This window comes from Prosopis cineraria, unplaced genomic scaffold, assembly GCF_029017545.1.
Source record: "Prosopis cineraria cultivar Desert tree isolate PC_DT_omini unplaced genomic scaffold, ASM2901754v1 PC1, whole genome shotgun sequence".
Lineage (NCBI taxonomy): Eukaryota > Viridiplantae > Streptophyta > Magnoliopsida > Fabales > Fabaceae > Prosopis > Prosopis cineraria.
In genome coordinates this window covers 5935824-6007912 of record NW_026555332.1, presented here as the reverse complement: position 1 = coordinate 6007912, position 72089 = coordinate 5935824, and the positions used below count along the sequence as shown (strand labels likewise).

The window sequence follows — 72089 nt, the reverse complement described above, 5'->3', positions numbered from 1 at the left end:
TGGTTTGGATGCGTGTAGGTGATTTTTCTTCCTTTGTTTTCTTTGTTTTCTTTTCCAATTGGGTGTGAACCAGTTGAACCTGTCAACTGGTCAGTTTTTCCAATTCACACTAACCAGTTAATCAATTTTTGAACGTTCACTATTTTGTGGTTTTTTGCCACCAATTGAACCAGATTAGTGACCGATTTATAGTTCAACTGGTTGAACTAAATGATTAAGTTTGATTTTTAAAACATTAATTTAAGCAAAGGCAAAGCAATCTTTCATATTGAAGAAAGAAAGGAAGTAGAAAAGCAAGAGAAGCAAAAGAAATAAGACACTGGCTGCTCACACGAAGAGTATCTTCATTAATACAAACTTATAACCTTAAAAACTTTACTAATTTCTTTTTTTAGGACCAACAAATCAAATGATATTTTTATTTCAATTTTTTGCCTTATCCAAAAGATTCAAAAGGACTGTTAGTCATCAAAGTGAATGAAAAATCCCAAAGAATCGCCAATGAACTTAGCAGTTGCAAAAGTATATATATAAATCCAAAGAAAATCCTAAAACATGCACCCCAATCGAAGCAATAGATATCTTAACTAATGTTTAAAAACAGGACGAAATGACAAACCGGAAATATCAACAAGTCATGATTCTCATGAATATTCAATCAGTTAAATTGACAATCAAACCAATGACATAACAATTACATAAAAATATATACGCATGCAGACAGACACACTAACACGCAAAACATTTAAAGTACCAACAATGTCTTATTCCCTGTTCAGAGTAATTCATTCATAACATATTACATTTTAATTTCTTCACTTTTTCATGCATATATTTTTATTCACCTTATTTATTGCCTTAGCCAATGAGTTTTCAATTTTCTAAAAAATTTAATTCATTTAATGCTAATAAGCAAATTATATAATCAAAATTTTACTGCAACAATTCAGAAGAAAGTTAATATTCATCTTCATAGATTGAATAAAAAATTTATTACTAAAACTAAAGTAAAAAGAAAAAAACGATCCAATTATTATGTTTTTCAAGTTAATTTTAAGTTTAAACCCATCAATTGGTTCAAAACGATCCAATAAAAGCCAATCTTCATTAGGGGTTGATAAGTTAAACCGGATCACTTTTGTATTGTGTGATGGTTAAATCAATCTAACTATCTAGGTGTCACAATCTCAAATGTAAATCACGTAGAATAACACACAAGTTGGAAATAAAATTCCTGTATTATTCAATCACCTGTTCAAGGGACAAATTCAAGCAAAATCGAGAAAACAACTGAGGGAGAAATTCTAGAAAGAGTGGGAAAGTTATAGAGACAGAGAGAAATAAAGAAGGAAAGGCGATCCACATTTTCCATAACCACCCACTCCTGGTGTCCAGCTTTTCATAACTTTCCTCTATCCACGGTGAGTCTCTTGTAACTTCCACGTGAACCTTCTAGCGTGAGAACTCCTGCGCAATGTGTTCTGTCCCTCAAAGCCAGCTGGTTTTTCCACTTGAACCTGAGCCTTCGTGGACTCCAAGTTAGCAACTGAGTCACCAACTGGACATGTATACGTCTCAATGCTCTCATCTGTGACAGCAAGCTTGTCCTCAAGGGCGAAAGAAGGAAATTAATGAATGAGTGCGTCAACATCTTCCCATGTGGGAGCAAGTAATCCATCCCAATGTATCAGTGCCTTAGTGTCCCAAAAATCGCCATGGCAAATCTGACGAACCTGGAGAACTTCCAAGGGTTGAATAATGGGTCCTTCCACATTGGATAGCAAAGGCAAAGGCACATATGCAACATTAGATGAGCCATAACATTGTTTCAGCAAGGAGATATGAAAGATGGGATGGCTATGGGCATGTGATGGTAACGCCAAACGATACGCGACCTCACCAATCCACTGTAAAACTTTGAAGGGTCCAAAATATTTGAACCCAAGCTTTTGAGAATGACGAAGAGCAACAGAATGTTGCCGGTATGGCTTGAGCTTGACAAAAACAAGATCGCCAACTTGAAATGTTTCAGGTCGATGATGACGATCGGCATAACACTTGATGCGATCTTGAAATTGTTGTAGATTATGTTTCAAAAGAGTCAACAGCGCATCTCGTTCACACAACTGAGAGTGAAGCTCGGAATTAGTATCACTGAGATAGAATCTCATATCAATAGGGGAGGTTCACGCTCGTACACCGCCTTAAATGGGGTCATGCCAATAGCAGAATGAAATGAGGTGTTGTAATTGAATTCAGCCCAAGGAAGATAGTCAAGCCAACGGCGAGGACAATCATGTACAAAACACTTGAGGTACATTTTAAGGCAGCAGTTAAGAGCTTCTGATTGACCATTAGTTTTAGGGTGATACGTCGAACTCATTTGAATTTGTATGCCCTGCAACTTACACAAATTCTTCTAGAAAGAACCTGCGAATACCTTATTATGGTTAGAAACTACTAAACGAGGCATGCCATGGAGTCGAACCACATGCTGTAGAAATACCTATGCCTCTTGATGACTGGTGTAATTGGCATGTAGAGGGGCAAAATGGGCATACTTCGATAATCGATCAATCATGACCATAATCATAGAATAAGTACGGGTAGGGGTGGTACCGTAATGAAATCCATGGCAACTGAAATCCAAATTTGAGAAGGAATGGGAAGTGGGCATAATAACCCAACTGGTGCATTTTGTGTCGCCTTGGCTCTTTGGCAAACTAAACAATGCTTGATGAAATGTTGCACATACCGCCGCATAGTCGGCCAATAGACATTGGTAGCTAGTAGATGAAAAGTTTTAAGTGCCTCTGCATGGCCCCCAATGATGGAAGCTTGAAATTCTCTCGATAAATGTTACAGCAGTGTTGCATGCTCAGAAGAAACCACAACTTGTTTATGAAAGTAGGGAATATCATCCCGCACGTAGTAATCAGGTAACAAGCAAGGATCTCAGACAACTTACTGCGGAGTATATGCAATTGCTCTAATTTTTAGACAGCCTCAATGATTTCTTCAAATAACAAAGAGTGCACCTGATATAAAGCCATATAAGTCACACATGACAGGGCATCTGATGCAAGATTCGTCTTGCCTGGTCTGTGCTTAATTGTGTATTTGTACCCTAAGAGTTTTGGGAGATATAACTCCTATTCAGGCGTTTGTAGAACCTATTGATCCAAGTGTTTTAAGCCTTCTTGATCAGTTCGAATCACAAATGGGTGACCGAATAAGTAATGGCGAAATTTAGCAACAGCCTAGGTGATGGCAAAGAGCACACTTAGTAAGCGGATTGTGCCTGCATATGGGGTGATAATTGCTTTGAAAAATAAACAATGGGATGTCCGTTTTGGCTTAGCACCGCACCAACAGTGCACCCAGAGGCATCAGTTTCAACTATAAAAGGCAAGGAGAAATCAGGTAATGACAAAACGGGGGCCTCAATCAAAGCCTTTTTAAGGTTAGTGAAGGCAATCTGTGCTTCATTCGACCAACAAAACTAATTTTTCTTTAAGAGTTAAGGACTAACCAGTTCAACATACCAGAGGATAAACCTCCTATAATACCTCATAAGACCTAAAAATCCTTGAAGTTGAGTAACATTTTAAGGAGTAGGCCATTGCTGACTGCTGTCACCTTAGTTAGGTCCATAAATACTCCAGCCACTGAGATAATATGTCCTAAATAGTCAACCTGGGTCTGAACAAAAGAGCATTTTGACAATTTAGTAAACAGTTGATGGTCTTATAATTGCTAGAGCACCTGCTCGACATGCTGTAAATGTTGTTCCCAATGAGAGCTGTAAAGTCTTAAAAAATGAGTACAAATTTGCGTAGACAAGCTTTAAAAACAAAATTCATTAAAGCTTGAAATGTCACTGGAGCATTTGTAAGTCCAAATGACATGATAAGCCATTCATATAATCCTTGTGAGTAAGAAAGGCTGTCTTTTCTTGATCCCCTGGATGCATCCTCACTTGGTGATACTCTCCTCGTAAATCCAACTTCGAGTAATATTGAGAGCCCCCAACTCATGTAATAATTTGTCAACAATTGGCATTGGGAAGGAATCCTTCACACTGACCTTATTCAAAGCGCGATAGTCAACACAAAGGCACTAAGAGCCGTCTTTCTTCTTAACAAGGAGCACTGGAGCTGAAAATGGGCTAACACTGGCTCACACAAAACCATCACACAATAGTTCATTAACCATCCTCTCGCTTTCAAATTTTTGACTGTATGGGTAGTAGTAGGGCCGTACCTTCATCGGTCCTATCTCCGGTTGCAAGATAATATGGTGATCACATTCACGATGAGGTGGTAACTTATGTGGAGTCACAAACACAGCTTGAAATCTCTATAATAGTGCTTGTAAGAGTAGTGGACCTGCCCCTTCAGTAATCTGGACCACATGAAATATACTTCACTCACAGCCTTAGTGTCTTGGATTCACGTAAATTGATGAAAATGGGCCAGGTCACAATGGGTCTCTTTCTGTCCCACTAGAGTTGCAAATTTGCCTTGGTCGATAAATTTTACAATGGCACTGCTGTAATATGGAACATAGGGCCCCAATGTAGCTAACCAATCTGATCCAATTATAATATTGAACCCTGTAATATCCAGAACAAATGCAGAAATAGTGAGGACATGTCCATTAATCTGGATTAAAAGTTCACGTACTCAGCCCAAACCGTTTATTAGCTGCCTTTTTCCCACTAACACTCACCTAGGCTTGGTAGGTTCAATAAGCAACTAAAGGTGGCCTACTATTCTGGGATGCATGTAACTGTCTGAACTTCCTCTATCAAGAAAGACCTGAACCACCGTGCCTTTCATTGTATCGAAAAATCTGATGGTTGTTTTTCCGGCTGTGCCATTATATGCCTGTAGAGAGATATGGTGGAAGGTGGCTGTGCTATCAATTTCAGGTGTATCTTTAATAGGTAGTGGAGGAGGGTCGGGTTCTTCTTCCCCTTCTTCATTCTGTATCCACATAAATTGACGATTGGAACACTAATGGCTTGGGGAAAATTTTTCATCACGAGTGTAACATAATCCCTTCTCTCATTTAATTTGCATCTCAGCTGGAGAAATCTTACGAATTATTGTCGGAGGCTTGACTGCAGGCGTAGGCAATTATTGCCCCAAAGTTGATTTGCTTGACGATGATGGTGTGTTCACCGGTATTATGGATAATGGTTTGACAACCGATGGAGTTCCATTACCATTTCCTCAGTTCTTGTTCTTATGGGCCTAACTAGTAGCGTTCCCTTTATCACTAAATAATCTTGCTAATGCCCCTGCCTTAAGCAGATTCTCAGGAGTTCGCGCCACCACTTCTCGACGTAACTCAGACTTAAGACCCCTAGTGAAGAAATCTAGTAATGCCTCTTCAGTGACTCCCTATGTTTGATTAGTTAACACCATGAACTGTTGATGATATGAATCCAAGGAATCAGTCTGCGTCAACTTGAACAGTCATGAGCGTGGATGTTCGAATTGAGTCAGGCCAAAATATGTCTCAATCGCTTGGGTCAAACTCTCCTAGGTTGTTATTAAATTTGATTTTGGAATCATTTGAAACTATGGGACTGCAGCTCCATTCATATGAATCAAAGCCAAAATGATTCTTTGTGCCGAAGTCATTTGATAGAAGGTAAAAAATTGCTCTGCATGAAAAATCCAGCCATGGGGATCAGTTCCGTCAAATCTGGGAAAATCAATTTTTACCTGCCGTGAAATATTATAGTTGGATGACCCGCCGCCTATCTCAGAATGATTGGGCTGAAACAATTTCAACTGCTTGTTATCTCTGTTTAATGTTTCAATCTTCTTGACCAAAGCATCTGTCTGAGTCTCTAGTTTCTCAAATCGTGTGTTTGGGGCATGAACCAGTGCTTCGATTGAGTTTTCCAATTTCTTTAGCTTTGGATTAGAAGCTCTAAGAAGATCTCCTAAGGCCGTCTCCAGTCTCGCCATACAGGCATTGCCGACGCTTTCGACTTGGTTGATATATTCACGGATGCTCTGCAAGTCACTTTGCATCATTTTCTGATCGTTTGACAACTCGCTACAACAATTTTTACTTTAGCCAATAATTTTATTTGTAACAATTTTAAAAGTGTTGCCTAATATGAGCATTAGTAACATTTTTCATATGTTGCTATTATTCTCATACTTTAAGCAATATAATTTTAACAACGTTTGAAAATTGTTTCCTAAAATAGAATAAGCAACAGTTTTCAAGTGTTGCAATAATTTTTTTGAATAGGCAACACAAAAAATATTGCCTATAAAGGATCTTTTATGACAACATTTTAAAAATGTTCCCTATTCAAATAGGCAACAAAAATGTAAATGTTGCCTATAATTTCTCTTTATGGTAACATTTAAAAACTGTTGCTTATTGTTTTTTTAAACATAAAAAATTATTTTTAGTTTATTTTTATAATTTTTTTATTTATTCTCTTAATTTTTCAATTCATCATTTGAATAAATTAAAAAATTAATTTAACAAGTATATATATATATATATATATGTATATATTATATTTTGCATTATAATATCAAAAAGTCAAGTTAGAAGAGTGGTTTGAGACACCTATTTTTTTCAATAGGTTTTGGGTTTGAATCTAGAGGGAGGAAGAAAATATTAAATTTTGGCTATTTAACTATTTCGCAATAATTCTTAAATGTTGTCTATTTTATGTGATAAGCAATATTTAAAAAGTGTTGCAATAGGTCTCCCAAAAACTGTTGCCTATTCTCATAGTTTTAGGTAACAGTTTTACAAATGCTATGGCCAAAGATAAGAAAATTGTTGTCTAAAGTAACAGGCAACATTCAAGTTGGAAACTCTTAAAAACTGTTGCCTATAATTTTAGGCAACATTTTTTAAGCCTATAACAATACTTTTAAATTGTTCCTAGATAATAAAAATATTATAGTGACTCCTTCAACCGAGTATTTTTAACCATTTAGAGCCTTGAGCCTCTCAACGAGAGCACCTTTGTCACAATCTAAAATGTAAATCACGTAGAATAACACATAAGTTAGAGGTAAAACTCCTATATTATTCAATCAACTATTCAAGGGACAAATTCAAGCAGAATCGAGAAAACAACTGAGGGAGAAATTCCATAAAGAGTGAGAAAGTTACAAAGAAAGATAGAAATAACAGAAGGAAAGGCAATCCACATTTTCCATAACCACCCACTCCTGGCGTCCAGCTTTTTATAACTTTCCTCTATCCGTGGTGAGCCTCTCGCAGCTTCCACGTGAACCTTCTAGCGCAAGGACTCCTGCGCAATGCGTTCTATCCCTCAATGTCAGCTGGTTTTCCCACTTGAACCTGAGCCTTCGTGGTCTGGGTCTTAATTAAAACACTGATCTTAACTTGTTGGAGCATAGTAAGTGGTGTCCATCATTGTAAAACTAGCAAACAGCTTTGAAAAACCCAAAGTCCTGCTCGAATCATAAACTCCAAATCCAAAGGAGATTGAAAATACAACAAAAAACTGCAAAACTATCATAAAATAATTCACAGAGACTGATCCTTTAAAACTATAGTTCTGATTTATCAAGGATTGACGTTTGGAAGGATGAAACGGTGGACTATCCACAAACCTTGCGAAAGCTTAATGAAGAAAAGTCTCTGAACATATAATTCGAAGTAGACTTCATATTGATTTGGAAAAGAGATGAAAAATTAAGGAATAACTTGGAAGAAGAAAGTTGTAAGAAAGCTAATAAAAAAGATTAAAAGAAAGTGACATGAAATAATATGGCCTATTAGCTTAGTTGGTAAGAGGGTTTGAGAGACCTGCATGAGTCATTTTATATTTTAATCCTTTAAAATGAGGAAACTGTGGATATATATATATATATGATTTTTGTTCTTGTACTAATCATATTTGCTCCAATTGTTTCAGGTAAAAACATTTATATGAACTTACTAAATCCTTATTTCTTATTATATTATTCATTTAATTTTATTAATGCATATAGATATATGAATATTACAACTTATATATATATATATATATATTTTAATTTGTAATTTTTTGTAAAAGTATTCATTGATCTTGAATTTCATAAAAATATAGTTGTTTAAAAAGGATATTTGTATAATTCATGCATTAAAATATATTAGTAATTTAAAATAAACTGAAATTATTGAGCAATGAGCATGATAAATATATCAATTCATCAATTTAAATTACAAATTTCACCTACTTTTTTTCTTGGTTATCTTTAAGAAAATTAAACTTTTAACCTCTATGATATCATGCCCTGCCCTTATCTCCTAATCTAACCTAGTTGGCTTACAGTCATTTACTTCCATTATCATGATATGATATGATCTAAAATTTTAAAAATCCTAATTTATTTTTTATAAAACAAACTTTTTTTGGAAATATTCTATTTTTTAAAAAAATGAAATATTAATATATATTATAATACTTTACCTTTAATATGACGATTTCAATTTTTAAAACAGAGGGAAATTAGATTAAAAGAAACTCATCAACTTTAATTATGAGAAGAGAAGAGATAAAAAACAGAGAAAATTTTCCTCCTTAATCCTCTAATGGAAAAACAAATTAAACCAAAGTTTGTTATTAGATGAACAATGCATAAAAAATCTATTTGTTTAAATTTGATATGATCGAAAAATAAATTATGAATATAAATTTTATATATAAAAATTTTATATTGAAAAAAATTTAAATATAAAATTAATAAAAATTATTATTTTATCAGCTAATCAATATTATTCTAATGTTTATTGTGAATTCATCAACTTCAATTGAAATTCAATGCGGCAAAAAAAGTCAATAACGTCAAAACTATATTACATAAAACCCAAGCCTGCTTTTCTTTTTTGGGCCATATATGTATAGCCCAAGCTTACTAGTGTAATTAACTACAGGCAATTAATTTTAATCCAAAATTACTTATGGATTTTAGTTCTAGTTGAAGCGGTTATCACTGCTTAAATACAAAATTTTAAATTCGAGTTCGTGTAGATGCAAAAAAGCTTTTGAACAAGCTACCCCCAATTGAGTTCAATAATGTTCATATCGAACCCAGGGTAGCCATATAAACCTAAATTTGTAACCCCCTAATTCTGTGGTATGGAGAATCCTGATAAGTACTTGGGCATTCCAAACCTATGGTGAAAGGGGGTTAAAAAAAACAGGAAAATCACTACCAAGTCCCCTATAACCATTTTTATAACTCAAAAGTCCCCTATAAGGTCTTTGTTATATTTCCTCATGTTTTTCAAGTGCTATTTGGTTATTTGACACCAGTGAGGGGGAAAAAAAATAGTATATCCATTCTAGACAGAGACTTTGTCTGTAATATTAAAAGGAAAAAAGAAAAGAAACTTTTCCATGCATGGAAGCTTGTTTGTTTGATGTTTCCCTCTCTGCACTGGGTTATACAACCAGAAGCAATGTTGTTAAAATTGGACTAGACCGAGCGATTCGACTAGTTTGATCGTCACCCGTTGAACAAAATGGTTCGGTTCAACCAATTGAATTAATCTGACATTTGACCCGGGTTGACCCGAATTGAACCGGCCGATTTTGAGAGAACCAGCTTTGACTCGAAAATCAAACCTGGGTCAACCCGATTCAAAGCCAAAAAAATTAAAAAAGAAAAAAGAAATTTAAGCTGAGTTGCTTAGATTTACAATTTTTCTTCTCTAATTACTAATTCTCTCTTTTCTTCTCTTCTCTAATCTTTAATCTCTCTTTCATGGTTCAAACTCAATCTCTAACTTCTTCTCCAACATCTGTCCCCAACTCTAAAGATCCAACCTTTAGTATTGAGATTGAAAGCTTGTGAGTCATGACATGACGGCATGCCTCCAACTCCAATATTTTCCTTTGAGATCACAAGCTTGTATTGACATGCTTCTACCTCTAGCTCCAACGATCCAAGTATTTAGCTTTTGAAGTCAAGATCCCAAGTACCATTGATAAATTAATGTTTTATTTATATAATTGTGCATATAAATTTTATTTTTTATTTAATTTTTATGTCATCAGTTTGACCGCCGATTTAACCTATTAGACCATAAAATTACGACTCGTTGCTCTTTCTGATTCGATGTCCGATTCGGGTTTCAAAACATTGGCCAGAAGCCAGATGGCTATGGAGCACAAATAGCGAGGAAGGAGAACTAGACAAGGAATCTGATTTTCAAATAGGGATGTTGTTTTTTCTTGAGAACAAGTTTCCCTTTTAAGATACATTCTCTACTGTAAATGGTCAAGATTAGGTATGTCTTCAAGATCCATTTATCTTTGATGACATTCCTGAACCTGTTGTTACTTATGATCCTCCTTTACCCACTGTTGATGATCTTATGACTGAATCAAATGAAAACAAAGTGGTTCGAACAATAACACTGAAATAAGTAGCAACAACAACACTGATTTGGGAAATCACAGACCCATTAACAGATGTGCATTAGCTATGCACATATTTCTGAATCATATAAGATTTTTAACCTTAACAGATGACATAAATGAACCTGACACTTTTGAGGAAGCAGTAAAAGATAACAAACAAACAACAACAAGCCTTTATCCTACTAGGTGGGGTCGGCTACATGGATTGCAAGACGCCATTGTACTTTATCATTTATCAAGCTTTTAGGAATATTATTAATTAAGAGATCGCGTTCAATAACTTCCAAGAGTGTTCTCTTAGGCCTTCCTCTACCTCTCTTAATCGGACTCAAAGTTATATGTTCCACTCTTCTCACTGGTGCCTCCCTTGGTGTTCTTTGTACATGCCCAAACCATCTCAACCGATTGTCTACCATTTTTTCCTCAATAGGTGCCACCCTCACTTTTCTGCGTACATACTCATTTCGAATTTTATTTTTACGTGTATGTCCGCACATCCATCGTAACATTCTCATCTCTGCTACTCCAACTTTATGCTCTTGCTGTCCCGTTAGAGCCCAACATTCACTACTATATAACATTGCCGGTCTAATAGCAGTGCGATAAAACTTTCCTTTAAGTTTATTAGGCACCTTACAGTTGCAAATAACTCCTTTAGCTTTTCTCTAATTAAACCACCCAGCTTGAATTTTATGTGAAATATCTCCATTGATTTCACCATCATTTTGAATAATGGCTCCCAAATATCTAAACTTTTCCACTTGAGGTATAATTTGATCTCCTAATTTCACTTCCAAATTATTGTCGAATAGTTCTTTACCAAATTTATAATATAAATATTCCGTTTTACTTCTACTCAGACGAAAACCTTTTGACTCCAATGTCCTCCTCTATAACTCAAGTTTGCAATTAACCTCTTCTCTTATCTCTGTTATAAGAACTATATCATCCGCGAAGAGCATACATTTCAGAATTTCTCCTTGAATATGTTCCGTCAAAACATTTAAGATCAAGTTGAACAAATAAGGACTCAGAGATGATTCCTGATGTAGTCCAATCTTTATAGGAAAATTCTTTGTTTGACCACTAGGCGTTCTTATACTAGTTTTTACCCCCTCATACATATCTTGTATGACTTTAATATAAGCAATCCGTACTCCCTTTTTTTTAATGCTTTCCAAAGCACTTCTCTTAGTATACGGTCATAAGCTTTTTCCAAATCAATAAAAATCATGTGTAAATTTTTATCTTTACAATGATACTTTTCCAATAAAAACCATTAAGTAGTAAAAGATAAAAGATGGATTAAAGAAATGGAAGATGAAATTAGTGCTTTAGAAAGGAATAAACTTGGAAAATAGTATATTTAACTCCAGGTAAGAAAGCTATAGTCTGTAAATGAATTTTTAAAAGGAAGTTTAATGCTAATGGGACCCTCAATAAATTAAAAGCTAGATTAATTGCTAAAGGGTTTAGTCAAGTAGAGGGCATAGATTATTCAAAAACTTTCTCCCCTGTTGTAAAAATGATTACTATGCGCTCTGTTTTAGCTATTACTGCACATAACAATTGGGCTATGATTCAAATGGATGTTGATAATGCTTTTCTACAGGGGGATTTAGATGAACAAGTATACATGAAAATTCCTTTTTGGGATTTAGTAAGCAGGGGGAGAAAAAGGTATGTAAGCTAACTAAAACCTTGTATATTTTAAAACAAGTAGTTAGGTAGTGGAATGTAAAATTGTGTGAAGCTTTAATTGTTGGTGGTTTTGTTCAAAGTAAATATGATTATTCTTTATTTACTAAGCAAGATAAAGCTGAATTCATTATTGTCCTAGCATATGTTGATGATTTCGTTATAACTGAAAATAGTGTAATAGGAGTAAATAAAACTAAAAATTTAAAGGTAGCTTTAAACTTAGTAAAATATCTAAAGAAGTTCCTAGTAGGGGTCCTTTTCTTTTCTTATTCAGGAAATATGAAGCTGGAAGGGTTTTGTGACTCAGGTAGGGTATCATGTCCAAAATCTCATTGATCTATTACAAGGTTTTCAGTTAAACTAGGTGGAGCCATTATTTCTTGGAAATCAAAGAAAGAAACCAGAGTCTCAAGGTCCTCTGTTGAAGCCGAGTATAGAGCCTTGGGAAGTATTGTGTCTGAAGTTATTTGGCTAACTAGTTTATTAAAAGATTTGCATATTTTTTATTTAACTCCTGTTTATATTCACCATGATAACAAAGTTGCAATCCAAACTGCTTCAAATCTAGTTTATCATAAGAGAACGAAATATATTGAAATTGATTGTCATTTTATAAGGGAAAAGCTTCAAGGTGGCTTGATCAGTTTGAAACATGTGATGACAGGAGAACAACAAACAAATATTTTAACCAAGACACTTGGTAGAAAAGCTCATGAGCGCATGTTATCCAAGTTGAGCACTTTCAACATATTTAAGCCCGATTTGAGGGGGAGTGTTGAGAGTTAAATATAGTTCTTAGTTTTATGTTTAGTTAATTGGGCTTGTGCTGTGGTGCTGTCCTTCATTTTTGGCTCATGAGGGATTTGTAGTTCTTTAATTCCTTTCTTGTTTTCTTGCGTGGCCTTGCCTTTATAAGGCTTGCTTATAGTCCAGGTTGACAGAGAACAATGGGCGCCAGGTCGCGTGTGTCGGTTTATTTGTACTAAATAGCCCATTGTGGTTTATTCATCAATATGAGTATTATTCAGATTTAGATATTCGTCATTCTAAAATCACAAAATTTGATAAGTTAGTTTACAGGCAAAAATAAGTTGACATTTTTCTTTCAAGACACCTGATATCTTAACTTTTTTGTGGGAATAATGTTACCCAAAACTTAAAAAAAAAAAAAGGGTGTAATATTGCCTTGTCATTGATTTTGGCTTACTGTTTGACAATTAAATCTGATATTTTGACCCAACTTTACATGTGTCATGCACTGAGTCACTGTGTAAAACCACTCTTCCTCTTCCCATCCCCCCTCTCTCTCCTGTACTGTACTCTAAAACTTGGAAAGAATTCAACTAGGCTCTGAACTTATATTAACTAAATGCATTGAAATAAAATGCTGGAAAGAATATAATCCGGATGTGATTGGAGATACATCATACTACATCTTAGGTTGGTAACAGAGGTCTCATAAGTCAGGCATACGGCAGCATAATACATTCAAGAAACATTGAAGAAGAATGCGAAATGGAAAAGAATCGGATTCATTAAGATTTTAAACTGAATCAAACGCCGTCGAGCGATTTAGCAATTTGCCACAAACATGCCTTGATGGAGGGATGAGACGAGTTGCAAAAGTTCCAATGATTTTAAACTGAATCAAGCCGTATTATCTTATCTGAAAATCCGACATACTACAATAGTAAACGATTTTTAATAGATCACCTTGCCAAAGATCAAGTTTATACAGAAATAATATATATATTTACACACTAAGAGAAAAGCAAACGCGGATTGTGTCCAAGAAATTTTTAATGGGAAAAGATCAAGTTTATATATAAATATAAATATATATATATATATATATATATAATAAAGTCTCACATTGACTAGAAATGGAAGGAGTAGTCTCTACCTTAACTATAAATACTCTTATTTATCAAGAGGGGAGGTATTTAATTACTTATTTAAATACTTCAAAAAATCTCTCTGAAATATTTGAAGCACATAAAAGCATTTCGAAGGTTGAGAGCAAAATCGTTCAGAAGTTCTATATATTATAATTATTTCTTTTTTCTCCATGATTTTAGGTCCCATTTGCTTACTAGAAAAGAATGGAATGAATTGAAAAAATAAAGGTGAAAATAAAATGATCAAAGAGGATAGATGATCACATTCATAAAAGGAAGGGGTAATTTAGTTTATAGAGTTAAAAAATATGATTCATGAGTTTTTTTTTGTTTGCCAACCCGAACTTATAATCTGTAGGTTAAGGGTGCAGCACACTAACCAACAAGCTACAAGTTTTTATAGCCACATTTGTAGTAGATATTAATGAGTTTTTATCAAACTTACCATTAGGGGAAATGATGATTTAGTTCATTTTTAATTGTTTCAATCCATTTCATTCTATTCCTTTCCAATAAACAAATAGGATCTTAATTTCTTTGTGATAGTTTTTCATGATTGGATATTTTATAACAGTATTATTTAATTTTATTATATATTTTTAATTTACTCATTGGGGCAGGGATGTAGCCTAATTAAGAGTTAGTTTTCTATGTTCTTTTTTTTAGTTCTTTATATTTATATTTATGAATATATTTTATTTTTAATTATATTGACTTCTCTTGTTTTTCATAATTATTTTATGACTAGCTACTATTTAATCAAATCTATGAACTTAATTTGATGGATTGGGAGATAAAGAGAGAAGCTAAATATAGAGAAATAGACATAAATAAGTGAGCTATGGATAGTTTTAAAAATTTGTGGTGACTTAAACTATAATTTTATGGTTTACTTAGTTGTTTGGATATCATGGGAACAAATTCAAAGCTAATATAATTTGGAAGAATATTAGGATACTTTAAAAATAGTTGTCACTATAATTTATTAGATTTAACTTAAAGGGTAGTAACCTATAGGGTGAATCCTAAATTCTAACACAAAACTTGATCGATCTTGCAAGTGTACAGGATCACATTACTAAATTCCTTAAAGTATTTCAAGTGTCAAACTTACAAGGAAGTTGCGCCTTTACTAATAGGTCAAGAAAAATAGATAAAATGAATTATTTGATGAGAATATAAATAATAAAAATAAAACAAGAAAATAATAATGAGAAAAACATAATCACTAAGATATATAATTAATGGAATTTGAATATCAAGTGAAAAATTCATTTAGAGCTATCCAATGTATTGCATTTGAATTTGAGTGCAACTAATTTCATGACTCATGAGTGTAATTGTGGAGAGGTGTATAATTGTAAAATATATAATAAATAATTACTATTATCAAAGAATAATGTAACGAACTAACTATGATGATTGCTAATAATCATTCATGGATATCTCTTGACAATTGCTATTAAAATCATCAATGACTATAGCTTAGTGGTTGTTTGTGACGATTCTGGGATTATTTTCTAGGGGGGCAAATTTCCTTCTTCTATCTTATGGGCAAGATTTAGCTGCAAATTTTTTACAACCAATTTTTGAAGCACGACTTCAAATATTTAAAAGCAGGTAAGTATTTGTGGGCCCTTAGATCTGTCCCCCGTGATAATTGACTTAACTATTATGAATCGACTAAATAATTTACAAATTATACTCCTTCCTTTCAATATTATTAGGCATTTTTTAAAGTATTATGTTAAAAAATATAAGGTATCTTATTTTTTTAAGATGCAATTAATAATTTTTTACAATAATACTCTTAATTAGGGGTGTAATTAATAAATTTTTTAATTGAAACACCTCATTAAATAATTTGGTGAATATGAAAAGAGTGTATAATTTTAAAGGAAATTAACTAACTCATTTGGGGTGTAATTCAATTAAAAATATTTTATATTATTAAATGTAAATGGTTGGGGATTTGAATCCCATCCATTAGCATGCGTATGTAATAATTAATTGAGAGATGTCTATTTATTGCTCTTAATATTTTGGGGGAGGTATTCTCTGCTCTCAACAAAGCTTACTCCTTGTATGTACTAGAAAAATATTATTGAAGGCAGGGAGTATGATATTTTTTACATATTAATTATTTTTTTTAAATGGGTTTACAATAATATATTAAATGACAAATATTTTTAAAAAGGAAGAGTATATCACGAGGATACAGTCTAATGACAAATTTACTGACAATTTTCCAATAATGAAATATTATATATATTTTTTACCTGGAGAAAATGTTATATTGGCAAGGCACAAGTTTTTTTGGCGTGTGCACCATCATCATTACAAAGTGTTTTTTGATCAAACATATCTCACCTAACATACATGGGGTCCTTTATAAACTTAATTGTTTCCCGTTAGGTTGATAATTCCATGCATAGAGAGGAAATTATTAGGACAAACTTGAACATATATTATTTGTTTGAGGGTCCCCCACATAAGATATATTAAGGTATATTTTAGCATATGTTGACCAAGTCCAATCATTGTCCGTCCAAATTTTGTAAAAATGAAATCTTCATCAAATTCGATGTGTGGTGGTTGGACAAAGCAAGCCGACAGCCTAAAGTGGACATTAAGTTTAGAACCCCACAAAATATATTTGAATTTTTAATTGGAATTGAATTAATCATCAATATATATTGGTGTTTTTTTTTTTTAACCGGACATCATTATATATTGTCACTGACTTCATATAAGAATATTATTGTCAGTTACAAGTTAATTTTATGTCATTATGAGTAATTGAGGTAGGGGAATAAGTTGAGTCCAACAATAATAAATGTGGGTTGATGCCTATCTATGATGCACATATATTAATACTATGATACACATTTGACAAGTCGATACTTTAATTTTTAAAAATATAGGATACAATACATTTTAGATATGTGTATATATATTTATAAAAAAATATTAAAAATATAAATTTAATTTAACAAAAATCCAAATTAACATAGATATATAGTCCTTTATAATAAAGCGAAGCAATATATAATTATTAGTTGTAATTTTATTCTATCTATACCTAATTGCTACTTTTCAATCTCTACTAATAGTTATAATATCAATATCTTTTTTCTTCTTGACCATCATAAGATTCCACTCCCACATTTTTATAACTAAAAAAACATGTAATCTTTATTCTTTTATTACATCCAAAACTTTTTTTTAAGAGAAATCTAATATTTAACTTGAAAAGAAAATCAAAAAATGATATTAGAAATAAAAAATTTAATATCACAATTTTTAATAAAATTTAATTCTTTAAAAATTTTTGGCTTTAAAGTATTTATACACAATTTAGAAATATTAGATACGTATCAAAAATTAAATTTTTAAAATTAAATAATATTATTCTAATACTTTACAGATATGTATTGAAAAAGTATTGGCAAGTATCAATATCAAATATAATACCAATACAGATATGTGAAGCAATTTGAAGTATCAGTGCTTCATGAATGCCTATCTCCACATCATTTAGGCATTCAACACCTTAAAATGGGTCCTATCCTAAACCTCCAAGGCACCTATTATTCAATGTTGAAAGTGAGCCTTTCTACAGTGGTCTAACCATAATTGTGATAGAAAGTGGTAAGTTTTACAGTGGTTATGGTCACAAATACTGTAAAAACTTATAATTTTTTTAATATTACATTAATTTTTATTTATTCCTCCACCTTATAACATAAAATTGAAAACTAGATAGCTATAACAGTTTAAATACATATATAGAAGCTAAAATTCAATCTAGATTCAATAAAAATTTTATAACACTATCAATTGTCTACAAAATTTTTTAAAATTATCCAAATCTCACATACCATCCACAAAAAACTGTTCCACGAGTTGTGAATGTCATCAACCTCTTCGACAAAGAATGAATCCACAATATTTAACATTTGAAATAAGCAATTGCCATTAAAACATTAACTCACTTAAACAACAATAAAACAAACTTTTCATAAATCTATTTACCCCCTTGGTAAATTCAATCATGCTCAATGGAATGATGTTGAGTATGTCCTTCATCACATATAAGTTGTACAAAATAGTCTTCACAGGTTGTCTACATCTCTGTACAAGAACATATAAGCAATCAATAAGAAATCCTAATAATTGAATAAGTTCTTAAATTGCTAGTTCACTTACCTTTGGCTCTAACCATGCGAGATCCTTAAGCTCATGTTTGTGCTTTTTCAAGACTACATTTTGATGTGCTCTCCTTGCATTTTTAATGAACAATATATGTTTTGATAGGCATTTCAAAAATACTGTTAATTTTGGAAACTATTAAAAAAACTATATTATTAATACACATAAAATTTGAAGAAATAGAAAAGAAGGAGAGAGAAGTTAGGGATGACCAACCAAGTCAAAATTTTGAAAAAGTCTCCTTTATAAATTTGATATCCCCAAAATTTTAAACTTAGAAAATTAAATTTTTTATCAGTGACAGCAGTCCAATTTAAGATTGTAACATGTAAAACATGCTAAAACAAGTTCCTAGCTAGCTAACTTTAATCGTGCAATATTTAGCATATATGTTTGTATAAATTGTAGCATAGTCCCTTTTAAAAGTGAGATCTCCTAAAACAATTTCCAATCCAAAATTTCAACAATGATGACAATTCATATCCATCAAAGTTTTAATTAAATCAAACATAAAGTTCAAAAACAACTAAACCACTATCTATGCTCCCAAGTCAAAATTTCAGCACACTCCTCCATAAATTTGATATCCCCAGAATTTTAATCTCACAAAATTAAATTTTCAACCAATCACAACAGTCCAATTAAGCTTCTATAATATGAAAAACATGCTAAAAACTAAACATTATAGCAAAAACTAACAAGGTCATCCATATTATCAGTCTATTTAATAAATAAATTCATAAAAAAATTAAATTTATCTAATCTAAAAAAAATTACCTGGAAAAAGCTCAACAAATCACTTCAAATAACAATCTCCGAGCTTAGTCTGGCAAAATATTCGCTGCCCAAATGAAAAAAAATCGATTATACGAAAAATCCCATTTAAACAAAGTTAGAGAAAAAAAATTAAAGCTTACATCTGTTCAGGAAGCCCACGAATTGACGAGAAGCAGAAAAAGAGGTAGAAAAAGTCGTACACGGAGAAGACGAACTCGAGCAGACGTCGAGATTAATTTTTCGATTATGGGAGGAAGATTCGACAGAGAAGACAATGAGAACACGAGGGATAGGAGTTCTAGAGCTCAAGAAATTAAATCAATGACAAGGGAGAAGAGAGAGCGAGAGCTGCAGCAAGCGCGGGGAAGACGAAGACTGATGAGGTATTTTTAAATGAGATACAACATCGGTTATAATGAAATGTTGTATATATTATGTTCAGAGGGCATAACTAAACCCATTGTAGAAACTAATTAATTTTTTAATTTTTAAAATACAGAAAAGCCTTTCAGCATCGGTTAACAACAACCTAATGTAGAAAGTTTCTTATTTTTACAATTTGAAAAATTTCTGGTCACTTTTTATGATATTGCGTAATTGCTCTATTAAAATTAACTATAATATAATACATTACTATGGTAAATAGGGATTAATCACCCTAGTCACTTTAACATGGTAAAATAGAAATTAACTACAATTAAGAAAAGCTAACCAGAGTAGAAAAATAAAAAGCTTGGGTTAAAGGTTTACTATGGTTAATATAATTAAGCTTATAACTTGAAGATACAAAATAAGTATTAGTAAGTAACAACTTGTCATGAAAGAAAGTATTTAAGTCATTTAATAGCTACTAGCATACTAAAAAAGATTTTACCTGTTCTAAATAATCAAAACAAATGATGAAATCATTGGAATCCTAGTCATTAATAAATTTCACACATAACAAGGCCCATTTAATAAAAAAAATTAAAGTTTAAAAGCATATGGAAGCATTTGATATACTTTGGATTGGAAAATAGGAGTAAAAAGGGTCAAAATGTCTTTCCCCAAATCTTGTGACATTTGTTGCAACTAATCTCAGTTTAACAAAGCAAGACTTCCTCCATGCCATGTGTCATAGCGTACTACACAAAGATGATAGCATTTTTGCTATCAAATGCATAACACTGAGCATAGACTTTTGACGTGCCCCAAGCCTTTGTTCGACATTCAATTAGGTGATTTAAATATTTATAAAAAACTTATTTAATGAACTAGTCAATGGTACTAGTTTTGATTCAAAATTGCAACACATGTAAAAGTTGGATTACACTTGGAACCAAATCACTCCTTTTTCATACTTGAACACTTCCAAAGTGTCCAAAACCCAACCATGTGTTAAAAACCTAGGCAACCAACTAGACCAAGTCTTCAAGACTTAGGACAACCAATACAATACATTACATTACAGATATTTTACTCATAACTCATTTTCACTCCTCAACCATGATTTCAACAAAAAACCATGGGGGAGGCAAAATAGAATAATCTCACAATTTATCCATTTACAACAACCTAAAATAATCATAAACCTACTGTTTAAAATTAAAAGCACATACAACAATCATCAATAGGGCATTAAATACAAACAATCATCACAATAACATGCATTGGCGTAAGTAAACCAAAATAATTATCTTAGTTAGCAATTAATTATTATAAATTACACATATATAACTAAAAGCTAGAGGCATACAATAGGAATGACATATTCCTATGCCCCAGGAGCTTTTTCCTTAGCTTTGCTAGGGCTGAAGCCTAAAATATGTGAAATAGGGGTGCGTATAACTATTCAACAATTAAAAAAAAACTCTAAATCACACACATGCAAATTAAACCAATTAAGGTATGTGAAGTGGGCTGAAAAGAATCATTCATAATTCAGTGCAATATAAAGACACATAATATCATAATATCAACTTACATCACATAATGTTACAAATGCTCAACAACTCCTTATCTCCTTCATATACTATCAACTAAATCTATGGGCTAACAATTTAATAAGACTAAAACTAATAATTTGGGCTGGATTTATTTAGATTGAACTTAAAGTATCATATCCTTTTTAAAAAGCCCATATAGCCAAGCTCGATCCTAACACTTTTGAGCTTCAAGGCTTATTTGGGCTGACCTGAATACCCAAAACTTTTTAAAAATATTTTTTCTTTATTTTTTGAACCAATTTTAATTTTTAAATAATTTTGTTAAGTATAAAATATTATTTTAACTTTAAAAGAATAAAATAAAAAATAATAACTTATCAAATTTGTATATAAGTAGCTTTGTTATTATATTATCGTATTTTAGGTAATTTATTCATGAATATTTTCTTTACTTGTAAATTAAAATCTTAGTTGTTTAAATATTTCTCTTATCATGGTCATATATAAATATTTTATATATTTTAATTAAATTTTATTATATTAATTATGATCAAGTTAATTTCAATTTAATCACGATTAGACCACTAACTTAAAATTATTACCCTAATTAGTATAAAGTTTTTAATAACTTTTGGATAACTATACTTTTTATTTTTTAAGAATATGAGAAAAATAACTATCAATATATTATATAAAATAAAGTTATTTAATTATGAGTAAAATAATTTTTTTTGAATTATTTTTTCTTCAACTTTTTATATTGTTTAACTGCTATATACAAGGGGTGTTTAATTTATTTTATTTTTACTTTTAACCAAATCTAGCATGGATGATAACCAAGTGATTATTCAAGAATATTTTTATATTTATTATGTTTATCTAATAGTAGAGCCACCAATTTGTACATGCCCAAATTTTATTTTTAAAATTATTTTTAATTTAACATTAATTATATTATTTTATAAAAAATATAAAGTATATTTTTTATACACAAATAATATATAGAACTCAAATTTTTTTAAAAAAACTGGGTCTTAAAATGTAAAAACCAATATTAAAATATATTTTAAATATTATTTTGAAACATTTTATAGATTAAAAATAATAAAATATCAAAATATAAATATTTTTAATTTTTTAAAAAATAACTATAGTAATGCACTTAAATATATGGTATTTTAATATAAAATGACATAAAACTTAAAAAATTAATTAATATTTATTATATTTTATACATTTTTAGAAAATTATTTTTTTATTCAAGTATTTGGGTCAAACCAAAACCTGATTAGCTTAGCTTAAATTTTCTTGGGCCTATTCAAGCCAGCCTAAATAGGCCCAAACATTAAAAAAATTATTTTTTCAAGCTTAGTCCTAAATTTTTCAAACGAGTTCAGGCTAGCCTATCAAACTTAGCTCAAATTATCGGCTCTAAATAGAATTGAGTCCATATAAATGAACTAGCCCAAGCTCACTAATTGTAAGAAGTCATCTAGCCAAAGGTATTACATTCACTCATAGACCACAAATTCTCTCAATTCTCAAATTTATTAGGGTGTCACAACCATTCACCTAGTCTAGAGTGAGGTAAAAGACAAGATTTAGGCAACCCATTACACCCATTTCTAAGTGAGATTTAGGAAAACCAAACCTACGAACCAAACATTAGGGGGCACCCACAATGTTGATTATATTCCATAAGGAAATAAATTACTCCTTCTCTTAAGGCAACCTCTTGCCTAATGTGTGATCATGCAATAATGCTCAAAGCATCACCATGCATACTATAAACTCTTAGAATAATCAAGCTATCCCAATCATGCATATATCATCACAAGTTCTTATATCAACTCATTCGACAACATAATAGCATTTCCAAAAATAATTTACTTCAATAGATACAAAAGAAAGCCACACTTGCATTACATTTTCTAAACAATAAACAAGTTTATGTTTGAGTAAAAACCAAATTAATCATGTTCACAAATAACCAAAATCAATCTAACAAGTAATTAGTACAAGATAGAATATTGAGAGCTCAAAGGTTACCCCAAAACAACTTACTTCTTGAGCTTGTAATGAGCTCAAATGATACAATACAAGATTAATCTACAATTAACAATAATAATTATTACTAGTTAATCACCAAATTACCACTTCCAACTTCTAAGCTCACACTTTAACAATCCAACTACAAGCTCAAATGCACAATGTAATGTTCTCACTCCACTAAACAAAATTATCTAAATGAAAAACCTGGTAATCAAAGACTTAGCTCAACCCTTTAATTACCAAGGTTCAATTTTAAAGATAATCCTAAATTTTTAAAATAGAAATGAGTCAAAATCGATCAAAATCTTTCATATCAGAATAAAAATAAGTTTTGAAAGTATAAGATACCTCAGAAGAGTGAAAGAAGTCAAAAACGGTTGAAAATAAATTATGTATTGAAATATAGAGCAATGTGCCACGGCAGACGCACTTTGTGCCGCGGCATGTTTCTCTTTATGCCACGTGCCACAGCTCAGGCGCCACACGTCGCAGCATAGGCGTTATGTGCCGCAGCGTGTTGCATGAAATTCCACTAGTTCTAACTCACCTCGATTCTCCGTTCAATATTCAAATGATGTGATTTAGGTATCTACGGAAAGCTCCTTTCCTGTACTAACTAATGGCACAGGTTTTACTTCCAAAACAGGTCATACTAAGAAGTTGGATACCCAAACATATTTTAACCACTTTTTAATACTTTTACATAAAATGGGTGTCCAAAACCCTCAATAAGTGCTAAAAGCTTTTCCTAACACCTGGACTATGTCCAATAGACCTAGGACTACTAGTATAACATGTCACAAGCATCAAAACATCAGTATAACTAAAATTCACTCCTTAACCCCAATTTACCAAAAACAAAGGGGGAGGTAATTTGCCATTACATTTAACTCAAATCATTCAAACATGCTCAAATCTTCCTTTCTATACTTGTACTAGTATTTTGGCCCTATAAACATATATGTGACAACATACACAAAGGTTAAGGGCTAAAAATATAATTCTAACATTTTCAACAACCAAAATAGTGCAAGTGAGAAAATATGCATCCTAGAATTGGCAAGCCATATACTATTACATAATTAAAGCTAAACTAGAAGCACACAGTAGGAATATTCTAATTTCTCACCTCTTTAGTCTTCTCCCTCTCAACACCAGAGCTAGAGTCTGAAAAGTATTAAATAAGAGGGGTGATTATAGCACTCAGTAACCAAGGTTAAACTTACCCTATGCAGTTATATATTAATTATAAAACAAATACATGCACAAGGAGATCAAATATGTAAAACAAGTCCACATATATCGCAATTTATCATTCTATAACTTTTTTAACTCTCATAACTAGGTGCATTATCACCATATTCTCATATATGTGACATGACCCATACTTATATGACTTGCCACCACTTAATACGTGTAGCATGTCATATATTTACTTAGGCAATGATCAACTAATTTTATATCCTCCTTATTTTCTCAAACTGAAATCGTGGGCTATAACACTAATTAGGGCTTCATCCGTATGACTGGACTACCTAAGTTCACCAATTGTAAGGTGTGACCCGGCCAAAGATCACAGGACTCACTCTCGAACCACATCTTCCCCCATTTTCGAATCCCTGGGGTTTCTCATACCCTAAGCTATTCTCCTCATTGAATTGGTGGAGATAGCTAGGTTCTAGTCCATCAACAAACTATGGGATAATCTCTCAATAAACAGTGGGATAAGGCTATAGCCCCCGTGCATCAAAGGGCAGCCTAAATATCATATAAATTTTCTCTACTCCTAAATCCTTAAGCAAATTCTCGCCACTGATCATGCCATAGTCATTAATCACTTACTCTTTTACTTTTATTTACTCACTATTACATCAATCACGTTGGGCTCACGACCTTGCGCTACCCAAGTGTGTATTCTCATCATTTTCTCAAATACATTTAATCACTAACACACAAATACCTTGACACATTATCACATTCATCTTTTAAAAGTATAAGCATTTTCAAGCCAAGAAATGCTTTTACACACGTTCAATGAAACTAACATATAATTTTTACTTTAATAATCAATTCCATGCATGTAACATTCATAATCTCACATTCAACAATCAATTAACCATTAATTAACATACAACTACCCAAAGTAAAGTTGTTTTCCAGTTACCTCAAATCTTTGAGAGGTTAAAGGTTTACTCCTCAATCAATTAGCTTCCAAGTTTGAATTTTCACTCCAATAGGTGACCAAGAACCAAAACGACAATCAACCAAGTTGAATTTCATCAACATAACAAACTCAAACATTTGAATCCTTAATCTCTACTTCTAAAATGCCCAACCTTCACTTTACAAGAGGTGGAGCCTAACCATTGGATTTAATAATTACCTTTAGCCCTCAATAGCATTAATGAGCCATTAAATCCCTATTAATAGCATTATAAAATTCCAACCATCCAATATAAATGAGATTTTCAAGTATTTATGATGCCCAATAACCCAAGACACTAAAACTCATTATACCTAGGTTTAAATACTCTAACATACTCTCATTAACTTTATTTGAGTCAACAAATTCAGACTCATAACCTATATAGACTGAAATTTCACTTTCACCATCAAACCCTAGTCATAAACTCATAAATGTAGAAGAAATAGGGAAATTAATGAGTATGATACTTACCTTAGGTATTTGTAGCCTTTAAAATACTCTTAAAGTAGTCCCCAAGCAAACCCTAGCAGAGCATTAGCACGTCTTTCCTTTCTCTCTTTTCTTTTCTTTCTTTTTCTGTCTCATTTCACGTCTAATAAAGTGCAAAAAATGGCTACGCACCGTGGTGGATGCACAACGCACTACGGCACATGGCATAGAGAGGTCTTCCCTTGCTTAGAGATGGCTGTGTGCCGCGGCGTGTGGCACAACAACTTCAAATCTTCCTTTTCTTCTCCTTTCGATGCCCGAGTGACCTACCCCAATATCGGACCCATAACTAGGGTTGAAATACCACCAAATATGATTATTTGACTTCTCTGGCCACACATCACTTCAATTTATCTAATTACCCTAATTAAGTTTAATTAATTAGGGAATTAAAACTCGAGATGTTACACATAATCGATAAGTTTATCAACTCACATTTAGCTTCATTGGCTTAAATGACAAATAATTTATCATCTAACAACTCAAAATCTTGCTCAAAGTGGCTAGGGTTTGTCTGAAACCCTAAACCCCAACTCAAAACCTTGTAAAATCTTCAAAATTAGGTTTTGGTATATTAAATAACTTTCATTAATTCCATTAGAATTAATGGGTTTGGACCCTTTGCCCTAGGTCCAAAAATGTTCATCTTTCAAATCCCAAAACCAAGCTCACATTCATGTAAGGAGAAGAGGAAAAGATATGGAAGAGTTATCTAGGTGAAATCAAGCTCAAATCTTCTTCAAAATGTCGGCAGAATCATGTCCTAGCAGAACCAAAAGCCTCCTCATCACTCTCGTTCAATTTCTCACTTTCTTCCTCTATTTTACAACATGTGATTACATCTAAACTTTTAAAATTTTAAACCATCCACCATAGCAGATTTGTTTTTAATTTGGGCCCAGATGGCCTAATACTCTTGCAGGCCCAATTCAAAAGCTGTACCCAAAACAAATAGACTTATTAGTCATTATTAACCGTCATTAAATTAATTAACATTCAATTTTTATTAAAATACCTTTGATTTATTTAATTAATTCAGAGATTAAAATCAAGAGATGTCGCACTTTCTATAGCGGGTGTTGAGGTACTCGAGGTGGAAAGTGATTTATCTTTTAATTTAAAAAAATTCAAATTCATTTTCATCATCGGTTTCGTTTACACCTGATGTTGAATATGTTTATAACGGTGGGTCGCTGCACAACCAATGTTGAAAGTTCAAAAGACTCACTTATATTTACGAAATTGCCACCTTGTTCATATTTGACAGCGTTTGGCTGACAATCAATGTTAAAAGGTCCCTATAAAAGCATAATTTTGCGCTAATGGGAGGTGAAGAATGGGTCTAGACTAAGGGAGATAGATGAATAACTAAATTAGAGATAATTTAGGAATTCAAGGCACTTTTAATCATCAGTTCATAGTTTATTTAGAGTCTTAATTGGGTTAGCAAGAGTTAGTTCTACTTTATATAGATACAATCTAATTTATTGAGAAGTAATTAGGGTATTTTAGTAATGATTGTGCTATAACTGAAGATGAATAATTGAATAAATGGATAGAGTATTCCAATAAGTGAATCCTGAACCTTGGCATGTTGATTGGAATATTTTCTCTCGTTTAACTGCTTTTTTTTTTTTGGGACAAAGCTTGATTATTTAATTTAGTTGATTGCTTTTATTTTCTTTAATTCAAAATTATTTAATTGTTTTCTTCAAATTATAAAGGTCATTATTCTACTATGAGAACAACTCGGATACTCCGGTTATTAAACTACAATCAAACCTGTGCATTTTGTGGGGCAGATCACTAAGAATTGCGATGATGTTATTGTTAGTATGGCACTCATACAGGCTAGTTAGCCTTGGTTTCGTCTTGTTTATGAAAAAAAAAAACAGAGAATAAAATAAAATAAGGTCACTTCATCAATTTAACTCCCGCAAAATAAAGATAAAAAGTAATTTAATTGGAAAGAATTTACTCTTTACGTTTCGTACTGAGAGCCATTGATGGAGGGTCAAGTATGTGGAGCTGGCCTATTTATCCTATAAAATTTTAACTAGTTAGCTTTCAAATTAAAAAAATAATTTCGAAACAAGTAAACTAACGTTTTTTTTTATGGTAACTGAAATAAACTAGCACTTGAGTTTACTTTTTTTTTTTTCTTCACAAGTCCTCAGTCAATCCTATTTGAGATACTGTGAGCATTGAATGTGAACATCTCCAGTGGATTCAAACCTTGGTAATTTGTTTAACAAACCTAAAAGTTATAGTAACTTATAACAGCAAGCTCTTTACGTGCATAGTTGCCAAAATTTAAACTCTAGATATGTAAAATAATTTATAGAATAATTGATATTTTTCGCTCGGTAATAACTAATAAACATGTCATTGTTTATACAATATATTTACATATTTTTATTTTCACTCATATTTTTTAAATATTGAAATATTTTTCTTAGTAGGCGATATCTAAAAAAGTCAACATATATCTTTTTAAAAAACAAATCCCCGAAATCTAGCTATTCAATTATTAGACCCGGGGGGGGGGGGGTGTGAAATGGCTAGAGAAAACAGAGTTGGCTTTCCACCTCTTACGTCCTTTTCCTATCCTTGTCTTGGTTTCTTTCCATGGATCTCAATTTCAATGGTTCCGATTTAACGTATTATAAAATAATTATTATTAAAGCATATTTTTAATCCTTTAATTTTATATAAATTTTTAATTTGATCCTTTAATTTTATAAAGTATCTTTTTAATTCTTTAATCATAATATCATTACTTTCAAATGATTTATTTTATGTCAATTATTATTATTTAGAAAAGAAAAAAAACTAAACCTAATATGTTAACATCTAAAAATATTTTGTTAACATTTGAAAGTTTAATATAAAAATTTATTAAGATAAGATTAATAGTATTAGGGTTAAGGACTAAAAAGATATTTTATAAAATTAAAAGACTAAAATGAAATGTGGTGCAAAGTTAAAAGATTGAAAGTATGCTTTAGCTAATAGTAACAATAATTTTAGAGTAAACATAATTTTTGGTCTATGTACTTTACTCATATTTTACTTTTAGTGTTTATACTTTTTTTTGGTATTTTAGGTTCCTATACTTTTATTTTTTATTGTTTTGGATCCTTTCAAGGTTTCTATACTTTGCTCATAGAGAGATCAAAAATAATAAAAAACAAAAGTGTTAGGACCTAAGACACTGAAAAAAAAAATATAGAGACCAAAAGCAAAATGTCAGTAAAATATAGGACCAAAAGTTATGTTTATTCATAATTTTATAATACATTAAATTCACATTGAGATGTAACGGTGAAGTAGTTAACAGGATAGCAGGAGGAGAGGGAAGCAAAGAAGAGGGAAGCTAACTCCAAAAAAAAAAAATGTAACGGGATTCGTAGAGAATAGAGATAATTAATAGAATTTGAGTATCATGGGAAAAATTTATTCAGAACTATCTAATATATTGCATTTGAATTTGATTATAACTAATTTCATCTCATGACTCATAATCAGTGTAATTTTGAAGAGGTATATAATTGTAAAATATATAATAAATAATTATTATTATCAAAGTGTAACGTAACCAATTCAACTAACGATGATGATTGATAATAATCATTCATGGACTTCTCTTGATACTTGTTATTAAAATCATTGATGACTTTAGCTTAATGGCGATTAGTGGCGAATTCTGGATTAATTTATAGGCCGCAAATTTTCTTCTTCTTCGACCTCGGGTGCAAGATCTAGCTACAAATTTTTTATAATCAATTTTTAAAGCATGACTTCAAACATTTAAAAGAAGGCAAAAATTTGTGGGCGGTGGGCTCTTAGATCCGTCCCCTACTATGAATTGCATAAATATATAATTAATATATAAATTATACTCCCTCCATTCAATAATCAATATTATAAAACATTTTTTCAAAGTATTATATTAAAAAATATAAAATATTTTGAAACCTTCAAGATGTAATTAATAAGATTTTTTTTTCAAAAATACCCTCAATTAAGGGTATAATTAATAAATTTTTTAATTGAAATATATTATTAAATAATTGGGTAAATATGAAAAGAGTGTATAATTTTTAAAACAATTAACTAACTTCATCTGGGGTGTGATTCGATAAAAATATTATTGGGGGTTTGAATCCCAGCCACTAGCTTGTGTACGCAACAACCTAATTGAGAGAAGGAAAAATACTCAGATGGACCAAATGCACCACATTATTTGTGATTTGTCTAATAAAAATATGACTTTTAGATGACATTGAATGTAAATTGATTATTATATTAATGATAGTAGAAAGTAAAAAGGCAAGAGATCAAATATGTATTCTGTTATCAAAATAAAATTAATTTAAAAAATGTCACACAAGATTTTATTTTAGTTATTTGAACATTTTAATTGGACAGATCACAAATGACATGGTGCACTTAATCTACTTAAGTATTTCTCTTGAAAGAAGTCTACTTATTACTCTCAATATCATAAGAGAGATATTCTCTAATGTTGGCAAAGCCTACTCCTTATACATATAAAAATATTATTAAAGATTATCATGTTTTTTACACATTAATTATATTTTTAAATGGGTGTAGAATATAATATATATATATATATGTGTGTGTGTGTGTGTGTGTGTGTGTGTGTGTGTGACAAATATTTCAAAACAGGGAGATTAAATCAGGAGGACACAGTCTACTGATAAATTTACTGACAATTTTCAAACAAATTCAATGAAATGAGTGTGTGTGTGTGTGTGTGTGTGTGTGGGCCAACAGAAAATATGATCTTTATAAGGCACAAGTTTTTGTGGCGCGTGCACCATCATTACTAAGTGCTCTTGAACAAATATATCTCACCAAACACCATCTGTTTACTTCAAAATTTCTACTTCAAATATCTGATCGAGTGAATTAGGATCTACATACATTTAATTGGATAATTCCATGCATAGAGAGGCATAATTAGCACAAATTTAAACATATATTATTTGTTTGAGGGTCCCACTTATAAGATATATTAAGGTACGTTTTAGCATGTGTTGACTAAGTTCAATCATTGTCTGTCCAAATTTTGTAAAACTGAAATCTTCAAGAGATTGGATGTGTGGTAGATGGACAAAGCAAACCGACAGCCTAAAGTGAGGTTTAGAACCCCACAAAATATATTTGAGTTTTTAAATGAAATCGAATTAATCATCATTGTATATTGTCACTGACTTCGGCTAAGTATTATTGTTAGTTACTAATTAATTTTAAGAGTAAGGGTCAATTTTATCCCTTAACTTTATCAAAAAGATATGTGCACCCTAAATTTAACTATGGATTAATTTTATTCCTTAACGTTAAAGATTCCTTCCCTCATCATACTACTGTTAATTCACCATTTGTTTACCATCAGTGAATCCCACATTCAATTTTCGATTTTTTTATTATAAAATATTTGAGTTTAGTGTGTCCACTAATCCTTTGGGGTAAAATTAAGGGGAAAAAAAGGAACATTAACCAAATATTTTATACTAAAAAATATTAAAAAATGAATGGCAAGGCCCACTAATGGCAAACAGATTGTAGTATGTTAACCGCAGGGTGATAAGGGAGGGAATTTCTAATATTTAGGAACATAATTGATTTATAATATAGTTCAGAATATGCAGTGATCCTTTGGATAAAGTTGAGGGATAAATCACCTTTAATCCTTAATTTTATGTCATTATAAGTGATGAAAGTGGGGGAATAAGTTGAGTCCAACTATAATAAAAAGGCGTACTCTATCAGCTCATATTGGTGTAAAACGTGGGATATTTAGTAAAAAAAAAAAAACAATATATAACATTTAATTATTCTTTTTCATAAATACCCTTATAAGTTGTATTGTAGAGATAAATTGTATGATAAAGAAATTAAAGGTAATTAAGATAGATTGATTTTAATTGGAAGATAGTCTTAAAAAGTAGTGATAATTTTTTTTTACTCTTTTAATGATATAAACAACTTTTAATTACTTTTCTTAATTCTCGTAAAAGTAGTTAAAAATGTCTTATATTTTGAATAATTGAACACATTAGCATGAGTGTTTAGGAACATATTGATTTACGGTATGATTAACTTATTTGTTAATAAGTGCCTATTTAGTTAATTTCCGTGCATCAAGGTTACATATTCTAATTCATTTTGCTGATTCATAGTGTTTGGTTGAACTTCAATAATGGAAAATGGATTATGTTATGGGCTCCAAACTTAAAACCATGAATAGGGATTACTTAATGTCTATGATTCTATGTAATATCATTCCCACTACCCTTTTGACTTTTCTACCCTTTTGAAATTCACAACCGACCTTTTAAAATTTACAAGTTTTATGGATCAAAAGATAGAATTTAGCTTGTGTTTGCGGAAAACATTACACAAAAAAGACTTTTTAATTACCGCCAATAGTTTTGGCTGCTATAACTATATTATTGATAATTTTTGACAGTGACAAAATGCTTAAAGTTTTTTGCCACTAAAAGTTAATTTTTAAATTTCTTTTAAAAACTAATGATTTATTTTATGCCATGTCACTTCATCAAGTGCGCATCACCTAATGTCACCTCGCTTGTCATATATGAGGTAAATGATATCACTTCACTTGCCATCTCATGCGACATTACAAGCCAAATGATGCCACATCACCCTCACCACCTCACACCACGTCACATGTCACCTTATGCACAATGTCATATATATATTGTAAAATATGTCAAAGTTAAAATTTGAACCTTTAACTTTTCATTTTCAAGTCTTAAGTCTTTCTGTGCCAGTGGAATTAAAGTGCACCTACAATTATTATATATAAAATTAAATATATATTATTTAACTACATACACATATATCAAATAATATATTATTAAAAATATAGACATATGTTATATTTTATTTTTAATTATTAATATGACAAAATAATTTATATGAAGATTTAAATTATATTTTTAATAAAATATTATTTTTTACCTGTAAACATTATTTTAATTAGGAAAATAAACTGAAAATAAAGAAGTTTTAAATATTAAATAATATTCTTATATACATTGTAACAAATTTTTAATTTTTAATGTTATTTTTTACATGAAAATTATTAAGTATATAATTTATTTATAAATATGTATTATATTAGTTTGTATTAAATATCTTTTACTTTTTTCTTCTCCATATTTTTATCAAAAATTAATAAATTAAATGATTAAATTTTTATCTTCTCTCAAAATGGTTAAATATTTCTCCCTCTTTTATTAAAAATATACTCCCTTCATTTAAAAATGTAAGAAATTTTTTGAGGAGTTCAATGTTAAAAAATATAAGACATTTTTAGTCTCTTGAAGTGTAAATATTGTTTTTTTCAAAAGCACTCCTATTGATGAATGATTTTATATTTATTATAGGGTGTTTAATAGCAGTAAATATAGAAAGATAGGATTAGTATGAAAGTTGATAATTACTTTATTGGAGGTGAGATTTTGTTAAAAATGCCTTATATTTTTAAATGGAGGGAGTATTATATCTACAATTTTTCAATATCCTAAAAAGTATTTTAATAACAAATTAATTTCAACCACATAAATTTTGTTAATAGTCATTTGAATAATTTTGAAATCTGAATAAATACTAATAACTTTTACAATGCAAGATAATTATAAGGATCTCATATGTGATCAATCTAGCTAATCTTTAATCATTCCCATAGCAAGGTGAATTTGGATAATTTTTCATATTCTCCTTAGTCATAATTAGTTATAAAATTTTATTAGTAATGTCTTTTTTTATAACAGTGAAAACCTAAATACTCTAGTCAAAATCACATGAAATTCTTGTCCAAAAATTATTAGAGTTTAGCAAAAAAAATAAATACTGTATGTATACCAAGCTAAGCATCAAGTACATAATATACCAAATAGTGATAATATCATTTGCATCTCATGATATCTGTACAATTTTAACGTCCCAATGCCATTTATATATTTGTATGTAAGTAAAAATTTATATATAACTTAACCTACTTATAATTGAAAGTAACCCATTAAGATTTTAATTTATCACATTAAGATACTAGCTTAATAACATAATTCTTACAAAAATATGAGCCATACACATCTAAAAAATATTTTGAATAATAAAAAATTTAAAAATAATTTATTAATTAAACATAACACATCTTCATTGTTATTCTTTTTGTTTCATGATCCTATATATAATTTATTTCTAATTTTATATATAAAATAATAAATTTAATTTCATAAATATCTTTTGAATAATTTTATTTAATTTTAAATTTTTAAAATAATTCACAAGAAAATTTTTTAATAATTTAAATGATAATTTTATAAATTGCTTCATATAGTTCAAAATTATATTAAATTTTTTAAAAATACTTTTAGTGGAAAAAATGTTGTCACTAAAAGTAATTATATAAATTATTTTTAATTTTAAAATTATTTTTTATAAAAATATTTTTAATGATAACTATTAAAAAATGATCCTCAAAAGTATATTTTTGGTGGCGGCACGGCCAAAAATGAATTTTTTGCTGGATAAATGTTTTTTTTTTGTGAAAAAATTGCCAGAGCACCCATATCATAGCATTTCTGCTTTAAGAGCCTCTTAAATCATGAGACAGAATATGCCAATGCATTTTTAAAAATCTATTACGACTTGCTTCTGTATAATATATATTTACAACTAACATTTTGAAATTTATAAATTTCATGCATTAGACTGAAAAAAACGTTGGGCTTTCATTGGTGGCATTGACTACCAAGTACCAACTATATATATGGCGGCCTAAATACTTTAATCTCATTTAAAATCAGGGACTAAAATGTGGATCTTGGTATTTTGGGACCCGAATGTCATGCATTCGCCCTATCCTTTAACATATACTTATTTGAGAAATGAATTCTTTTTATTTATTGAAATACTCCCTCTGTCCCAATTTATAAAGATACTTTTAAACAAAATCATTCATATTAATAAAGTTCATTAAATACGCTTTACAATTTTATTTTTTTAAAATAAAAATATAAGCTCTCAAAAGTACCATTCATTTAATACTTCATTTAAAAAGAGAGAATATAATGGAAATGGTAATATTAAAAAAGTATCATTAATAAAATTTTATTTTTTTTTGTTAAAAAAGTGTCTTGTAGTTTTGGAACGTTGAATTTTCAAATACTCCTTCCATTTGTATTTGTTAGAAAAATTGTTACTTTTAATTTGTTTTTTTATAAGCAAAATCATATATCTTAATAAGCATTATTTATTATAGATTTTTTAAATTACCTCTCATAATTTACATTAATAAAAAACAATCAATGCATGCTTATATTGATTAACATAGGATATTTTAATCTAATTTTTTATTTTTAAACATAATTGTTATAATTAATTAATTTTTTAAAACTGTGTGATATAGCTTTTTTTTTCATACATAGAAATGGAGGAAGTATTATTTATGCAGTACAGCATAATATTCCTTATTACAATAAGCAGTGTCAAATTCATTTGTCGATGTCCACAGCGTAATTCTGTGGACACCTTCAACCTCATTAAAGACATCAAAGTTTTGATGACGCTGGAGACTGTTACCTTAGATTTTGGTTTTAGAAAAGTAAATAAATGTGTTGAGTGGCCAGCTCGACATACGCATCTCATTTATATTTTCATAAATTATCATATTCCATCCTTAAAGTGCAGGGATGTTTTGATTGCAGATTTATATTGATCATCTTTCATCAGATAGCACACCGTAATCAAAATAACTTTTACATATATAATACTAGCAATATACTTATTGTTAGGTACATTGTCTTGTGGACTTAAGTTGACATAAAAAGCCCCATTAGATAAAGTTAGATTTAATAATTAATATATAATAAAATGTAATGACTGACAAATTTGAACTTTGGGGTTTATAATTAAGATATAGTATCTTTTCATTACTCTTGTCTATGTTTACTCTCCCCCATTTTCAGATGACTGCTCCACTCAATCTAAATATGAGTGGATTTAAGCCAATGTAAAAAATCTCATATATATTAAAGAAATTTGAGTTTAATAACTAATATACAATAAAGTGAAATGATCTATAAATTGAATCATTGATGTTTTGATATAAGCTATGGTGTTCTTACATTGCTCTTGTGCATTTATTTTCCTCCAGTTTCCAGTCGGTCATTTCTCATTACCAACACTTACAAATAGTAATTAATTGAATAGAAATTTTTGACATTATAATTAAATGGATATTAATTACAGCTGTTTTATTGAAATACAAGAAAAAAAAATACAAAGCCGACAGTAGCTTGGGACAACAAAAGGAACCTTAGAAGTAACTAGATAGCAAGTCTGAATCTGATAGGAATAGAATTCTATGAAGCATGTGGAAAGGTGATATGATAAATGTTTGTTTGGATACGTTGAACTTTATCAGGTGATGAAGTTAGTAAAGATGCGAAAAGATATTGTCTTCATAATTAATGACCATGTTAACGTCAATCACGCAGACATGCTTAAGCTCATTTAGCAACCACACCATCTTATCAATACTTTATTTTAAACATCTCCCCCCCCCCCCCCCTCTCTCTCTATATATATATATATATTGACATATATATCTTTGACTATCAAGCTTAACCGTAGTCCATATGCATGTTTTCATTTACCAAAGGATGGCACACATGGGTTAGTTCTAGCAATATAATTAATCAAACCCTCATTATTGTCCACTAATCTAATTAATCACGGCGACACTTACCTCGATCAAAGAATCATCAACATTGTTATAAAATATATAAAAAGTACTTTAATTGTTCACCAGCTAAGTTGAACAAATATTATGACTCATTTAAAGTTTCATGCAAATTTACAGAAATCAGTACCCTTCACAAATTATGAATAATGATACATTTTAGGGAAATTTATAAACCTCACATTAAGAAATCTAATTATAGAAAAATCCTATCAAATTATAAAATTATTCTGAAGTCCCATGTTCTTTACTAAAAAATGCCAAATACTATTGGATAGTTGTTAATTATTTCTGCTTAATTGTCAACTGAACAATTTCACTAATAATTATTCAGTAATAATTGACAACTACTTTAATATAGAAATTGACTATTCCCTTGGATCCTTATTATAGAGTGCCTTCACAAAGAATTTTTGGTCCTTAATTTAAGATTTTTGATGGAGTAGTAATTTTAATATTAGTACTATTTAAACTCATTAATTAAAAGAGAGAATGTAATGTAAATTTGAAAGCCTTTCATTTAAATAAAGATAAAATTAAAAGTTTATTATATTTTCAAACAAAATTAATGAATCAGTTATCTCTGTTTGATTTTAATGAGAGAAGGAGTACTTCAATTAAAAAACAAAACACTTCAAAGTAATTTGCAATTTTATAGGACATTTTTGCATTTTGATTGCTTATGAGACTTGAGATTGATTTTCTCGACATTTTATGAGATATAGAGCTGCAAAAATTTTACTCATTTAATATTTCCCATAATTTCTTAATAAATCTTAAATATTGAAACCAGAGCTGATAAGACGAAATAAAATAACCAATTGATTGCGTAATGTACTGACTTGCATGATCCATCAAGCAACACGTACGCCCAAAGATCTGTTTGAATATAACATTATATATATAACACTAGATTCATTCATTATTTGAGACCCAATCGACGACTTGGGTTCTTTGTTCTGTGCTTTTCACCAATATGACAATTTGCTTTGTGTCCCACAAATGATTATGCTTTTCTGTGTCTGAACATGCACTCTAGCTGGTTTTCTTCTATAAAACTTTGACATATTTTACCACTTTTCAAGGTCGCACATGCCCACCACTTTCCCTTTAATCAATTTGATCACACAACTTTGCTTCCTCGTCTCAAATCCCAAGATCGATCCAACTTCTTCTTCACTAGTTTCTTTCTGATCATCTCTCTCCAATCTCTCTCACATGGCAGATACTGATTACCATGCTACTAAAAACCCAATAACCGATACCACCTCTCCGACGACGTCGTCTCTGAAGCTTTTTGGCATTAACATTAACAAAGTTTCAGAATCTGAGGCCGCGAACGCCGGCAACGATCGCCGGAAATACGAGTGCCAGTATTGCTGTCGTGAGTTTGCCAATTCACAAGCACTTGGAGGCCATCAAAACGCGCACAAGAAAGAAAGGCAGCTTCTAAAGCGAGCTCAAATGCAAGCTGCTCGTACTGCTTTTGCTGCCTCTCATAGTTATATTCATCATCATAACCCTATCATATTACCTCCGCCTGATATCCTCACCGGATTGCCGCCTCCGCCTCCGCCACCGCCATCGCCATTGCCGACTCCATCGGCGATGTATCATTCCGGGGCGTTCGGTGTGTGTGCCTCTTCTGGTTTTGCAGGTTTGCCTGCAGATCCTTCACGACCCTCTTCCATGGCGCCGGCGTACGGTGGCTTTAACAGCAGCGATGGGGGTGAACGAGGCTTCAGTTTGGATTTGCAACTTCGTCTATGAGTGAGAAGCATTGAAATTGAGATACAAGATGCGAACATTGCAACACAATAAGGTTATTATGTAAAGTTTAAGTATCTTGTCGTTGTTGAAATGAGTGTCTGGTTATTAAATTTCTTACTCAAAGAATACGCCTGGTTGAGTTTTTAATTATAAATTAAATTTTCCACAAGTCGAAATCAAACTTAGAAATTATATATTTTTCTTTTTTTTTAACGTGCTTTTTTGTTCCACCCTTTCCCCTAGTCTGTCATATGATTAATTAGTTTCGAGGAACTACCATAAGGAAAGAAAGCAATGGGAGAGAAATGTCAGAGACGGATGGATTAATCATTCCGGTGTCTCTGTATTTTCAGTGAGAGGAAGTATTTATTTGAGATGTCATATATTTAATTTGTTTGAAATGTCCTTATAGTTTATTAAATTAAAAAATTATGGGAATTAAGTTATATTGTGTTAACAAATTATAAGGACTGTTTCGAGTCAAGAGACCATAGGATTGAATTATTATGAATTAAAGTTTAAGGATTTTAAATTGATAATTATGGAAATTTAGAAATTAAAAGTTATATTTTTCCTGTTATTTTTTATACAAGTTATTTAATAAAAAATATTAGTAGCTTTTATCTGATGCATTAATCACATTTGTATTCCAATTATACCTTTTATTAAACTAGGAGTATTATTTAAGAATTAATTAAATATAAGTTAAAATTTTAAAAATTAAATTGGAAGCTTTTTGGGGGGTCAATTTATAACACATTTGAAAAGGATGCATCTTTCTTAGTGATAATGAGGTAACTATCATATTTGGCTTAGTCGGTTATCCTCCAAATTGGAGACAATATTACCAGAGGTATTATCAAGCATTGAATGTGGGTACTTTTTTTAATAGAAATTCAAACTTTATTTCCTCATATTGTGAGAGACTAATTTCATTTGTTAAACCCAACCCTCATTAATAGATATACATTTCTTATATATATTTAAGAGTGGCAAAGAAAATATATTGCAAACTATTTAAAACTATTAAATCTTAACTGGTTGGACACCTACATGTCACCAAAAGATATTAGTAAATAAAGGTCTTACTAATTAAACTCAAACACACACATTCAAAGGTCCTTTAATACAGGTGTTTACATCCACATTTTACCATATTCTGAGGGGGGAATCATATATAAACAAGGTAACAATGAATATATGTGCCTTTTATTTACCACTTAAAAATCACCACAAGCTTTAGTCATGCATGACCAATTGTTATTTGACTCCATGATATTTTCACCAAACTACAATGATACAAATCATAATAAGTAAAATGGTAATACATGTAGCATATTGTTATGATATATATGTGCACGCGCACATGTCTCTGAACATTCAAGTGAAATGACCATAGACAATTAGGGTTTCTTCCAGGACCTCCAAAAAAGAAGTGAGCGCCCCAATCATAATCATCAAAAATGCCAGTTTGGATGTCATAGCACTTGGGACTATCAATGCTAGTGACAATATTATTAGGAGGCACCAATTGGTTGTTGTTATTAGCAATTTTCATGTTGGCAAAAAAAGCTAGCTTTTGTAAACCCTTAACCAGAGAAATTGCCACTTCCCATTTGTGTGGAACTACGTTGTCCATTAAGTTTTGAGTTTATGACTTCACCTCCCCACTCGACTGCTGAGATGCATTGTAAGAGAGTGTAAAGAACAAAGACGAAGGCCAATACCCATAACTTTATCAGCACCATTTTGCATCCACCAGTCTCCACTTTTTATATCCTGCTCTTTGTTAATTATAACAATTAATATATATTATTTATTCAGATTATATGCATTTTTGTTTCAAAAGTATTCTTGCAAGAGTTTTGAGCACACTAAACAAAACTGCAGAGAAATATAACACACAATCTTTTCAAAAACATTGTAATATTACCAGCAAGTGTTAGTTTTAATGGAAGAGACTATATATGCTTAAACACAAGATTTTGAATTCAAGTTCGTGTAAATGCAAAATACCTTTGAGAGAACTATCTCCAGTTGTATCGACTATGCTTGAATTGAATCTAGTCCAATTAGATAGTCATATAAAAAATAAGTGAGAATGTCAGTAAAGTTTCAAAAAATTAAATTAAGAGAGAATTACATATAGGTCCCAGATAAAGAAACTAATTGCTTACAATTTTGTTTCACTTGTAAATACCAAAGTTTAACATGTAAATATAGAAAAATTTGACTTGCAAATGAATTGGAGGAATAACTAATTTTTTATTTGAAACTTAATTGTAATTCTCCCTTAAATTAATAATAGTTAAGTCCCTGATAATTTTTTAAAAAAATAAGTTGTAAATATCAATTCAAACAATTTTAATTTAAAAATTACATTTAGAATTTCAATGTTTTATTTTTAGTTGAAATTCTTAAATGTACAATTATTTGAATCAATATTTGCAAGTTATTTTTTTTTTAAATCATCAAAAACCTAACTATTATTAATTCACTCTTCTAGCACTTAGCTTTCATTGTCCCAAAAATAAAACATGGTAATGTTAGAGTCCCTTTTTTAACCGTTAATGTTGGGTAAAACAAAAAGTTTATGCGCTGCATTACTCTGATTTTCTTTAGAGCGCCCATATATATAGATCCTTTGGAAATGCTTTTAGGAAGGAAAAATGCACTTTAACTCATACTCTTTATCCAAATAGACAATTTGACACCCTCGCATATGAAAGGAGAACAAAATAAACAATAGGGCATGATTCAACATGTTGCAGAAATTGGACACACACAGTGACCTACCTTCCAGATGGAGATCGTGAAAGCAGCTTGAGCATTATCATTACCATATTTGGAAAACGGTGTGATGCGTCCTCCAACGGCAACTCCAGCATCAACTTGAACAAATCTAGAACATAGCAGATCATAACATCCAGTACTGTTGTTGGAGATCGTATCAAAATATATAATTAACAAAATAAAATTCACCAACAAAACGATTCCAAAAACAAATTTATAGGATTCCTGGAAATTTATGAACTCACAATCCAATATGTAAAAACTCTAGTCGGATTGTCACCATATACCTCTGGATTCACATGATTGTCCAAAATTAAGAAATGTCAAATAGAGAATGAGATGGATATTTAGATGATAGTGACATGAATATTAGGCTGTCCAGTATAAGTAAACTTAAATTGATGTGAGAAGTCTCACATCAGATAAAGCAAAGCTAATAACTAATATATAATAAAGCAAAATGATCCATAAACTTACCCACCAACCAGCTTCTATGGTATTTGTATTTACGCCAAATTTGAGAGGAACTAAATTCGCCAAACTGAACATTAGGATTCCATGTGTTTATGGTTGCCTTGGTTCCATAATATGATCTATCTCCTTTTACATAAACCGAGGCATACTATAGTCACAAACAAAAAGGAGCAAAACTCATCAAAGAAACAAATTGAAAGACAAATTAAAGCTTCTAATTTAATTTGAATAGAGGGACAACATTAATTAATTAATTAATACCTCCAGGCCATGGCTACCTTGACCTTTAACATAGCGAGGAGGACAGTTTTAAGATTCTTCTTCCAAATCATTGGATAGAGCTTGCTCCCAATATGTCTTCTTCTCATATTCTTCTTATAGGGATGCGGTTCCTTCTAGGCAGCTTCCAATTTGGTGCCATGGTTACGTTGAGCAATTGGCTTTGATTTTGAAGATACATCAAGTTTTTCTACTATATTATCTTTTGGGTAAGAACTTGGCCTCATCTTGAATCAAATGGAAAATACAATTAAACAGCTTAATTTAGAATTATATTGTCAACAATATGAAGCCGAATTAGTAAAAGTCAATTACAAGAAAGCAAATTAAAACTGTTTCACCTTCATTTTGTGATTTTTGAGTTTTGGATGATCAAAAGCAGGTTGATTCAAAATAGAGACACAATCAATTATATCGCCATCCGGACTCTGCTTGATAACACAAAGCATTAAAAACTTAAAAACCATGAATAAATCCCAAAATTATAAAAATACCACCAATTCCTTCACACACACACACACACACACACACAATTATCCTCCCTCTGGCTATAAAGGTGCTCCCAGAATTTTTTGCATATTAAGAGAATGTTGTTACATTCTTAAAACTCAAAAAGTCATCTAAAGATTCCAGTATTACCCCTATTATAGTGACATCCACTTCTTTTCACAATTTTTAAGAAAATTCATTAAAATGATTAGGGATAAAATTGTCCAACCATTAGATAATACCACATTAGCAGCTTTTAATGTACTTTTCTCTAATGCCATTAATAATGTCATGCCTTCCCAATGTCTTTTTTTTTATCATTTACTTCTACATAATATAAAAGACATTTTAATATCTTGAAATATTAAAATACTAGAGTTTTACTTTTTTTTTTACAATTTTTCAAAGATAAAAATATATATTTTTGATATTTTTCTTTAAAATTTATTAAAAATAAAATAATGCTAGAATCAATATATATATGTGTGTGTGTGTGTGAAAATATCTCTTATTTTATATAGAAGACAAAGACCCAAAGGAAAAAAGAAAAATGAAGTTAAAAGCCTTTAACCCGTTATGCCTTATATTGTGAACAAAAAAAATATTTTAGAATAGCTCTTATAATAAGGACAGGATAGAGTATAATCAAACGAGGGGATATAAGATATATGAAGATGATACGGACCTTGATGGACTTAACAGCTGGTTTATTCAACTTGTTCAACAGCTTCTGAACCTCAAGTTTCTGATGAAAATCACCATCCTTGCGATCCGCATTTGTGATCACTTGTACCCAAATAATCAACAAGAAGCACAAAATCACATTGGCCACCAAACTCTTCTCTTCCATTGACTCTGAAAAGTAATATGAAGCACGCACGCACTTACCTTTCTGAAAATTCTCAAGCTAAGTTTCTGCAAAGTTACGGCTGATGTATATGCTACTTATCATTAATGTGATATTATTTTACTTTGTTTTCCCTTCTTGTGAAAAATGAATCTGCAAACAACGATAACAAAACCACGCAAAAAAGAAATTAAACCTTTTTAATATTTACATCATTATCCATGACGAACTAACGTGTCATGACAAAGCATATTTATCATATGAAATTTTGAAATTGATGATATTTTGTGGATGTACCTATATATTCAAGGATTTTAACCATAGCATTGATGAGTTATCCTATCTTGACTTATTTTTCTCTTATGTTCATGAACCTAAGTCATTAATAAGTCTGTTTGTATTAGAAGCAATCTATTCAAGGTACAGTTAAGTATTCAATATAGATAATTCTATAAAAAGTACTTTAATTGTTCACAAGTTGAACAAATAATATGACTCGGATAAAGTTTCATGCAACTTTACAGAAAAAAAGTACCATTCACAATTATGAATGCTACAGTTTAGGGAAGTTCACTATCAGGTCCCATCTAAGCAATCTAAAAAAGTTTCATAAAATTATAAAATTAATTTGAAATCGCATTTTCTTTATTGACATTGTCAAATACTACTAATGTTTATCATTGTTATACTAACAACCATGTAGCAATAATTGAAAGTTTTAATACATAACAAATTGACAATTTTAATAAAAGACATGAGACTTCAGAATAATTTTGTAATTCCATGGGGCTTTAAAATTTTCCATTTAGATTGCCCATGTGAGACTGGGGAGTGAGTTTTCCAACATTTTATGAGATTTTGTTCAGCATTATTATATTTTTATTCATTTAATATGTTCCATCAATTTTTTAATAGATCTTAAATATTAAAACCATAATTGATAAGTCCTTTTTGTATGATTAATAACGAAATGTACTGAATTGCATGATTAATAGGTTCATTTCGTACACCGCTTTAGATAGCTTTTAGCCTCCAGTTCAATGTAATTATGGCATAAAACATAAGGGAAATATGAATTTGTTGCCACACTAACCATTTTGTATAAATTGTAGTGAAAGGAAGCTAAAAGTGACAAAAAGAGGACAAAGACGTAGAATCATCGCTTCTATTTACGTTAGTGCAAGGAAAAGGCCAGTAGATATCACTACTGTCCGTGGATGAAGCTGCCAATAGGAGTTTTGACGCCTCTGTCTCAAACCATTCACAAACAAGCTCAACACAAATCACAACCATTCGCGGATGCACGAGGGAATCGGGAAGGGGCATTGTGCTCTCTGTTCCAAACCACTTGCTAATGAAGGCAACAAAAATCTCCGCCAGTCGCGGTTATTGGACGATCTCTCCTCTTGCCCACCCACGGAAGACTCAACAGATGAGGGCCCTTTGTTGATGAAAGAAATAGAGGAGAAAAGATCAACTCCCAGATTAGAATTGAAGGGCACTTCTTCGGACTTCTTGATGCCTCTCTTCACTAGGATAAGTGATTGGATGATTATTATAGGCATTGAGAGGTTTATTTATTACTGTTTCGACCCTCTTTGGCTTAAAATCTGGCCAGATCACGTCTAAATCTTATTCGATTCCCAAAAATCTGGCTTGAATTAAATTAAATTCAGATATTAAATCGCAGGTTGCCGCATGTCTGAGCTTTATGTCCATACGCGGTCGAGCATAGTCCTCTCTGTTTAGTTGTCAGCACACAAGGGAAAAGTACGGAGGTCCGTAATTAGCACAAATTTACAGAAAAAACTCATTCCAAAAAATTAACTTAATGGGTGGGAAAGTCTCTCGTATTTTTAAATCCCACATTACTTGTGAAGTTCCTCGATATGGGACTCATAATAGGGTCATGTGCATTGTTTTGAAACCCGGATTCAATATCAAACCGACAAAAGCAACAGATCACGGTTTTCATGGTTCAACCGGTTAAACCAATAGTTGAACTGGTGACATAAAAATTAAATAAAAATAATATTTATATATATAAATATATATAAATAAAATATTAATTTGTCGATGTTGCTTATATAGAGCCAGTAATTTGGACAGGGCAGGCTCAATTAAGGTCAAGCTTATTTGGATCGGGCTTTGAGTATCATACCCTTTAAAAAAGCCCATATAGCTAAGTTTGGCCCTAACGTCTTTGGACTTCAAGTTTATTCAAGCTGACCTGAATACCCAAAACTTTAAAAAAAAATGCCTTTTTTCAACTGATTTCAATTTGTAATTTAAAAGTTAATTTTTTTTCAAATAATATAAACATAACAACACATTCTAGATTAGTAAAATACATGTAATAAATCATAAAAAATACATTAATATTAATATTAATAACAAAATTTAAAACATTAATTGCTTAATTTAACAACAAAGGCATGCTACCAATAAAGCCTGTAAGGGTTCAAACAACTTGAAAGTAAAAATTTAATGATACATAATTTTCATAATTCCTTCACAAAAAAAGATGAAAATTTCACAATAAAGTTCAAAACATCATGCTGTTAATTTTTTTTAATTTCCTATTCCTCTTGACTTTCTTGATTGACATTGTCATTATCATCCGAAGTTACATTTGAACTCTCAATGGACATATCAATGGGTGAAATTTTTTCAAATGATTTCCTCTCGTTTTCAATCACCATTTCATTATCTACAATAAATGAACAAGTTTTATAAGAGAATTTAATAAAATTGGATTCTAATCAAGAAAGAAAAAAATATATAAAAAAATAATTATATATTACCATCATATGCAACCAATTACGGGTGCAAATAAGAACCTAGAAATTATCACAAAGAAGAGTGCTCTAATATTAAAAATTATCACAAAGAAGAGTGCTCTGATATTTTGTAAGAATACACGAACCAATGCTGAATGCAAATTCACTTGCCATTATAGTGATTGAAATGCTAAGTATATCAGCTGCTATTTTCAAAAGATTTCAAAATCTACATTTATTAGTATTCCTCCAATTAAAGACATCCAATTTGTGATATACATGAAGCTAAGGTATTGCTTCATCTAGACAAAATTCAAGCTCAAACTTGCCAAAAGATATAAAATCCATACTTGTATAACAAATCTAATCCTGCACTATGCAAAATTTGAAGTAATATATGTCTTGAAAAATTAAAATAAGATTAAAAATATGAAAAAAAAAAGTACATCTAAAATCCCTTGAATATTGCTTGTTTTTGTCAAAGCATTAGAAGTAATGGAGGATCGAGCTTGATATCTATGCGTTGGCATTCTTGAACTTGATTCAGCCCCAATATCAAAAATAGAAATCATCTCTTTATACTGATTAAAAGTATATTTTAATTTGCTTCGGATATTCCCGATCCTCACATGGAAACTTATAGGATCAATTTTGGCATATATATACTGTATCATTTAAAGCTTTATTCATAGATCAAGCATAGTTGCACTTACAAGGATAGTGCTACAATAATTCGAATACTTATCAAACTTGTCATTCATTCTTTTGGCCATTTCACAGATCACAATATCACCATTGAACATATTTTCATCCAACAAGAATATTTTTGACACTTGAGAGAAATGCAAATTTGAAGTGGGATGAGATGACCTAACATCAACCTTGTCATAACATCAAATGGCCTTAAGAAATTGCACATCTCCTCCCCTCTCCTCCACTCTTCATGTGTTGGGCAATATGTGAAACCTGTATCATAGCAAGATAAGCTGATAAAAGCATGGCGATATTTTAATTCACTTTTAAGTATTAGAAAAGTTGAATTTTATCTAGTAGGCATGTCCATCTGCAAGCCCATTAAACCATCAATACCACCAACTTCTTCAAGACATTACTTGAAAGCAATCATCCTTGCCTTTGATCCTCTCATATACTTAATGCTATCCCTAATCTTGTTTACAGTGGTACTTGTTACTTTCAAACCTTCTTGAACTATCAGGCTTAAGATATAGACATAGCACCTTAATTATATGAAAAAATTCCCCTTCACAAATCAAGCTTGCACTGTCTTGTAAAGCTAGCCTCTCTTTCAATTTTTCCTGCATATTATCATTTGTAAAGGTATTGTCTAAAGTGATAAAAAATACTTTCTTGTTGATCCCCTATTCCACCAAATAATCATATACTTTTCTAGCCAATTCTACCCTAAAATATGGGGGTTTCATGTGACAAAAGAAAGCATTTTACTATTTAACATCCAATTTTTATCAACTAAATGAGTAGTCAAACATAAATAACCTTCAAAGGCTACAGTTGTCCAATAATTAGATGTCAAGGAAATTCTTCCAACACTATTTTATAATTTTTGTTTTAAAGCTTCTGTGTGCCCATAATAGACTTTCATTACATCACTCATTGTTGTTTTTCTAATAATGCACTTCAAACTAGGATTCAAGACTGTAGAATAGTGCCTAAACCATTTATATTCAATAATAAAATAAGGCAAATCATGTTCAATTATCATCATAAAAAAAGAATGTCGTGCCTCCTTTTCATCAAGTTTCCCAAACCTTAATTTTCCATCTTTACCAATCAACGTTAACCTAACATCATAATACTTAGCTAGCTATAGACAATTCTTAGCACGCTATGCTAAATGAGACGTGCCATTAGCTCCAGATCTAGTTTGATCTTTATTACAACCATTGCATCTAGCGTTTGTTTTCCTATCAATTATAACTTTTGAAAAAGACTTTCACACATAAGATGTGCAAGTTTTGGCTCTTTTACCAACAGAAAGCTTCCCTTCTTATTAAGAAGTTGTTCTTTTCCTAGGACAAACAAATTTTTCCTTATTCTTTTCAAATGCAAATGCAGCACTACCTACCTTACTAGAATGCAAATTATCATCTACTTTACTACTATTAGCACCCACATTTTCACTACCTGTAGAACCCCCAATTTCAATGTGTTTTTTTTTAACTAGAAGATATTTTTTACTACATATAATAAGGACACATAAAGAAATTAAATAAGATCAATTAGCCACTCAATAATAAACTAAAATTAGACAATAATGGAACATAGAAAGGCAAAAAAAAAATCAAATAATGAAACACAAAGAAGGGCATAAACAAAACAACTAAATTTAGATAGGCAGAAAATGAAAGACACAGGATCAGAAACCATTTATAAACATTTTGCCTTAAATTTATACAAGGCAATTCAATTGAAATGGATATGAAAATTCTGGAACACTCTTCCCAAGCTAGCCATAATGTAAATTCTTGAATTGGAAAGTAAGGCTTTTTATTTCTTTTAGTCCAACATATGAGTGATTTATTATCGCATGAATAAGGAACCTTATCATCATTATACATTGATTTTAACAACATAAAGTTTCTCATTATAGAAAATAGCATAGCAACAAACACTTGTTTTTTATTTTGCACTAATGCAACAAAAGTCACAAAATTGGTATAAAAAGCAAAAGAGAATCTCATACACAGCTACACTAGTTATTTCTTTGAGTTTAGAGATGCAAAATCAAACCTGGAGAGAAGAATGAGAGTTTGAGACTTGAATACAATTGACGACAGTACAACACAAAGCTTAAGAACAAAGCTTTAGAGATCAAAGCTTTGCTACTTCAGTTTGAAGATCAATCTTTCAGATAATGAGTGGAGAGTTTTGCGGCCATCAAGAGAATGAGAAGTGAGAAAGAGAATGGAGAGATTGAGAATTGATAGAGATCGACTAGGGCTAGGGTAGCTTGAAAGAACTAAAGAACTGAAGAAGTTGGATGAAGATGGAAGATCTAAACGAGGAGCCATAGACGATGACATGCGAGCTGTGCGACGATCAATGGCTTGAGAGTTGAGCAACAGCGACAGCAACGGCGTAAGGGGAAGGGTTTTTAATTTTTCCAAGCTCAAGAGAGGGACTAAAGGAGGGTAGAGTCAAGGCAGTGTCTTGATTTTTTTTAAATTTTCTTTCATGTCTGTACTCTGTACTATGACGTCGCGTGTGTTCTTTACTATGGGTTTCAAACTTTTTTTTTATTTTTTTAAATTTTTATTTAGGCTCAACCCTAATTTTTTCGAGTAGGTTCAAATTGGCCCATCAAGCTTGGCCCAAAATATCAGCTTTAGGTGCTTGGGATCTCAATGTTGAAGGCTAGATGCCTAGATTGCTAGAGCTAGAGGCATAGACATGTTAGCACAAGCTTGTGATCTTGAAGGAAAGTGCTGGAGTTGAAGGCACACTATTATATCATGACTCACGAGCTTCCGATCTCAATGTCAAAGGCTAAATCGCTGGAGCTGGAGTCAAAAATTAAGCATGGGCCATGGATGAGAGATCAGAAATTAGAGAAGAGAAGACAAAAGAGAATTAGAAATTAGAGAAGAGAAATCATGAATTTAAGTGATTTAACCTAAATTTCTTTTTTTCTTTTTTTTTATTCAAACCTGGTTGACTTGCTTCCAGTTTTAAGTTAAATACATTTCTATGAAAACTACCTAGTTCAATCAGGGTCAATTCTATCCAAAGGCTAATTTAGTTCAATTAGTTAAACCAAACCATTTTACTCAAGGGGCGATGGTTGGACAATCCAGCCCGGTCCATTTTTCACAACATTAGTCATAGATGTCCAATGACAGAGAAGAATTGTAGTGATATTGTCCGCACATTATCTATGGTAGAGAGCTCAGAGTCTTCATGGAGCTAGTTGTCCACACAAATATGGCATTTTCTTTAGGGGTTCTCCGCAGACAAACTCTAGCAAAAAGCTCAGGTTCTATTCAAGTCTACTCATCTGTGCATAGATGGACTTTACTCGTGGCCTGTTTATGGATGGAGTGCTATAGAGAGCTCAACTCTTCTCATTCAATATATGACCATGCATGGAAATTGTTCATCATATTGTCTACAGATGGATGAACTCTTAGGCTTGGTTTTTTAGGCCTGGTTTTGATATTTTACATGTTTAGCCCTTTATATCATATGTTTGCTCCTTTATCCTAAAAATTCTCAAAATTACCAAGTGAGGTATTTTATTTATATTTATTCTTATTTTAAGCATTATTTGGTGAATATGATGGCAAAAATATACATTAATTCTTTGTAAAATCCCTACTTACCATCCATCGAACGTGATTTCTTGTCTATGAGAATTAATGTTATATTTATACTTATCTCTCTTGTTTTATTTGCCTTTTTATATATGTGACAGCTATATAATTTGTTTGTGGGTTATTTGATAAATTGAGAGGTGAAGAATTAACTTAAACCTAGAGAGATAGACGCATATAATTAAATTAGTAATAAGTAGGATATATGGTGACTTAAATTATAGTTTCATGATCTAATTAGTTCCTTTTGAGTTAAGTTGGGCTGAACATTAGTTAGACATATCCTAATATATTAAAAGATAATTAGGATATACTTTAAAAATAATTGTCACTATAAATAAAGAAAAATAATTATTTAAATAATTAATTAAATTAGATTAAACAGCCATAGCACTTGTTTGATTGATTTAGTTTATCATATTTTATCGTTACTGTGTTCTTTTATTAGTTATTAAATCCTTTTTCAAAACTATTGGCTTCTATTAAATAACAAAGTTGCTATTTTTTTTTTCTGGGTTCGATTTTTAGAATACTCTAAGAATTATTATGGCATTGATCCATACACTTGCAGGAGAGACTAAGATTTTGGCATGTTGTCGGGAAAGACAATTACCTTTATTATTTTCTTAATTTATTTTTTTAAAAAGATATTTCCTTGTGTGCTTTTGCATGATTACTAGACGCTCCAAGAGTTTGAGGGAGTTTGATTTGAAAACTATTAACCTTGAGAATTAATGTGCTTGCAGACGTCATTGCAAAGAAAAGTGTGAGGAGAATAAGATGCAGGAGTGGGGTTAGAAAATTTTGTTGGGGGTTAAAATGAGAAAGCATACATAATAATTAAAAAAATTTATATATAAATATATATATATATATATCAGTAACATAACATAAATATTTCAACGTATATATTTATAATCAATTTTACATATATGTGTGTGTAACAAAAAAAATAAATATATATATCTTTTTTTAAGATTTTTTCATTAATTTTTCATGGTATAAAAATAATTAATTATCATGTTTATGATAAAATTTTTAAAAAAAATTTTCTCAATATACACTATCATTAAATTAACAAATATTTTATTTTTTTCTTAAGTATTGAATAATTTAAATACATCCTTGTGATATAAAGTTCTATTCAATATGAAAAAAAAATTTGTTACTTGCTTATTGAATTACTATTTAATTCTTTCAATTGATAAACTTTTCATTCAATATATTTTGAAATTTTTGTTGCAGTGATTTATAAAGTTTTTTAGTAATAATTCTCATAACTTCTTTCATCAAATTTCTTTAAATATGTTATCTTGTTGAAAATATAGAGATCATATGACAACTATATCTTCAAGATACTACAACAATTGGACTATACATGTGTGATGCGTAAAAGACAACTATAAAATTAAAATAAGAATTCCATCTAATATTTCAAGGCTTCTATTGGGTCTTCTGAAACTCTAAATATTGGGTCTTCATCTCAAGGCTTCTATAATTGATTAATTTAGGAGGCTAAAAATATATAACCCCTACATTTTACTAAAAAAAAAAATAAAAAAGTTAGGAGGTGCCATGGCTCCCTACTAGTCCCTCTTGTCTCCGTCCTTGATAAGATGGCCCATGTTATAGTCCCTGTTGGTGGTAACGATGGAGGTGCAAATAACGGTGGTGGCAATGGCGGATGTGGGGATCACATCCCTATAATTGGAGTACTTAGTGTGGAAAGATATAACCGTATCCAACGCTGTATCTAGCCATCCGCTATTCATCTGTCTACATAAAGCATTCCTGGTATTATATTTTATCAATGAGAGGAAGTACCTATTTCTTTGAAATGTTATCATAAATTCATAAACATTACAATCAAGGTTAATAAATATAAGTAATAAAATGAGAAATTTTTTTACAGTTACTAAATTATTTATATTTTGAATAAAGATTAATTAAAAAATGTTTATATTTTGAACAAGAGGAAGTCTATACTTAAAATTATTAAAAGAGGCAAATTTGAAAAAAGTATTTTTATAGTTTTATTTATAAGACATTTTCAATATGTTTTACTAAAACTAAAGAAAATTTCAAAATTTATTTGTTCTATCTAGAAATTTTAAAATTTTTTAACTTTACTCCTATTAAATATACATACTTTAACAATACATTTTCTCTTTCCAACATTGAATAGAGGTCAAAAGGAAAAATTTGTTATGAAAATTTAATGCGGTGACTTATAAATAAGACAAAAAAATTTTTTTCTTTTTACCTTATAAATAGGATCGAAGGAGTATAAATTACTCTAATTTTGCTCATGGTAAGGACCAAGAAAATTGGAAAATTTACCTTATATTAAGAATCAAAAGGAGTATACAGTGTATTGCTGCTTCTTTTTTTTTTTTTTTTGCCGATTCAAATGTGTTCTTCGGATCCAAAGTTTGGTCTGGTGTATATAGTTGGATTATTTGGATTTATTATAAGATGAATATGTTTAGTAAAGGGTCAAATGACATATGACTCCTAAACTTTTTTTTTTTTAAGGACTTGAAAACCGCCACAAGCTTCAGTGGTCATGAGCACTTGTTTATCACATTTGATTCAATGATATCTCCACAAAAGTGAAAATACACAAAATCATAAGCAAAATACATAATATGTAACATCTCCGAGCATTCAAGTGTAATGATCATGGACAATTAGGGCTTCTGCCAGGACCTCCAAAAAAGAAGTAAGTGCCCCAATCATGATCATGAGAAATGTCAGTTAGGATGTCATAGCATTTGGGACTATCAATGCTTTTGACAATGCTATTAGGAGGCACCAATTGGTTTTTGTTATTACCAACTTTTATGTTGGCAAAGAAGCTCGCTTTTGTAAAGCCTTCTGTAGAGAAATGGCCACTTCCCATTTGTGTAGAAGTATGTAGTCCATTAGGTTTTGAGTTTATGACTTCACCTCCCCACTCTACTGCTGATGCATTGTAAGAGAGTGTAGAGAACAAACATGAAGGCCAATATCCCATAACTCTATTAGAACCATTATATTGCATCCACCAAACTTCGTTTCTTACATCCTGCTCATTAATTATCCCAATCAATGTATATTATTTGGGTTGAAGTACATTTTTATCTCAAAATTAACATACATTCTTAGAAGAGCTTTGGGCGCAATAAACAAAATTGCAAAGCAATATAACAAAAAATTTAATTTTAAAACCATGGTAACATTACCAACAAGCATTAGTTGTAATAGAAGAGAACCATCTTGAGTTTGAGTCTATACGAATATAGAAAACCCTTTTAGCATAAATACCTCAAGTGGAACCAACAATGCTAATATGCAAGACTCAATCAAGTAGTTATATAAAAAAGAGAGAATGACAGTGAAGTTTCTAAAGATTAAACTAATGACAGTTTGGTTTTTGACAAAAAAATTTTAAAATATGAATTAATATTTACAAATAAGTGAAAATTTTTTCGTAAAATTTTATCAGAAATTTAACTGTCATTAAATCAGTCTTCTAGGAAGGACTTAACTATCATTTTCACCCAAAAAAAAAACCATTGTAATATTGTCCCCTATTTGAGAGTTAATGCTGGATATAACAAAATAAGTTTATTTTAGGCAACAAAAAAAAGGAGTTTACTACCCCTCACTAACACTTGTTGACTTAAACATTGATTGTTAAAAAAGGTGTAACATTACACCGATTTTAAAAGATTATGTGTTGCGTTGTTCTATAGTTTTCTTTAGAGCATCCATATATGGCTCCTTTAGAAATACTTTCGGAAATTCTCTCTGACTCATTATTCTTTGACCGAATAGACTATATGTGGCACCCTCACGTGTGAAAGAAGAGAATAAAATAAGGAATAGGGCATGATGAATTCAATTTGTTGCAGAAATTAAATTGGACACACACAGACCTACCTTCCAGATGGAGATCGTCATAGCAGCTTGAGCATGATCATTACCATATTTAGATAACGGTGTGATGCGTCCTCCAACGGCTACTCCAGCATCAAGTTGAACAAATCCAGAACATAGCAGATCATAGCATCCAGTATTTTTATTGGAGTCACTCTATGATCGTATCAAAATTTATAATTAACATAATAAAATTCACCTACAAAATGATTCCAAAAACAAATACTTAAGACAGCTGCGAAACTTGTAAACTCACAGTCCAATAAGTTAAAAGTCTGGTCGTGCTATCCCCATATAGTTGCGGATTCACCTGATTGTCCAAAATTAAGGAAAGGTCAAATAGAGAATGAGATGGATCTTTGGATGATAGTGACATGGATTTTAGGTTGCCCAATATGATTGAACTTGATGAGTTGATGTGTGAGAAGTTTTACATAAAATAAAGTTAGGTTTAATAACTAATTAATTAATATATAAAAAAGGAAAAAAATCTCATAAACTTAATCTTGAGATTTGAGTTAAGATATTATGTCATTTCACTATTCTCATTCATTTGTCCTCTCTCCTGATTTTCTGGAAGTCACTCCCAATTCTCAACAAATTCTTAAGAAATTAAAATTTAAACATATTGAAGCAAATGATAAAAACTCAAAATAATCTGTTTCATGTGTTCATAGATAAATTTATTAAGGGGCAAAAATACTCATAAAGTTATTGACCAAGAGCATTTAATATCTTGAAGTGAGGAAAGATACACAAGTGTGAGTTAGCATTATTTAAGTTAGTGTAAGAGTTAACTATCCATAAAATTTAACTGATGTTAAATGTTTACCCAACACCTAAGCAGATGGTTGACTTATTTTAGATGACATGAAAACCAAAAGATGGCATGGCTGATCCTTGTAGGCTGGAAATTGCCTAGTCACATATTCCACATACTCCTCTATTTATGTCACCAGATTCTATAGATTGAGATTAATAAGTTGGATCGAGATCAATAGGACGATGAAGAATTGTCTCCGTGAAGCGGATCGAGCATGACTAACCAGAATCAAAGCAGAGGAATTGCTCTAGTTCCAGGAAAAGAAGAGAAAACAAAAATAGGACCAAAAAAAGAAAGAAGATTTCCCAGATCTCTTAAATTTAGGAGTACCGAGACAAGAAAATTTTAAAACGAATAAATTTTTCCAACCTAATTCCACCGGATCAAAAACATAATTCATTGTTTCAAGAGATTGTAGATAAGTAACTCCTCTGAGGGAAAAAAATTGATCAAGATAATTAGAACAAAAGATTCATACAGCGTTATCTCTAACAAATCCTCAATCTTCGGGTAGACAAAAGACATACAGCTAGAATAATCAAAATTCGCAAAGATTTGAAAGAAAGAAACCATCAGATCTAGCGAAATCCTCAAGAAATTTTCGGATTTTCAAAAACTGGGTGAAATATTTACCAGCAAAAGCTCTTCATAGTCCTACAAGAGGCTCTAATGCCTAAGCCTTGCCCTTTGATCCTCATACGGAGCATGTGGAGACTCCAAAGGAACACGAGTTGCAATGGGTGGTGCCATTGAAGGAGATCCGAGGAAGATGAGTTGCAGCAGAAGAATGGGTTCTATAGATTTGAATGAGGTGGGAAGAGGTGGCAACGTGGCTGATGGATAAAAGCCACCTGGCATGAATTGTGAGGCAAATTAATGACTTTTGTTAAATTTTATGAATTTATCACTCTTGCATCATTTTAAATAACGTTATGAATACTCATACACCTTTTTTCACTTCAAGATATTAGATGCATTTAGCCAATAATTTTGTGAGTATCTTTATCCTTTTACTCTTCATTAAAAAATTAAAGAATACCTGCCAGCCAGCTTCTATGGTATTTGTATTCACGACATCATCATCATTCATAAGCCAAATTTGAGAGGTACTAAATTCGCCAAACTGAACATTAGGATTCCATGTGTTTATCATTGCCTTGGCTCCATAATATCTCTCTCCTTGTACATATACCGAGGCATACTATGGTCAAAATAGAAGAAGAAGAAGAAGAAGAAGAACAAAACTCATCTAAGAAACAAATTGAAAGACAAATTAAAGCTTCTAAGTTCAATAGGGGGACAACATTAATTAATACCTCCTGGCCATGGATACCTTGACCTTTAACATATGAGCGAGGAGGGACAGTTTTAAGATTCTTCTTCCCAAATTGTTGGATAGAGCTTGCCCTCAATATGTCTTCTTCTCTTATTCTTCTTATCGGGACGGTTCCTTCTGGGCAGCTTCCAATTTGGTGCCATGGTTGAACAATTGGCATTGATTTTGAAGACACATCAAGTTTTTCTACTATATTATCTATTGGGTAAGAACTTGGCCTCATCTTGAATCAAATGGAAAATATAATTAAACAGCTTAATTTAGAATTATATTGTCAACAATATGAAGCCAAATTTATAAAACTCAAATATAAGAAAGCACACTAAAATTGTTTCACCTTGATTTTGTGATTTTTGAGTTTTGGATGATCAAAAGCTGGTTGATTCGGAATAGAGACACAATCGATTATATCTCCATCCGGACTCTGTTGTTAACACAAAGCATCAAAAATTTAAAAATTAGAATAAATCCCAAAATGATATATATATATATATATATACACACCCCAATGCCTTCACATATATAATTAGGGAGAATTACAGAGAGATTTCAAAAGAGTCAATTAATTTAACTTAGGTTCTAAGTACCAAACTTCAAGAATTTGCATTTTTAATTTTTAATTTTGCAATGTGATGAATTTGCAACTTATATTTTAAATTTTAATAGAAAATACAAATTTATTTATTTTTCAACCATATTAAAATTTAAAAAATAAGTTATAAATTTATCACAATAAAATTATAAAATTGAAAACTAAAGTCGCAAATTCTTAAAGTTTGATACCTGGGATGTATGTTGAATTAATTAATTTTTTTGGGACCCCTCTATCATTCTTCTTATATAATTATACTCCCTCCAGTCCTTAAGGTGGTTCCATTATTTTCATGCATATGAAGAAAAGGTTGTTGCATCTTGTTTAAAGCCGAAAGAAGTCATATAAAATTCCAATTTTACCTTATTAAAAATTAGTCCCTTCATTAAAAAAATATATAAGGTATTTTTAATTAAATTACATCCCAACTAGTTTATTAATTATCTTTTAACTAACAGCATAGTTCCATATCTATCCTTATTTAATTGATAAGGTATTTCACTTAAAGGTGAATGGTTGAATCATGAATGGTCTATTTATTAAGTGTATTTTTGGAAAAAGCTCATTAATTAAACATTGGAAAGTTAAAATATCTTATATTTTTTAACATTCAACCTCAAAAAGAAGCCTAATATTTTGAAAGATAAAGATATATTTTTGCCCTTGAAATATTCTCCAAGAACCACCTAACACTTTAAACTATTGATTGGAGCAATTTTTTTCTAAAAGTAATTAAAATGGAATATGTTTGCCTTTGTCGTCAAATTTCCAATGCTAACCATTAACAAATGCTAACTAAGACTTCAATGTTGACTGTTAGAAAATTTAAAGTCAAGGGTAAAATTATTCTGACTAATAATTTAGGTTGTTGGGTTCTCTACAAAGAATACTTTAGGAATAAAAATTCACATTTATCCTATTTTTAAATGGAAGGAGTAATTTATCCACTTACTTTTACAATTCTTAAGATGATTCATTAATAGGATTAGAAATAAAAAATGTCCAACCGTTAGATAATGCTACATTTGTCCCAATTTATAAAACATTTTAGATAAAATTACACATAATAATAAAACTTTCATTAAATACACTTTACAATTTATTTTTTGGAAAATAATATTGCCCTAAAATTATTAAAAAATTATAACTTTGCCCTCACACCCCGGCGCATGTCGGCTGTTAAATTGGCTTCTTTGACCAAGGGAATCATATGGCCCCACGTGGATAATGATCAATGATGTAGACCCAACTAGAGACACCTGTTGAGTTTCTCATTCTCCATTTGACCCATCACACAATTGACCTCTCTCAACACTTCTCCGGTCGCCGTCGCCTCCTCCCAATGCTGCCATCGAGATTCTCAGCCCATGGCACTGCCAACTCGTGCGCCAACACTACCGAAGATCTTCAAATCTTCCATATCACAGCTAGATTGGGTCGCTTGGGTTACTATCGTCGAGGTTTCAATCTCCGCCGTCCACAGATGTCCGGGTCGTTGAATCAAAAATCCTCGAAGACGAGCACGAGTTGCTCGCACTGGAAATCGACGAGCTTCTTATCCTTCCCTTCGTTGTTCAGCCATGGTAGGTCCTTCAATTCCCTTCAAGGTCTCGAGCCAGGGTGTATCAGAAACAGGGATTATTAGAATGGATGCTTTTGTTATAATGATTTTGATTGCAATGGCTCTCATTTTTAGATTGATTTCGTCTATTTTTGGCTTCTTATTGGAGGGAGAGCCTTGGAAAATTTCTATTTGATTTATAGCTTTTCACGATAGGAAAGATGGATTCCCTCTTTTGATATTTAGTCTTGTAACTGGGAATTTCTTCTTTTTCTGGTGTGTTTGTGGGAGTGGATTTTAAATTTGCATGTGTGAATCAATTTGAGGTTTTGATCCCTGGGAATCGATGGAGTGGGAGGTTTTGAACCTCATCCATGGTGCAGAGAAACCCAAATTGATTTGAGCTTTTGGAACTTCTTTTTCTCAGTCAATAGAGACATGAGGTCACTCGGCGCTCTGGTGACGAAACAAGTGATGTTACCGGCGACAAACCACAACTGGATGCTACAACAGATTCAAGCATTTGCTCAGGAGAGAAGGGGCATCTGAAGTGGTATGGAATCGGAATTTGAACTCCAAAATCCACGTGGTTAAAGCTTTAGTCCCACTCAGCGGAAAAATTTAGCCACTTAGATACAGTGGTCAAACGTAGCTGCCCCTCAAAGTTAATGGCCGGGCAACATTGTTTTGATTTTGAAAGTTTTGATTGACATTGTTCCAACAAACAAGTTTAAGATAACAGACATTCTTTGTGAAGAGGTTTTAAGATATTTTTGTGTTTTAACCTTTCGTTTAATACCCCGTTTATAAAAAAAAATGTTAAAGGAAGAGGGAATAAAATGGGAAAGTTAATGTTAAAAGGGCATCATGAATAAAATATTATTTTTAAAAAAAATATTTTATATTTTAAAAACTGAAATTTCACTAAAAATATTTTATAAATTAGAATAGAAGAAGTACTATGTTACCCCTCATATTGTGGAGTAAAACTGCTCCTAGAATACGCCTTATAAGCACTGAGGATATAAGAAATATATGAAGATGAATTGTATACGGACCTTGATGGACTTAACAGCTGGTTTACTCAACTTGTTCAACAGCTTTTGAACCTCAAGTTTCTGATGAAAATCACCATCCTTGCTACCTGCGTTCATCATCACTTGTACACAAACAATCAACAAGAAGCACAAAACCACATTGGCCACCAAACTCTTCTCTTCCATTGACTATGAAAAGTATATATGAATATTCTCAAGCTAAGTTTCTGCAAATTTTAGTGACTGAATATATATATATATATATATATGCTACTCATTGAATGTGATATTATTTTTATTTGTTTTCCTTTCTTGTGCAAAATGAATCTGGAAACAACGGTAACAAATCCACACAAAAACGGAGAAACGTATATCTCTTTGACTAACGTGTGATGACAAAGCATATTTATCATATGTAATTGTAAAATTGATGATATTTTGTAGATACATGTACGTATTCAACGATTTAAAATATATTATTGATGATTGATGATTGGTGAGTTATCCTATATCTTGACATATTTTTTCTTTTCTGTATCCACTTATTCATGAATCCACAGTCATTGAATGTAAGAAAATTTAATGGTGCTAAATGCATCAAACATGCTTTGACTCTCATACGTGACATGCACAAGACATTTTTATAATTGCAGATAAAGAAATTAAAAGTGTATTGACATGGCCAATTTATGCATGGATTATAATAGTTTTTTGGCTCCTAAATTTGATAATTATGGCTTATACATATTTTATTTCTCTGTTGATGATGAATGAATAAGTTCTTTAAAAAAACTAAAAAGTTAAGTTTAAAAAATGGACAACATTTTTATATATGAACAAGTCATATTTAAATATTTACGAGTGATTATTCTTACACGAACAATAACATATCTATGATTAACCACAATCCATAAAAATACTTAAAAAATAAATTTATAATATATTTATTTTATTTAGTATAATATTGATAACCTATCAATATTGAAGGAACAAATTATTTAAAAAAAATTGAACAAAAGTAAGTGTGCTCATGCGCGCACTATGTGTGTGAGTTTTTGTAATATATTATTAGATGGCTTCAATATATTAGATGTATTATTACATTTTGTAATATAGTATAGTGATAAACTGACATTTGTAACATCAAGGGGTTAAGGGTTCAAATCCTCTCTTTGATTGGTGTGTGTTACATTTTGTAATATATTATTAAATGGCTTCAATAGTATAGTGATAAACTATCATTTGTAACATCGAGGGGTTAAGGGTTCAAATCCTCTCTTTGACTGGTGTGTGTTACATTTTGTAATATATTATTAGATGGCTTCAATAGTATAATGATAAAATGTCATTTGTAACATCAAAGGGTTAAGGGTTCAAATCCTCCCTTTAGCTGGTATGTGATATATTTTGTAATACATTATTAGATAGCTTTAATAATATAGTGACAAACTATCATTTATAACATCAAGAAATTAAGTATTCAAATCCTCCCTTTGACTGAATTTGATTGCTAATGCCAATGCTCCAGCCACCAATGGTGGTGGCCTCCTTACTAGTGACAAAGCGACTGACAATGAAAAAAGAAAAAGAAAAGAGACAAGGGCATTTATAATATTTTGGTAGAAATTTTAGTTGCATGAGGACTCTTGGACCTATTGAGAAATTTCATATTTCTTTAAATTCTTCACGTGAGTGTGTTATTTTTGAGAGCTCTACCTAAGATTCTCCCTTTCAAAAAGTAACTATTTATCTATTTCTAATTAATTCAGACCAAGCAAAATTTTTTGGCCACTAAATCCAACAAAAAACAATTAGAACTAGCCTTTACATTAAATAGAAAAAATTCTAATAAAATTAATAATTGTAATTAAAATCAACCTTTGCATAATTGCAAATTAATAATTTAGATGCCACAATAGAAAGTTAGAAGCTAATTAATTAATATGAAAAAATATTTCTTAATAAAATTTATATATCAAATATTATGTTTTTTAATGAAAATATTATTTTTGTTCAAATATACCAAAGTGACAACCAATAGAAAAATTACCCTTGAAATCAAGGAGGGATCTAGAACCAGCTTGATGGGGAGCCAAAATGTAAAATTATATTATAGCGAGGGTCAAAATTAATTTTAACATTATTTATGAAGAAAAACTAAATAAATTTAACCAATTTTTTGTAATTTTTTGTACCTTGGGAGGGGGCAAGCAGGGGATCCGTCTCTGCTTGAATTTGGCGGCAAAAACACCATTGACTTTGAAGTATTTTACTGAAGCTCTGCGGCAATGTCAGACTTCGCTTAACTATCTGCCAAATGTTAATCAGAGGCTTAGAGCCTTCACTGCCGTCGGGAGAGTTTTTTTTTTTTTTTTTTTTTTCCTTTCCAATGTGCATCCAGTCTTCAAAATCCTTCTAGCCACCAGCACAAGCTGAGTCTATCTGAGTGATTAATCCCTCGCAACATAACATAACGAATTAATGCCAGAATTTTTTATAGGAGAAAAGCTTTCATATAATACTTGACACGTTTTGAACAAGTTTCGCTGCAATAAAAGCGTACATGTAAAAGACGGGAGTAAAGATACGAACCCTTTAAATAATCAATTCTGACGCTAGTGACAAAGCTCCAGCGACTGATAATAATGACACTTAAAAAAAAAAGATTTTAATTGCATAAATTAAAAGACCTTTGGGACTGCAGAGAAATTTCATAAATTAAATTAAAAGATGTTCATAAATTTGATTCAATTCGATTTGGTTTTAGATAAAAATTAAATTAAACTGAATCAATCAATTTAAATATTATTAAAATTTGATCGATTTCAATTGAAATTAGTTTGGTTCAGTTTTCATTTTAATTTAGTTTGATTTAGTTAAGCTTTGAATCAAGTTTCAATGAATTTATTTTATTTTATTTTATTTTCTTTTTTTCTTATCTTTGTAATAGTTGGATTTTTTTTTTTTAATTTTAATTGATCCATGCATTATTAACTCTTTTATCATATCAAAAGTCCTTGTTTATCTTGTGCTTTATTTCAATCATAATCATAATATATTTATGGGAATTGGAAAGTTTTTTAACCTTGATTAATCACATATCATGTGCATACATGTTCATCTTTTTTTTATTTATTTTTTACTTGGTCTCAAATGAATTAAAGATAAAAAAAATATGTTCATATTATATTAATTTTATTTATCTCTTCATTTTATTGACATTGAATGTACTATATTTATCTTCATGATCTCATCAATTTTCTTGCGTCATCCAAAAAAATATATATGTATATATACAATGCAAATTAATTTTATGATTGCAAGCGGTAAAAAATTAAAATAATAATGATGATTAACTAATCATCTTTATGATTATATTAAATACACTATTTGAATTTTCATGAAAAAAATTCATCACCTAATAACAAGTAGCACAAATATCTTAAGACTAAATATCTAAAATTTCAAATATCACGTTATTTAATATTAATACTTATACCTATAGTTCCACACACACATATATATATATATTTCAAAACACAATATTCAATATCTATCTCTCAATGTTATAATATTCACTTAAATTATATTAATTGTCTGTTATTTAAAAAACTTATATATTTAATTAGATAAATATTATATACATAAATATTATTTTTAATCAAGTTTGATTTAAGTTTGGTTCGGTTTTCATATCTTAAAATTAAAACCAAACTGAACCAATCAATTTGTGTGTCATAAAAAACTAAAGCAAACTTGATTAATGGTCGATTTTGATCGGTTCATTTTGGTTTGAATTGGTTTAGTTTGATTTGTTTAGTTTAGATCGGTTTCAAGTATCCTAATGCCAAATGTTAATCAGAGGCTTAGAGCGTTCGCTGCCATCGAGAGAGAATTTTTTTTTTCCCCCAACGTGCATCCAGTTTTCAAAATCCTTCTAACCACCAACACAAGTTGAGTCTATCTGAATGATTAATTTCTCACAACATAATACAATAAATTAATGCTAGGATTTTTTATAGGAGAAATGCTTCTATGTGATATTCGACATGGTTTACTAGAGGAAAGGAAAAAAGCCTTCAAACCAATTAATCTAGATCGAGTCAGATTGTAAGGAAAACAAATTCTGCCAACAAGTATTTAGCAAAACTACATACTTGGAACTTGATATCATGATCGATGTCTGCTTAAGCTAGTTTATCCCATATCTATCTGAGACACAAACTCACGAAGACTTCGTCATCGACGTAACAAGTCTTCACTCTTACTTCTTATTTGTTTTGACCTGCTTTTATTTATTTGTTTTGGCCAACTTATTTTGACCACCTTCTAAAAGTAAAGCTATATAATCAAATATACATGGCATAGAATCCAATGTACACTTCCCCTGCATATTCTTGGCTTCATAGATTCTCTTCTTGTGTATAGACTCACAAAAAAGTCCCCCTTTCCATCTCTCTCTCTCTCTCTCTCTCTCTCTCAAGATATTCATTTTACCGTTACAGAATCAAATTTTTAATTCCAAAGTACTGAAAAGCGAGGAGCCCAAGAAGCAAAGCGATTAACCAAACCAATCAAGCTTTTGATCCGTTAATTATGGCTGAGGTAACCAACGTCTCTCTGTAACCCACTCTTCAACCTTTATTCCACACTTTTGACCCTATTTCCCTAATCCTCGCTCAGACAAACTCCGACTTCCACTCCGACCATCCTCTTCCCCTGAGACTCGCCGCACTGGATCATCCCATGGAGAGAGGACCCAGATATGAAGCTTACGCTGAATTGAGAGAATCAAAGCTCCGACTCAGGCTCATTACTCAGCGGCAACAAAAAGAACTTGATGGACAAGAACCCGACCCGAAACTACTGACCCCGCCTGCGAAACTGGTCAGGTTTCAATCGAGTTCCGGGAGAGAGAGGAATAATGAAGGTCGTTTAAATGGTGGGCGAAGAGGGTGCTCTGTTCTTGCTCAGTCTGTGCCGGATTTCTCAGCGGCGGCGTTACGGAAGGAGAATCGGAAGCCAGCGAACACCACGCCGCCGCCGCCGGCGAAGAGTTTCTCGCGAGCGTCCAGTCTAAGAGGGAGCCTGTCGGCGAATGCAGGGGAGAGGAGGGGTGGTGGCGTTCTGGTGGCAAGGAAGAGCTACGCCGCCGTGGATGAGCTCAGGAGTTTATCTTCGGCGGTGAGTAACGCCATTACCAGTGAAAGCAGAGGTGGAAGGAAGACTGCTATTGGATGCAGAAGGTCCTGATGGGATATCTTGGAACCTTTTGATTTATTTGTCTTTCTTTTATTCCTTCAATTTTTTTTTTTTTTTTTTTTTGCCAGGACTTGCAGTGCCCTTCAATTTGATCTTCGTAATATTATATTGGAGATGTTTTCTCTCTGAATTTTTTTCAAATGTAAAACAAATTTAATATTAAAAAAATTGCAAACTACTCCCTCCAGTTTAATTCACAGGAAAAACTATTATTTTTTACTTATTTTTTATATAAATAAAATTACATATTTTAATAAGTATTTATTATACATTTTTTAAGTCATTTTTCATAATTTACATTAACAAAAAATAATTAATACATATTTATGTTAATTAACATAGAGTATTTTAATTTAATTTTTTATTTTCACACATAATTATTATGATTGATTAACTTTATTAAAGTGATATAATTTTTTTTTATATATAAAAACGAAGAGAGTAGTCAATAACATGCAACATCTCTATCTCATTGACCACTGCAATTTTCTTTTTTTTTTTAAAAAAAAATATCTAATATCCTAAATCTGTCATGGTTTAGATTGAGTTAAATTTAACCAGGACATGTTCCTTTTGAGTAAAAATTCTACTATCATCCTTATTGCATTCCCAAAGTTCAAATTCAATACCTCTTATTAAGCTGATATAACTCATTTTAAAATAACGTGGGTACCAGGAATTGATCAAAGATTTGATAACTCCCTACTCTATCATGTGAATTTTTAATCAAAATTGAACATATAAGTAAACTTCTTAATATACAAAGTTCAAAGAAACATATCAATTCCTATAAAAGAACGTCCTAACTTGATCAATAATATTTCTAGAAGGATGTTGAAAAGAATAAAACCTTGTGGTCAAATTTATGGCTTCCTCACAATCGAAATATTTGCTTTCAAATGCAAATGTTACAGAAGAAGGACAATCTTCAATTACAATTTTCTATAGGCCCGGAAATTGTAATAAAATGTGGTTCCGAGAGTAGTGAGTATCGATGTCTTGTTGGGCCTATACATAAGACTATGGCCCAATAGTATGATAGCAGATTGCATGGAGCCTCTTTTTTTTTTTTGGTAAATTTCGCATGGCTTTGAAACATAGCAAATGAGCAAAGATTCTTTAGCAAAGGCTGAAATTTCTAACTCATCTCTATTTGATTCAGTTCCTTTGTTTTCAAGGGACTTGCTCTTGAAGGATTGTATTGGATTTAAATCCCCTCACTTAGTCTAATTTATTTAATTGGGCTTTGCTGTGGAGATTCACCGGGCCTAGAGAGGCCATGAATGGGATCGGATATGTCACTTTTATAGCTATGCTTAATATGTAAATAATGATTGGCTTAACATAGCCTGGGTAATCTACTTGTGTAACTTTTTTCGAGCGTCAGGCTACGAATGATAATTGATGACTCACGACTAAACAAAATTAACTGATCTTAACCAACTTGTCAGGTTAAATTTAGTAAAAGAATCTAACCTCTTATAAAATAATAAATTAAGACTTGAATTTTTATTAGAAAAGACAATCGCTCATATTTTAAACATGATCGCCTTCGGTGAAAAGATAACAGTGGTTTTTAATTTTTATTATCCAAACTTTCCAATTTTTATAACTTTTGACCACTGGAAATCCTTGTTTAATGTTTGTTTTCTAATGAGGTTTGAAATATTTTTTACATAATTTTTAAAAAAATTGTGTTTATATTTATAAATCGTTTTGCAAAATCTATATATTAATTAATCAAAATAAATTATGGGGGAGAGAAAAGAACCGTGTTTAAAAAAATGGGATTAAACTTATTATAAACAAAAAATGCTACTAAACTTGCCGGGTGAATTAAGAATCAGCCTAATGTCTGATCCCAAACAATCCCTATCCCTAAACAAAAAGAAATAAGACCCGGCTAGATAGGACAGTTAAAAACCAGCCTAATGTGTGAAAAGTCAAAACCACCAAGCAAAAGAGAGAGACTGCTGCCTTTAAAAGACATAAAATAAGGAAATAAAAATTCTCTTTATATTATATAAATAATATTTTAATTTTTTTAAAATATCATAATTTTTTTAAGATCCCCAAAGATTTTTTTCATTAGTAAGAAATTAATATAAAAAATTAAATTACCTTTTGATTGAAATAAAAATCTCAAACCTCAAAATAGAAACTTTGCATCCTTAATTCACAAGTTTTGTTTTAAGATTTATAATTTTTTTTTTTAAAATTATAAAAATATAATAGTAATTTATAAATTCATATTTAAAATTCTGATATTTCTTAAAAGTTATAAATATTAATTGTCATTTACAAGTTTTATTTTAATATTTATAATTTTTTTTTAAAAATTGTAAGAATTTAACAGCAATTCGTAAGTTCGCATGTATATGTTTTGAGGCTTGAGATTTTTATTTCAACCAAGGACAATTTAATCTTTTATGTTAATTCTTTAACAATAAAAAAATCTTCAAAAATTTTAGGAAGATTATGACATTTAGAGAAACTAAAATATTATTATAATTTAAAGAGATTTTAACATCATTTTTTTATTAAAAACATCATAAAAACACGAAACAACCCCACCCACGCATGCTTTTATAGAAGTCGGGTTCCCTCACCTTACATATGGATTGTCGCAATTAAAATTGTATTAAAAGGATAAATTTGTCTTAAAAGTTTTCTGTTAGGCACAACTTCTATTTTTAATTTTTTATCAGTGCAATGTTACTCTAAAATTTTCAAAATAGTGTAATATTATTTTATAATAGCATTTGACCAATGTTGACTATTAATTGAACAATTGTTAGAGTGGAAAAAAAAAATTTGCCTGGGAACTTAGTCTAAGGGAGCAAGTGGCATCTAAATTTTTGATTAGAATAATTTTACCTTTTATGGTGGATGAGTCTTAAAGGATGCCTTAAGGAAATTCTCATGGAATGTTTCAGTTAAAGTTGATTTTGTGCTTTGTCAATCTCAGACGAAGCCTTTAATCAAAATTTAGAAATATAAATCATTTTTTGATATTAATAACTGAGTTGTTGAATCATTTTTCTGATTTAAACATTGATAACTTAAAAATATTACATTCATCATGAGTTTAGGATATCAATTACTCATAAAAAAAAACTTTCTAGACAGATTGCCATTTAACCCTGATTATCATTTTTAAACTAACAGACAACGTCAATTAAACATTAACATAGGATGATATTGTATTATTTTTTAAAACTTTTCAAGTAATATTGTACCTATCAAAAGCTAAGGATAAGAGTTGTATCTGGTGGGAAACATTTAGGGTAAATTTTTCCCGTAACCCATTAAAATTATATTATGCAAATTTAATTTGATTGTACTCTTATACTTTTAATATATGTTATTTTAATGAATAAATAACATAAATCAAAACAAATTTTAACTTCATTTTTTCATCTGGAAAAATAAAATTCATTTTGTTAAAAAGGATGTAACCGTCACTTATAAAATTAAAGATAGAGATTTTAAATTTAAACCTTTTAGATTATATTTAAATAATAAATATTTTTTTTTCTCACAGAAGAGCACATAGTAGTAGTTCTTAGTTCTTATTCTAGAGATAAATACCGAATACCAACCCTTTTCAATCATTACCTGCCTTCAAATTAGTTGGGTTTTTCTTGTATTTTCAGGTATTAAAAGGAATTGATGAAGCTTATGTTTGTAGATTTGGCATTAAAAGCATAAATCTGACTTCCATGCATTGCTAAAGCAAAAGTTAAAACCGAATATGCAGCGGCAAAGCAACAGAGACTTAAACTATGAAATGAATAATGTATAAAAGATTTACATGTCTAAATTTAATTGAAAATAAGTATCTTGAATATATAAAACTTTTCTTTTCCAAAACCTTAAATACATAATTTTTTTCCATTATTTAAAGCTACAAAAAGCTGGAAAAAAAAACAAAATTTATTTATAATAATATTTACCAGATATTTACAGAGTTAAGACGATTATTTCAAAATTTTAAAATATAATTGGATTACTTTCACGTAACTTAACATTTTTTTTGACCAGCACACGTAACTTAAAATTTTAAAAACAATTTTTTTAATATTATCACTGAATTTATCTATCCATGAATATATTTTAATAGAAAAATCTATCATTTAATCCTTTTTCTTTTTTCGAAGAAAAGACAAGGATCACAGCAGCTAAACCATGTTAAAAAAGAAGAAGAAGGAGAATGAGATTAGTCAATTGCAATCAACTCATTATGCCAATCAACTTGAAACATATAAGCAATCCACAAGCGCTTGGATAACTACTTAAGGGATTGAACCAGTCATGAAGTCTTAAATTTACGTTTTAAGATATACATTCATATTAAATAAATGATAAGACTTATGTACTTAATCTTATATATTTAATATACTTTTATTCAATTAAATCAAAACAATTGAATATTAATATGTTAATAGTACTAATAAAAAATTTTGTTATATAATAAATAATCTATTAAAGATACTCATATCTTGATTTAATTAAAAATAAATATATTAAATATATAAGGTTAAGTATATAAATTTTTTTTTAAATAAATATATCAAATATACCTCTGAAGTATTCGACGTGAGGTTGCTTTTAGTAATAATAGTACCACACAACAATAATTTGAATTAATTTAGGAAAGAGGTAATAACAGTCTAATTTCCCAAAATACCGGGTATTAGAGATAAAAAAATAAAAAAAAATAATTAATGAATAATGGCACGAATATATAAAATGTTTGAATATGCATAGGTGTGGAGTTAAAAACTTTACTAGAAAGGATCAAGATGACAAAATATATGCTAAAAAATATTTTAATGTATATATTTATATTCAATTTTATATATACTCAATTTAAAAAACTATATTACTTGTATACTAAATTTACTATTTAGTTCTTTTAATTAATAATTACATTAAATAAATAAATCAACATGGTAATGATACTCAATTATTACAAATTCTTTATGTCAATGAAATCTAAATATATCATAATAAAAATTATTCATATAATAAATTTTAATAGCTTGATTGTTATAGAAAAAAGTAATTTTTCTTAGAATAACATATTTTAATCATAATCTCTTAATTTTTGAATAAGTAATTTTATGATAGATATCAAACACATAATATTCAATATATTTTATAATTTTTGTTATAATACTTAACAAAATTTGCTAGCAATAATTCTCATAATATCTTTCAACGAATATAAAATGAAAATAAAATTAAATGACATTAATTCTTTAAAAACAACTATAATATTACTTTATTAAAAATAGATAGATCATATAATAATTATATTTTTAAATTATTAAATTAGTTAGACTCGTAAAAGACTAATATAATATTAAATTGAAAATTCTATCTAACACCTCAAAATTTTTATAATGTATCGATTTAAAGATTAAAAATATATATTTTTTGTATTTTATTAATAAAATTAGGAGGTGGTGGCTGGCTCTGCAAGTCCCGTCTCCACCCCTGTATATACAAGTTAGGTAACTTTTGGAATTTTCTCGAAGACGATAAGATTAACAGAAAGAAAAGGTCAAAAAACTGAAGCAAGCAAACTAAAGCAGAACACGACAAGGCAAATATTTGCGTGTATAAGAAGTTGTACCATAATTTATTCAGATAAGCAATTGAAATGAAGTAAAGTAATCATTGTGAGCTTTTCGAATGAATTTACCAATAATCAATGTGCACGCACGTCCAACTAATCATACATCAATATATTCTCTATAACTTCTTTAGGATCTAGCTTCACTCTTTCACAGCAACAGCAATTATAAGCTCTCGATTCTCGACGGTGAGTGCGGTAATTTTTTGAAAAATTACTCTCAGCCTCCACATTCTAAAAAAAAAAAACCATGAAATCACAACAATATTCTAAACTTTTATTTTTATTTTTGTTGAAGTTGTGAGTTGTCAATTTGGTACCTGTTCGGTTTTTTTTTTAAAGAAAATTACGTTGAATTCCCACATAACTACAAGGTTAATGTGTTGTAAATATTCTTACTTTAGTTATTAATAAATTTTAAAATAATTAATTTTTTTATATGAGATGTGTATGTAATTCTCTGTTTTTTTTCACTTAGAAGTATCTTTTATTAAAGGTAATTTTTTTTTGTGACATTGTCAAATACTAGATGTGAGAACATCTTTCAGTGAATACTTCAATTTTGATTTGCCACGTTATAAAAAAATTAGTTCATTTTACTAAACCGAACCCATATTACTTCTATCTAGTCTTTAATGTTAGCTTTTGAAAGTTTTTTTTTCCTTAATTTAAGTCAAAGTTGTAAGATTAATTTTAGTTTTTTAATTTTATCTATCTACTCTCTCCATTTAAAAATATAAGATATTTTTTAATAGGTTAATGTTAAAAATATAAAATTTTTTAAATTTTTTAAGATAAAGTCATTGCTTTTTTTACAAAAAGTGTCAATATTAAATAAATTAATTTATATTTATTTTAGGAAGAAATGCAATATTAAATGAGAATAAATATAAAAATATAAATTAATTTGAAGACAAGTAAATACTTTATTAAAAATAAAATTTAATTAAAAATTATTTATATTTTTTTAACCACGGAAGGATTAATTATGATTTGTATTCTTTCACATCAATTTACTATAGTTTTTTTTTGGCCGAAATTTACTGTTGTTGTTAATTCTAAAGATAGCAAAATTGAAAAGTTATATATATTTTTTATAATTTTAATGATATAACTAATATTTTGTTAATGATCATAAGATTTGGCCAAAAAAAAACTTACCATAAAACTAGTTAAATATTGGAGGGAGTATATGGTGGACAGTAGTTAGAAAATTTATTCACTTGACAACTAAACATCAATAATTAATAAGTAATGATATTTAATAATAATTATCAAATTCAATAAAAAATTTAGAACTTTAAGACAATTTTTTGATTTGAAATAATTTTTTATATTCATATTTGTTGTGTGAAATTAAAAGTAATTTTTTCGTAATTTTAATGGGATGTAAACGTAACACTTTTACCTTTTATTATTGTTACTATTAGATAAAGACTTAAAGTAGATTTTAAAAAACAAAAAATCAGTTTCGTGATTTGTCAGGAAGAGTCAGGTGAACAAAAAAGCTCTGACCGTACGGTGTGATGTGTGAAATTACAAGCAGTGAACCACAAGTTTCGCTCTATTCCGACCGCTGACGTACGAAGTTCAAGCTTCCTTTCTAAGTAATAGATCCAATATAAGTTAAATAAAAATAAAA

General features: G+C 30.4%; 5 protein-coding genes and 1 long non-coding RNA gene across 7 annotated transcripts; 3 read left to right on the top strand and 3 right to left on the bottom strand.

Annotated features, from left to right (window-relative positions):
• Positions 1 to 17901: 17901 nt before the first annotated feature.
• LOC129306914 (uncharacterized) lies at positions 17902 to 19337 on the bottom strand. The gene is made up of 3 exons (XR_008592273.1): positions 19158 to 19337; positions 19018 to 19081; positions 17902 to 18162 (listed from the first exon to the last, which is right to left on the bottom strand). It is a non-coding gene; the product is annotated as an uncharacterized LOC129306914 (long non-coding RNA).
• An 18254-nt stretch (positions 19338 to 37591) lies between these two features.
• Positions 37592 to 38570, top strand: LOC129303084 (zinc finger protein 6-like). Of its 2 annotated transcripts, XM_054942119.1 has the most exons (2): positions 37592 to 37970; positions 38151 to 38570. In XM_054942119.1, the coding sequence occupies exons 1-2, from the start codon at positions 37712 to 37714 to the stop codon at positions 38261 to 38263; spliced, it is 372 nt and encodes a 123-aa protein (XP_054798094.1). In that variant the 5' UTR covers positions 37592 to 37711; the 3' UTR covers positions 38264 to 38570. The 2 variants fall into 2 exon arrangements, with proteins under 2 accessions (XP_054798094.1, XP_054798084.1); XM_054942109.1 differs by having other exon boundaries at positions 37592 to 38567.
• A 1352-nt stretch (positions 38571 to 39922) lies between these two features.
• LOC129287565 (uncharacterized) lies at positions 39923 to 43148 on the bottom strand. Its single transcript, XM_054923772.1, has 5 exons — positions 42984 to 43148; positions 42151 to 42237; positions 41534 to 41678; positions 41060 to 41154; positions 39923 to 40042 (listed from the first exon to the last, which is right to left on the bottom strand). The coding sequence occupies exons 1-5, from the start codon at positions 43146 to 43148 to the stop codon at positions 39923 to 39925; spliced, it is 612 nt and encodes a 203-aa protein (XP_054779747.1).
• Positions 43149 to 52853: 9705 nt separating this feature from the next.
• LOC129287502 (uncharacterized) lies at positions 52854 to 56577 on the bottom strand. The gene is made up of 5 exons (XM_054923691.1): positions 56335 to 56577; positions 56058 to 56219; positions 54452 to 54505; positions 54199 to 54351; positions 52854 to 53341 (listed from the first exon to the last, which is right to left on the bottom strand). The coding sequence occupies exons 1-5, from the start codon at positions 56575 to 56577 to the stop codon at positions 52955 to 52957; spliced, it is 999 nt and encodes a 332-aa protein (XP_054779666.1). The 3' UTR covers positions 52854 to 52954.
• A 1607-nt stretch (positions 56578 to 58184) lies between these two features.
• On the top strand, positions 58185 to 59260 carry LOC129310079 (uncharacterized). Its single transcript, XM_054951959.1, has 2 exons — positions 58185 to 58529; positions 58935 to 59260. Exons 1-2 carry the CDS (start codon positions 58289 to 58291, stop codon positions 59054 to 59056), a joined length of 363 nt encoding a protein of 120 aa, XP_054807934.1. The 5' UTR covers positions 58185 to 58288; the 3' UTR covers positions 59057 to 59260.
• A 4726-nt stretch (positions 59261 to 63986) lies between these two features.
• LOC129306769 (uncharacterized) lies at positions 63987 to 64965 on the top strand. The gene has a single exon (XM_054947533.1). It carries the CDS (start codon positions 64291 to 64293, stop codon positions 64795 to 64797), a length of 507 nt encoding a protein of 168 aa, XP_054803508.1. The 5' UTR covers positions 63987 to 64290; the 3' UTR covers positions 64798 to 64965.
• The last annotated feature ends 7124 nt before the right edge of the window (positions 64966 to 72089 follow it).

What these genes read in the sequence shown, in the direction of transcription:
- LOC129287502 (XM_054923691.1), bottom strand. Translation starts at nt 56,577, where the DNA reads ATGAGGCCAAGTTCTTACCCAATAGATAATATAGTAGAAAAACTTGAT. An exon ending in GACTTTTAACTTATTGGACT is followed by an intron (nt 54,352 to 54,451) that starts GTGAGTTTACAA and finishes ATACGATCATAG; the next exon opens with AGTGACTCCAATAAAAATAC. An exon ending in TGACGATCTCCATCTGGAAG is followed by an intron (nt 53,342 to 54,198) that starts GTAGGTCTGTGT and finishes ATTAATGAGCAG; the next exon opens with GATGTAAGAAACGAAGTTTG.
- LOC129303084 (XM_054942109.1), top strand. Translation starts at nt 37,712, where the DNA reads ATGGCAGATACTGATTACCATGCTACTAAAAACCCAATAACCGATACC.
- LOC129310079 (XM_054951959.1), top strand. Translation starts at nt 58,289, where the DNA reads ATGCTGCCATCGAGATTCTCAGCCCATGGCACTGCCAACTCGTGCGCC. An exon ending in CCCTTCGTTGTTCAGCCATG is followed by an intron (nt 58,530 to 58,934) that starts GTAGGTCCTTCA and finishes TCTTTTTCTCAG; the next exon opens with TCAATAGAGACATGAGGTCA.
- LOC129287565 (XM_054923772.1), bottom strand. Translation starts at nt 43,148, where the DNA reads ATGGAAGAGAAGAGTTTGGTGGCCAATGTGATTTTGTGCTTCTTGTTG. An exon ending in TCAAAAATCACAAAATGAAG is followed by an intron (nt 41,679 to 42,150) that starts GTGAAACAGTTT and finishes TTGTGACTATAG; the next exon opens with TATGCCTCGGTTTATGTAAA. An exon ending in TCACGATCTCCATCTGGAAG is followed by an intron (nt 40,043 to 41,059) that starts GTAGGTCACTGT and finishes AACAAAGAGCAG; the next exon opens with GATATAAAAAGTGGAGACTG.
- LOC129306769 (XM_054947533.1), top strand. Translation starts at nt 64,291, where the DNA reads ATGGAGAGAGGACCCAGATATGAAGCTTACGCTGAATTGAGAGAATCA.